General features: G+C 41.6%; 2 protein-coding genes across 8 annotated transcripts in view; both read right to left on the bottom strand.

The window, feature by feature from the left end:
- Positions 1 to 1,111: 1,111 nt before the first annotated feature.
- glg1a (golgi glycoprotein 1a) lies at positions 1,112 to 41,492 on the bottom strand. 3 transcript variants are annotated; one of them, XM_079859007.1, is made up of 28 exons: positions 41,144 to 41,492; positions 31,375 to 31,404; positions 30,867 to 30,953; positions 30,571 to 30,786; positions 28,864 to 29,064; positions 28,707 to 28,778; positions 26,347 to 26,533; positions 25,913 to 26,124; positions 23,034 to 23,155; positions 22,585 to 22,686; positions 21,292 to 21,445; positions 21,158 to 21,202; positions 19,440 to 19,577; positions 17,710 to 17,796; positions 17,515 to 17,577; positions 12,285 to 12,398; positions 12,112 to 12,200; positions 11,863 to 11,980; positions 10,904 to 10,996; positions 10,679 to 10,816; positions 10,079 to 10,202; positions 8,235 to 8,377; positions 7,467 to 7,568; positions 6,725 to 6,832; positions 6,132 to 6,252; positions 5,950 to 6,056; positions 3,886 to 4,049; positions 1,112 to 2,301 (listed from the first exon to the last, which is right to left on the bottom strand). In XM_079859007.1, exons 1-28 carry the CDS (start codon positions 41,450 to 41,452, stop codon positions 2,235 to 2,237), a joined length of 3,513 nt encoding a protein of 1,170 aa, XP_079715133.1. In that variant the 5' UTR covers positions 41,453 to 41,492; the 3' UTR covers positions 1,112 to 2,234. The 3 variants fall into 3 exon arrangements, with proteins under 3 accessions (XP_079715133.1, XP_079715134.1, XP_079715135.1); XM_079859008.1 differs by lacking the exon at positions 21,158 to 21,202; XM_079859009.1 differs by lacking the exons at positions 1,112 to 2,301; positions 21,158 to 21,202 and having other exon boundaries at positions 2,712 to 4,049.
- A 1,272-nt stretch (positions 41,493 to 42,764) lies between these two features.
- Positions 42,765 to 51,928, bottom strand: part of rfwd3 (ring finger and WD repeat domain 3) — a 24,065-nt gene continuing 14,901 nt past the window's right edge. For all 5 annotated transcript variants that reach the window (XM_079859018.1, XM_079859019.1, XM_079859022.1 and 2 more), the window contains 4 exons: positions 51,628 to 51,804; positions 50,490 to 50,704; positions 49,544 to 49,761; positions 42,765 to 43,217 (listed from right to left, as the gene is read on the bottom strand). In XM_079859018.1, the coding sequence (XP_079715144.1) occupies positions 43,074 to 43,217; positions 49,544 to 49,761; positions 50,490 to 50,704; positions 51,628 to 51,804 (754 nt within the window). In that variant the 3' untranslated portion in view covers positions 42,765 to 43,073. The remainder of the gene's footprint in view (positions 43,218 to 49,543; positions 49,762 to 50,489; positions 50,705 to 51,627; positions 51,805 to 51,928) is intronic.

Below are 51,928 nucleotides of genomic sequence, written 5' to 3'. Positions count from 1 at the left end.
GAACCTCATTGGTTCTCGCTGAAGCTCAAACGTGCTGCGTAACACGAGAATGAACCTCATTGGTTCTCGCCAAAGCTCAAACGTGCTGCGTAACACGAGAATGAACCTCATTGGTTCTTCCAGAAGCTCAAACGTTCTGCGTAACACGAGAATTAACCTCATTGGTTCTCGCCAAAGCTCAAACGTTCTGCGTAACACGAGAATGAACCTCATTGGTTCTTCCAGAAGCTCAAACGTTCTGCGTAACACGAGAATGAACCTTATTGGTTCTCGCCAAAGCTCAAACGTGCTGCGTAACACGAGAATGAACCTCATTGGTTCTTGCTGAAGCTCAAACGTGCTGCGTAACATGAGAATGAACCTCATTGGTTCTTGCTTGAAAGCAAACATGCTTTAGCTTCCGTTTACCACAACTGATGTGTGAGTTGATCAATTTTTATGTGAATAAAAGCCTAAACTCAATCTGTTCAGATAAAGCGACCGAGTCGCTTCAGAATATTTGGACTATATCGCTCAATTCATATGGATTCATTTTATGATCCCTTTATTAACTTTTTGAAGCATCAAATTGGTAGTTGCGTAGCTGTCAATGAAGGGACAGAAATCTCTCAGATTTAATTAAAAACATCTTCATATATGTCCCGAAAACAAATGAAAGTAATTTTTCGTTTTTGGGTGAACTAACCCTTTAAACCATTCATTCCTTTTTAATTCAGAAATTGTTCATGACAGAGGTTTTAAAATTGAATAAATTCATAGATCCATAAAAAATGTGGCACATCATTGACTCTTCTAAAGAGAGAACCAGAAACTTTGCAAGAATAAATACAAACAATTCCCTCCACAAATACTCATTTTTATCTCACGACAGAGCAGATGTGGCTCCACTGAAGCAGCAACAGAAAAGTGAAACGTTTGTCGTACAAAGTCTAGGTTCAGAAACTGGTTGAAGGGAATGTCGCACCTCAGTGTCAGGCGGCGTCTCGACACTCCTGACCTTTACTGTGTGAAGAGGAGGAGGATATATAAGACACTCGCACACACCACAAACACGCCAACACCCAAATCCCACTTGTTATTTTCAAGTTTAAACAGGACAAAATACAGCAGATACAAACCATCAGATCAATTTTATTAACAACGGTCCAATTCGACTTGTACAGAACAAAACATGAAAAATGGCAAAAGAAAAGCGCAGTTATTGTGTTATATCTGTATAGTACACGGCTTGATCAGATTCCAGGAGAAATACTTTCATAATAAATTTGTGCACGGAAAAGAAATACAAAAACAGTCCGGCATTTATCATTTGATCATTTCTATGTCATATATCAGCTGGACAGACAAAGCATTGGTTGTGAATGATGGCGGTGAGCAGATGAAATACACTCACACGTTTTCCAGGAATAACTCGTTCAAAAATAATGTAAAAACACGTCAAGAACAAAAAGCTGCACCCAGCGCCGACAGCCATAGACAGAAAACCACCTTATAATTGATACAAACTACTTGCAAACGAATATGAAATTGAGATTGGCTTGGTCAGATACTTTTTAATCATTTTTTTAATCAAAATTAAGGATTTTTTTTTTTATTTAATTTTTTTTAAGTATCTGATCAAGGCGATCAAAATTAAGCTAAATTAGTATTACTATTATTGGTTAAATGCTCAAAAAATGGCTTAGTTTTTTTTAATTTTTTTTTATTTTAGGGTGAAATATGAACCAGACACGCATTTATAAATTAAATATAACCAAAAGTAGCTGTTTATTTCTAATGTCGAGTCCAAACGGACAATGGTTTAAATGAATATGGTACTACTAATACACAGACAGCACAGTTCAAGTAATTTGTATCAATATAAACCAATTAAAAACAGTTTGTTGAAAGAGATGATTTACAGACGGAGGAGATGAAGGACCTTGTTTCCCATGCTGCGAGTGGATAAAACAACAACTGAACTAGTACATGGAAGAATGAAAGCGTACAGGATTTGGCTGAAATCAATTTCCTCATCTTTGCAGGAAACCCGATCACAGTCATGAACTGAAGCAGGAGGATGAAAAGCACGTGAAGCTAAAAAGCCATCGAGCGCGACATCTTTTGATTTAAAGAACTTTGCCAATGTGGATACATTCAATGTATGGCCTGGAAATTATCTTTAAAAACGTCATGCAGAAACATACTAAAGCACAAGCCATTTGATGTGGTTTGAATAAAAGTGGCTATTTTTGTTAGTGAATAAGAATGTATCCTTTCCTGTCCTTGATTTTAGGAGCAACCCATGGCTGAGCAAGTCTTCTGCAAAGAAAAGAAGAAATGCCAAAGTTAAGGCAGAGTTTGCGAGACCCACAATCCTCTAGTAAAAGCACTGAGCTATTTACAGTACGGACAGTACAGCATTATGACATGAGTTCAGATTATTAAAGCACAGCTTGAATGCACAAACACTATAACCAAAGTCCACTTTAATGTCATTTTGTACAAAAGCATACAAATATAACAATAATACAAAAGCCAAATTAATTTAAAAGGCAGAGATGCACAGGGACTGTAGGGGTTACGGCTCTATTGCGGTTTTAATAGTGTGACGTCACTCAAAAGAGTGAAATTTACTGTCAATGGGGAACAAATATGGGGGTTTATGCATTAAAGCCTTCAGTGATTCAGGGAAAAGAGTTTCGAAGCTATGAATCCAGTCAAGTAGCAACTTATTCGACAATAACTGGTGTTTAGTTTCAGTACATGAGAAAAACTCAATAGTTCTTTATGCATCACAAAAGAAACAGAAGAAAAACCAATGGCTGCGAATGATAAAGCTGAAACTGTGGCGATTATGGACGGCACTGAGCTTTCCAAACCACAGAAGAGATGGACCGACTGTCAAGAAAGCTTATTTCAAAAAATTGTACGAAACACAGTGTGTTTAAAACCAACAATTCCCCCCAAACCGGCCTAGACGTGTCTGGAAACCCAATGACATACGAGCAGGGCATCAGAGAATGATCCAAAGATGTGATTGAATGACATCTACAATGTGTGTGAATCGCCAAAACCATCACTTAGATTGACAGAAAACTCTGTTAATGTCAGAATGGCACAGTGGAAACATGAATGGAGTGGCTCGTGCCACAGCCGCCATGATATAAACACAGTCCCGGGTCACCCGTCGCCCTCAGGTTTAACATCTGGATCGTTATCCTCCATGTTCTACATCTCGCGGCTCAGTTTAGACCAGTTCTCTGGTGTGAACACTTCATGACACAGAAACCCTCCCCTCGTGAAAAACCAATGACAGAATAAGCACATATTTATAGACCCAGCTGCAAAGAAAAGACTCAAAAAGAAACAAGAAGCCCATGATAAAACCAAAAAACATCAGTCCCTGTCACACAAACGACACAAGCTCTCTCACGCGGACGGGCAAGAAGGCACAAACACGCATTCATTCGATCGCTCCATCTTTGTCAGTATGCACATCTTCAGTAACTGGCTGTTTCCCAGAGTCCCTGCCGACCGAAGGAAATCAAGAGCGAAACCTCCTGCGCATCCAAAACACCAACAATAAATAAAAAAGTTCAGCTGGAGAGCGAAACCAAGTCTCTGTGACGTTAGTTGATGAAGCCGATGGAGTCGGGCGTCCGGTGGAGGCGCTCGCGGGGTGGACTCGGAGAAGCAGGAGACGACGAGGACAAGCACAGTCAGGGGAAAGAGAGTGTGTGTAGCAATTAAAACTGGGTCCCCATGTGGCCGTCGGTGTAAATGTGCACACACACACACACACACACGCACACAGCACGAGTCTGCCCCCCCCGTCACCCAGTGTCCTCCCCCGGCCCGGGACGGGGACGAGTGTGTGTCTGGGCCATGGGCTGATCCCTCTACCTGTCCTTCAGCTCCTGCGTCACACGCTTGGTGATGCGGCCGCACAGCAGACCCATGAGGAACAGCAGCAACACACACACCGCTAGCATGCTCAGGATGTAGCCCTTAGCTGGAGACGTGAACACCTGACCCGCCAGGTCGGAGAACCCTTCTGCTGGAGCCACCTGTGGAGGACAAGAGGAACAACAGTGTGTGTGTGTGTGGGAGAAACTCCTGCAAGCTACACTCGGGTGCAGAGTGTGTGTGGTGGTGGGGGGTGGGGGGTAGGGGGGGTTCATTTAATGATTCAATGAAAATAACATCGAAACTTTTCTAAAGACCGTCAGTTCCCTTCAAAGATACATTCATATAAAAGCGGGAAAAATGTTTATTCAACGACGTCAAAGCCTTTTGGAAAATCTATTTGTGGAGGGCAGTGTTGATATTGTGAACCAATGTGTGGGAAACTAATATAATTTGACAGCTATCAGTTATAGTTTAACCTCTCCATCTTCACCGTCAGGCTCTGTAACACACACACACACACACACACACATCTGTGTATCACCAGTGAAGAGTGAAAAGACCCTCTCAAACAGTGTCGCGCCGCGTTCCCAACGCTGTTTAAGCGATATACACCGGTATTGCGGTATATTAAAAATTAATATCATCACAAAAATAAACACCGGTATTCGGTATGAACCGGTAAACCGCCCAGCACTTTCTTAAACTACATCTAAACGACCCACAATATATGGCATCTGCTATATTTATGCAGAGTACATTCCTTCAAGAAATTCAAAGAGAGTGAGTGTGTACGCTTCATAAACCGTTCTTCAATGTGACAATGTACGCAATATTTTCAATGTAAATTCAGAATCATTTATGAATGTTTTGTAAATGATTAGTTCATTAACTAACCACTTATAAATGACTTAAAACTGAACATTATTATTATAAAGTGTTACCAAATACACACACAAAAATGGCATATGCAACATTTTTATGTAATATTTAATGTAAAATGCTAATGTGAGCACTATTTACAAGTGACTGACGGAAGGTTTACACACAAATTGAGTCGCATGAGGCTCGTTGTTTGTAAAATTATTCTTGAGTAAATTGTAACACTGGATTGAGTTCAGCAACTTCAAGATTTAAGTAATTTGTTAGTAAAATCTTGCTTGCGTTAATCGTCACATTTGATAGAATGCAACAATTTTTGTAAGATTTGTGCAAACTATTCATACAAACATTCAACTGTCGCATTTACTGAAGATGTTCAGATGTAAATCGCAACTATTGAAAATGTGGACATAAATTTGCATATTGATTTAAATGCAGAAACAAGAGTAAGAATTGCGTATTTGTCCATAAAATCTCTTGAATTGAATGCAAAAATTCATGCAAGATTTTCCAGGTAAATTATGCCTAGGCGCCATTTTCTTTTTTTATTGGGCATAAAATGCTAATAGTGAATGAGCGCGTGTCCTATTCACGAGTGACTGAAATTCACTACAAACCCGAGGTTTACGTGCGTTTGTGAATCTGGAGGAGAGTTTTCAGGAAGCTCCAATTTATAACTGTGCAAATAACTGTACATTTATGGATATTTTATTAATGAAGTTTACCGTTCGTAAGATTATTCTCGAGTAAAATTTTGCATTGGATTCAGTTTCATGTAATTTGTTTGTAAAACCTCGCTTGAGTAATTGTCACACCGCATTGAATGCAACAATTCTCTGACAATTTGAGCTAATTATCCGTATAAACATCTTTACAATCACTTGCATTTATGCACGATTTTTTAAATGTAAATTGCTTGTTAAACCATTCGGACGTAAAAAAAAAATTGTTCTCTTTTTGTATTAAATGCAACAATTTATGCAAGACAGTCGTTCAGAAAATCATTCTGAGGAAACGTTTTGGTAAGAATGGTTATATACAAACCTCATAATTCATGCAAAGCAGCTTTATCATTAATCCACAAACAGCTCTTAGAAGGCAGCACTGATCATATGGAGTAATACTATCCGCTTCTGACGGTCAGGTATCGGTTGTGTGTGTGCTCATGGGATTGCTCACCTTGGCAGCATAACTCCACATGTCGATGCGGTCCTGTAACCTCTTCTTGCACTCGGGCTGGAGTCTCACACGCTTGTCCTGGAGAGCCTCCATCAGACAGGACATCTCTGCACAAACACAGGGCGCAGGGGTTAATATCTGTACGGCTCAATGAGCCTCAAACCCCTCCCAGAATGACTCACGTCGTCCTCTTCCCGGCGGGATCGCAGCGCACTGGTGTTTAATGTCCAGCGCACAGGCTGTGTGGAGAACCGGATCCACAAAGATATCAGCCTTGCTCTCCTTCAGGATGTTCAGTACCTCCTACAGCGTCACACACACACACCGCAACATCTCATTAGGGGCATAAAACACTGGATGTGCATAAACTCTAAAAATGTGCATTAAAACGACGATATGCACATAAACACATTTACCAAATAAACCCCTTGATGTGCAACCCCCCCCCCCCCCCCAAAAAAAACATGACTTTTCCTCAGCAGAGTCTGTGATTGGATAACTGGAGTAACAAGCGGACCAATGGCGTCACAGCATCTCAGATGTTGGTTTGGTGTTTCTGAAACACCGGTGTCAAATTATCTTTGTAAAGAAACCTTATGGCTGAACTGGCTACTCTCTGCTGTCTCAGACGATGACATCACTTCCTGTCGGCCACCGTAACTTCTGCTGGTTGCGATTCACACCCTCACCACTAGATGCCGCTAAAACTGCACCTTTAAATTCGCATCTTCGGACGGAAACATCTAGTAAAGATTCAGAGTCGAAGCAGTCTTGCCTTTTTACAGCCCTCATGGTTGATCTTCAGCAGGTTGTACTTTAAACACTCCTCCACCTGACCCGTCTGCTCCTGCGCCGCCACCTCCTCCGCACAGAGCCGCGGGATCTGCACACACACACACGAGTGATTCAGGAGCAGAACACGTGTGTGTAGGTCAGGTTAAGGCGTGTAAGGTTATGAAGGTGTGTAAGGTGTGTGTGTGTGTGTGTAAGGTCACCTACTCACTGCACTGGAGCTGCAGCTGTGGGGTGTGTGTGTGTGTGTGTGTGTGTGTGTGTGTGTGTGTGTGTGTGTGTGTGTGTGTGTGTGTGTGTGTGTGTGTGTGTGTGTGAGTGTGTGTGTGTGTGTGTGTGTGTAAGGTCACCTCCTCACTGCACTGGAGCAGCAGCTGTGGGTGTCAGGTGTGTGTGTGTGTAAGGTGTGTGTGTTCACCTCTTCACTGCACTGGAGCTACAGCTGTGGGTGTCAGGTGTGTGTGTGTAAGAGGTGTGTGTAAGGTGTGTGTTCACCTCCTCACTGCACTGGAGCTGCAGCTGTGGGGTGTGTGTGTAAGGGGTGTGTGTGTGTAAGGTGTGTGTTCACCTCCTCACTGCACTGGAGCTGCAGCTGTGGGGTGTGTGTGTAAGGTGTGTGTGTAAGGTGTGTGTGTGTAAGGTGTGTGTAAGGTCACCTCCTCACTGCACTGGAGCTGCAGCTGTGTGGGGTGTGTGTAAGGTGTGTGTAAGGTGTGTGTGTTCACCTCCTCACTGCACTGGAGCTGCAGCTGTGGGTCGAGCCTGTAGTCGAGCGCTGACTCCTGCAGAATCACACTGATCTGACCCTCACAGTCCGGAGAGAGACGCTGCACACACACACTCTTATATGAGTCCTGCTCAGTGTTGGGTAAGTTACTCTAAAAAGTACTTCATTACTAGTTACTAATTACCTTGGTCAACAGTGTAATTAGATTACTGTACTAATTACTCTCTCTATAAGTATTTAATTACTAATTACTTTCTAAATCCAATAATCAACCTCAACCTGCTGAATAATACAAGGATAGACATGAAATGTTTTAATTTTCAAATAAATACTATAAAATTGCACTAATTACGCTTAAACTGCCCAAACAATTTAAAGAAGGCTACATAAACACTCTTTAACATCAGACAACACATTTTGATGTTAAACCCACTATTGTTTTATATAGAAGTGTTCTAGTTTACAGTCCAAACTCACGACATTTCATGCGCATTTTACAAGATGGCTAATTCGTAGGAATGCGAGTGAGCTCGCATGATTTAGCCACCGCGTGAAACGCATTCGAACTGCCGTGAGATCGGATTGGTCTATACACAGTGTTTAGCTCAATTACATCAGAAGTAACTGTAGTTCAATTACAGAAAAATTAAGAGTAATCCCTTACTTTAATTTAATTACTTGTCCCTCGAAAAAGTACAGTAACTAATTGCTTAGTGATTAGTTCCAGCAGTCACTGGTCCAGCTGCCGTCACACACACACACACACCTGGTCTGCGTATTTGAGTTTGAGGCAGGAGATGACCTGGCCCTCCAGCTCGTTGTCGTCTTTGGCTTTGTTGAGAATGTTCTGGCAGAACTTGGGGATGTCCGCTTTACAGGCCTTCCTCAGCACCGGGTTCAGGCGGTAGTCTAAACACAAGAGACGGAGTTACACCCAATCAATCAAAACCCACAGCCAATCAGAGCAGCGTGTGGGCGGAGTCTCACGGTGAGTGCACAGCACCAGAGAGTCATCTCGACGCCACTCGCAAGAAAATGGAGAAGTAACTATAATCAAATTCACAGATATTACACCATTTAAACATTATTAAAAACACATAGGCTACTGAGTTACTAAAACAGTCTTTGTCAAAGAATACACTTGTGTGTTCACAGTTTGAACGTTCTTGTTTCCATTTGTTTAATTTCAAGATCTGAGGTGAATTATCCACTGTTGCTTTTACAACCTCAAAGCTGGAGCACTAAATGATATTCAGTCACATTACACACTTTTAACATTAAATAAAGCACATAATTTTTTAGAGCATCAGGCACTTTACACGAATAAAGTAAAACTGCCGTCTCATTACTATTCATACCAATAATGGCACAAATTCAAATTGTGACGCTCCTCAAAGGGGACAATTTCAACCCGTTCTCAAGTATGGTGGAAAAAAGGTACATTAGAGTTTCATCCCATTCACACATGCTACTGTACGGACAATGATCACACAAACATTTCCTTTCTAGAATAAAATCATGGGGAATGTTTATTACTAATGAGAAAACCTTTAGTTGTGACCTTGCCGGCCTCTACTGAGAGAAATCTACAGTCCTGTTACAGGGTTCGTACAGATACTGTAAAGTTACATTTCAGGACTGTAAGGACTGTTCAAGCACTACTTTTTTTGGGTTTTCAAGGACTACAATCAGAGATCGCACTCAAACAATATATTTATTATCTTTCAAATTATAAAAAAAACGTAAAAAGTCAAATTAAAATAAACTAATGAAACAAAAGGGTACAAGTGCAGCAGAAGCAATGACTGGCAACTTTAACCATTGAAAGGACACCTTGACAAAGATATTTCCTCATTCACACTAATTTTCCTCCTATGAATATATGATTGACCTGAAGATGCATCATATACTTGGATATTTATATGGGAAATATGCATCATTTATATTATAAATATGTATAGATATTGGCTACATCTATATCAGACTAGCTGCATTATTCATTTAGAGTGTTGATTATATCTAAAAATAAATAGCAACTAAATTGAATATTTTGGGCTCTGTTGTTAATTTCAACCTTTAAAATCATAATAATGTGTAATTAAGCGCTCCCCATATAGTTTACAGCATTAGCTAAGATAGATTTTATCCTTAAGAAAATTATATTATAATTTATTTATTTAAACACGTACACATGTGTTAAAAAAACTGTTTAATTTAAACACCCCTAGCACACACACACACACATTACTATGGTAAATAATGGAGCAGCCGTCCCTCCAGCACAGCAGGGGGCAGCGTCGCTCCTGAACCCAGGAACAGCTCGCCAGGGTGGACGTGCAGGTCAACAGTAGGTCGTCAGCGTATAGTTATGGTTGCAAACTCTCGCCATCTCCTTACACTTACATTTTGAGTGTTCAAAATCTCTATTGATATCACACATTATTTTGGCCATGATAATGTAGTAAACTCTGCTATCTGCATTAATGAAGCAGGTTCCCTGTTTCACACCTCTTATTTTAAGCGAGTGATTAAAGAAACGCTCTCCATTGTGTGTGTGTGTGTGTGTGTGTGTGTGTGTGTGTGTGTGTGTGTGTGTGTGTGTGTGTGCACCTGTGTTCTGGGTGATCTGTCTCTTCGTGATCATCTGTTTGCATTTAGGGTCCATGGTCTCGCTGTTCTTGTTTTGCTTCAGACACTGTAACATGTTCTTGGCATCAGTCTCGCTGCAGAAACGCTGGAGGACAGAACAGAGCAAAGCCATCGTTCAGTTTGAAGGTCTTATAACAGGGTTTCTGCAGCGTTATTAAAATGAATGACCTGCACAAATAAAATCAATGCTTTATGAGTTGGGTAGAGCAAGATCTACAGTAACATTTAAACCATAAATGACTGTAAATAACACAATTTAAACTTAGTTTCTTTTTTTTTTTTTTTAAATGACACCGAACCTTTAAGCCTTTAAACCATTTAAAATTAAAAGTGACTATAGTTAGATTAATTTATAAAAAAAAAATAAAAAAATAATAATATATCATATCCTAAATGTTTAGATAGTTTGAAAGCGTATTAGGCCATATCACGATTTCTGCTTTTTCTTCATCTCCAAAGGAGCTCTTGAAACGATGAAGACTTGTCTGTATTTTCCTGGCCGTAAATGCGCTAAGTGTGTGTGTGTGATGCTGTGTGATGTTGTGGGATGAGGCTGGTCACCCGGATCATCTGCTTGCAGACCCTCATGAGCTGGAAGTCGAGCTCGGGGTCCATCATCTCGGTCTCCTGCAGTCTGAACACCTTCTGATGGCACTGCTGGGTCAGGTGCTTCTTGTTCTCCTTCAGACACTCGATCACCTGAGCACACACACACACACACACACACAGATGAGTATGCGGTTGCAGGTAAAGTGATGATGATGGATGATGATGATGAAGGTTTACCTGAGCGTTCCCGAACACCACGTTCTGGCAGTGCTGCTTGATGTCCTGACGACAGCTCTCGTACAGATCCGGCTCCAGACGAATGTCCTCCGACTGACACACACACACACACACACACACACACACACACACACACACACACACACACACACACACACACACACACACACATCAGAGCTCTAACCGCGCACTTCAGACCTACACATCATTATATCTGTTCAAATGTGTTTTATAGGGCTGTATGGAATGGTATGTTTTCAATTTTTTTCGTTTACAATTTTTTGGACTCATTTTAATCGTTAAATTAAATTTTAGTAATCAAAAAGCATATCTAATTAAATTCATTCATGAAACTTATACAATTTACCAACAATTTATTAAACGTTTAACAAATTAGGTTTATGGCCCTATGAAATTAATTGTTTTCTTTTTAACAACAAATTCCGTTTTAAGTTTTTTCCAAATTCTATGTTTCTGTTTAAAGTTTTCTGGAGTCCTTTTCATTTCATTTCTATGAAATGTTTTTTTTCCTGTGTTGTGCATTTACATTTTTAATCATGAAATTAAACTTTTTTTGTCAAAGTTTTGCACAACAGAGCTTTACTGTTCAAATGAAAACAGATGAAAAATTGTGATTATTCCTTAAAAAAAAAAGACGTGAGACGTAGCTAAATTCTACTGTACAACAGAAATATAATTCTAGTCGTAATTTCTTCAAGTTAAACCGAACTTTTATTTTGACAGGTTGCCGTGAAGAGCTTTGAGCTTCTGAGTGTTTATGATATATTAATGCTGGTGAAGTGACTCTGGAGAATGTTTTTGTCAAAAAAAAGTAACATTTCTGTGAATTTCCACGTTATACAGTAAATTCTGTTTCTATGACAGGATTCCGCACCGCTGAACTCAACGGCTCTAGTGTGAGGTGTGTGTGAGTGTGAGGTGTGTGTGAGTGCACTGACCATCTCCAGTTCCTCCACGCGCAGCTGCTTTCGGCACTTCATGGAGACGCGCTGCTCTTTGACCTCCTGTAACGTGTCGTTCCTCACGGTGGTACTCAGACAGATCACCACATCCACCCTGAGGACACACACACACCCCATCAGGACCTTCCCATCATGCTTCAGTGTTCACAGTCACCTCTACAAGAGCTTGTGTAGCTCATGTGACCAATATGACAAGCAAACACAACAGTCATGCCATGCGCTCACTTCTTCTTGATGTTGGGACACAGTTTGAGCACGTCCTCCTTGCAGGCCATCTTGAACTTGTAGGAGAAGCGGAAGTCCTTCATCTGGATCTGAGGATGAGGAGGAGAAACGGACGGTTGACAGAACTGTAGTGACAGAAAGAAGAAGAGCGAGTGTGTGATCGGCAGACGCACCAGCTGGAAGTGTGTGACTCCCACGGCACACTTCTCATTCATTTCCTTCTGGTGTTTATTGGCAACGAGACACTCCATCAGGTCCCCGGTGTCGATCTGGTTATCAGCCACGTCCTGCGGGAGACACAGAAGAAGATGATGATGAAGAAGAATCTTCCTCTTTAACAGAGCTGATGCATGGAGGAGATCCAGTCAGAGGATTAAGACAAATTGTATCTCAACAGCAGACAATCATATAATACATGAAGAGTAAAATTAATTCATCCATAATCAGGATTACAAGTTTAATAAAGAAACATTAATGAAGAGTTTTTTTAACTTCTAATATTTCTAAGTAAAATATAATTAACACATTGAGTTTGTTTGAGAGATCTCTCTCTGAAAAGACAGGTTGTGAATGCTCAAGGTCTGAGTCTAGATCAGTGGTTGCATAGAGAAGATTACTTCACATTTTGCGGATGGTAACAATTTTTTTAATAATCCATTTGACATTACTCAAATTTAATGAATTTTTTGTTAATGTATCTTATAAATTGGCTGATAATGTTCCTATTGGTATTGGTGAACCCTTGGATTATATATCAAGGACATTTTCCTATTATCTCTATTTTTAAGTCACCTGAGAAACAGGAAATAAGTGAAATTATTGATGACTTAAAAATATCTTCAGTGGGTCATGATAATATTTCTGTGTTTCTTGTCAAACAGGTGAAATGTTCAATATTGCACCACTTGCCAGAAGATTTAAAAACAGCAAAACATATTCCTCGGTTTAAAGCAGATGATCCACAATGTTTGAACAACTATAGACCTACATCTATTTTGTCATGTTTCTCAAAACTTTTAGAGAGAATTGTATATAAACAGATTATTTTTCATCTAGATTCAAACCTCATTCTTTACGAACATCAGTTTGGTGTCTGTAAAATCCCTCTACTTATGTGTCTTTGCTTCACCAGACTGACAAGGTTACCCTTGCACGTGAAAACCATGAATTTACATGTAGTATTTTTATAGATCTGTCAAAAGCTTTTGCTACAGTTAATCATTTCATTTTATAGGAAAAGCTGTATAAATATGGGTTTGCTGACGATACAACGTTAGTTTTCTCTCATTCAAATTTTAATTTATTGATTAAGAATGTAAATGCTAGTTTAATTGATTATGCTAATTGGTTTAATTTAAATAAATTCTTAAAATATTAATAAATCTTATTTTATTATTTTTAGTGGTAAAAAATGATAACTTAAGAATTTATCAAAAATTACAATTAAGAGTTTGTGTTGATGAGAGGCTGAGTTGGAGGGAACACGCAGACTATGTGAAAATGCATAAATCTACCGGTATAATAAGGAGAGTTAGGCATCTTGTCACTACAGAATGTCTTCTTACTCTTTACTATAGCTTAATTCATCCATATCTCTCATATTGCAATATTGTTTGGGCAAGCACTTTTCCTACTACTATAAAAATTTTTTAAAAACTCCTTCAGAAACGTTTTGTTTGGATTGAACCCGATCAAATGCATCATCTGTGCCTTTCAGAAACTTCAAGTTCTTACTATTTATGATATCAATATTTCTCAAATATGTATTTTTATATATAAGATATATTCAAGTGACGGTAACATTCCAGAGCAGTTTAAGATGCATTTTAGAGTAAATTCACAGGTTCACCGTCACTCGTCAATACACAGATTTTCATCTTCCAAAGTTTCTCACTTGTAGAGGTCAATACTCAAGATTTATGGGTATTAAATTATGGAATGGTTTATCGCATCTAGCAAGAAAATGTTCATGTCTAATATATTATAAAAGATGTATAAAGTAGGGCTGCACGATTAACCTTTATCGCATCGATATTGAGGTTTTAACTCCCGCAATAACCTAACCTCAGGAGTCTGAGGTTTTTTTCCCCGCCTCTGACATTTGAGTGACAAACCTATTAGCCAATCAAAATGGTTGAATCTTGCGTTCCTGGCTTGCTGGCCAATTAGAAATGGCAATGGAAACAACAAGGTTGTATGCAGTGCACCGGCTTTCTGTCAGCAGCAAAGCAGCTAAGGGGCTGTTTACACCTGGCCACTTCATGCGTTTTCTCAGATGGGATAGCTATCCGATCGTGAAAAGACCAGGTGTAAATTAGGGCTGGGTATTGGCAAGGGCCTCACGATACGATACATATCACGATACATGGGTCACGATACGATATATCACGATACGATACAATACAATACATATTGCGATATATTGCAATTATTTTTTTTTTTAAATCAAAAATGTAATAAAAAAGAAAGAAATAGAGCTGAATATACAACTTTTTATGTACCACCTGGGGTATTCTGGTATGTGTATCACATTATATTGATAACTCAGCAGACAAAAACTTAAATTCCAATTTATTCGCAAAGGTATTTGCATTGTGTCGAGTGTGTCTGCGTGCGCGAGCGACAGTGCGCGAGAGACGGAGTGTGTCTGCGCACGAGAGAGACCGAGTGTGCCCCAGCATTATTGGTACATAACATTATATACTATAAGAGGCATGGAAGTTCGATTAATGGACAGCAATAATCAGTACTACAAACGTCTTGTTTTGAACTATTGTTTATAATAATTTAATTGTTGTTTTTATTTATATTGTTGTCCATTAATCGAACGTCCATGCCTCTTATATAATATTTATATATTATTATTACATACATTCAATCTTATTTAATCCTCCATATGGAAGTTTATGTGCTCGAATTATTTATATTATTAAACAATAGTTCAAAACAAGACGTTTGCACTGATTATTGTTGTCCATTAATCGAACTTCCATGCCTCTTATATAGTAATTATATTACTATGTATGTACCAGTCCAATACTAATCGCTCGGACTCGGTTTCTCTCGCGCGCAGACACACTCGGTTTCTCTCGCGCGCGGATACACTCGGTCTCTCTCGCGCGCGGATACACTCGGTCTCTCTCGAGCTCTGTTGCTCGCTCGCGCAGTTCGCTTCGCTTTTGTCCAGTCCGGCGCCTCATACAACTGGACAGTTGAGTGACAGTTGACAACTGTCGTGAGTCAGCGACAACTACAGCAGCGGCGGAGGAGGTCGTTTGACGCACACAGAGGGATTTGATGAATTTTATTTATTTTTTTAAATATCGATACTAGAGGTTGAAATATCGATACACTATCGTGAAAAAAAATATCGCGATAGTTAGCTGTATCGATATTTTTGCACAGCCCTAGTGTAAATGCCCTCCGAAACGCATTCGAGACGGATTTGAATCCGATCGCTCAAACCACTTCAGGAGGAGGTCTGGGCCGCATTCCAGACGAAACTGGACAAGTGTAAATGCATCTGGTTGTTGAAACCACATATGTAAATTGTACTCCTCCCAAAAATGCTCAAATATAAACGTGTGAGAGCGTGTTATAGGCTATATCCGCCTATATGTAATGTAATAGCCAGATATGACGACGCTACTGGAACATGCGCGTCACCGCAGATGAGAAGCTGAGCATCTATTCATTAAGCCAACGTGCAAACTATCGCAAATCAAAGTGAAACTAAGTCGCAGACGCTTAACACACAATCAACATCATTAAAAGTAGAGAAATGAAATGATCTTGCCAGGGCTGTTGCCGCTCTCTCTTATTGCGGTCTTTGATTTAGAAATTTTTAGCTGATGATCAATAAAATGCAGCTCATATCTGTTGCTTTCGTGACGGGCACTCCATTAAATCTGCATATAGCGCGGGAATTGAAGATCGGATTTAAATCCGTTTCGCAAAAACACATTTATGTGACCAGGTGTAAATGGAATCGTTTTGACAAATCAGATAGCTATCCGATCTGAGAAAACGCATTAAGTGGCCAGGTGTAAACAGGCTCTTAACACACAACGTGTCGTGTACCTCGAATTGTGCCAATAGAAAAAGCTTGTAACTGCGCAGAAATGGCCGAAGGCACTTCTTCGGTGACGGGAGAGGAAGCGGGGGAACACTTGTGGTTAACAAGAAGGGTGGTACTTCAGCTGTTTGGACTTATTTTGGATTCGCGAAGAACGACGTGGAGCAAAAGAGTGCTAAATGTAAAATATGTCGACGTGCCGTGGCCAGATCCAGAGGAAACACTACCAATCTATTCTTTGGTATTTAGGTTCAGGTATTTAATAATCACGAAGCATCAAACAATCTCATTACCTCAATCACTATGTATGTAGTTTATTTAACCCTCTGTGTCGTAAAAGTAACATATTTTATTCATAATTTTAGGTTTTATGCACTTAAAAGTATCGAACGCAAAAATCGAAAATCGCACCGCAATCGCAATATTTGTCAGAAAAACCACAATTAGGTTTTTTCTCAAAATCGTGCAGCCCTAGTATAAAGGATAATTTCATTGTTGCTTTGTAATTGTGTCTTATATATTTTCCATTGTTGTTATGCATTTATGAGTCCTACAGGGTTTATTTTTGGTATGTATATTTTGGGGTCAGGGTTTGATATATGTTATAATTCATTTGATTCAGTCATATACATTTATAAATTTGTTATTATTGTTTAGCTCACTTTAATTTTAAAGTTTCTTTTTTTCCTTGTTGTTTAAGGGGAGGCTTTAAATAAGCCCTTCTGGGTTTTCTGCCTCTCCCTGCACAGTATTTGCATTGCATTTTCTTGCTCTTATTGTATATATTTAACATTTGTGCAAATAAAATTAAACTAAACAAACTAAAGTAAAACTAAAGTCTAAGGATACAGATATTAATCTCGCTATTATACAGTTGCTTATCAGATCTGATCTAAATTCCTCTCTTCATAGTGTATCGCATAGAAGCAGACACACAAGACACACACATATTTTTCATGTTTTCACGCTCTGAGGTGTTAGCCTCAAGATGTTCAGTTAAGATTAGTTTACCACTGTATTCTGAGACATCAGAAACTTACAGACTTTTGCCCTCATCTAAACAGCAAGTACAAAAGTTTACCCATAAGTCAATCAGCGACATTAGAGGCATTACGATCAATAAAAGTATTAAACATACATTTCGAATGATAATAATGGTAAACATTAACATTATAGTAATGAGAAACATCAACATAATAATGATTTCTTAAAATATGATTGCATTTGGTTAAATGATATTTAAGATCTAACTGATTAAATGATAAAACATAAGCATGAAATATATCTTTTTTCTTCCCCTGATTGATCAGTATTGCTCTGAGACTCACGTGACAGTAGGACTGGATCACGGGCTCACAGGCTCGGATCAACAACGCCTCGATCTGAATGTCCTGGAAAAGCAGACGCACAGAAATCAGTCCAGACCCACGTCTCGCTCGCAACACTATATAGATTTATATATACATATACTGATATATTTTAGATATTTCAGAACTAAACATCACAAAAGCATCTTTTAGTACCTCGGACTCCAGTTCTGTGAGGTTTCCCACCACTTCCCTGCATTCAGGGATCAGATCCTCTAAATGATCCTGCAAGCACTCCAATTCCTGAGACACACACACACACACACACCAACATTGAGTACGGTTCATGTCTGTGAATTTAACATTCAAACCGTTTCCAGAGATGGCAACATCAGCGAATAAAGAACATGAGCTGGTGTCCCATGAGCATTACACTGAGTAAATCACTCGCACGTGACCAGATTCCACAAGAGCCGACTAAAAATGTCTTTAACTCAATTACTGTTGACTAGTCATGCAATTTACTAGCCATTGGCTAATTAGAGGCAAAACATAAGTTCAGCACAGATATAAGTTAAACATTCCAGCGCAAGATGACGTGAAAGATAACTCGTGCGCGCTGTGTGAGAAGCTGTGTGTGCAACTGCACATCAGACACACACTGGATTGAGCTCTTTCATGTCTTCTTGCGCTTGGACAATTTCATTCAAAATATCCGTCTTGGCGAGTATCCTAGTAAACATAGTTAGTTATGTGTTAACTGAACACAAATATTGGAGAACTGAAACGCACGTACAGTATTCGTGTGCTGAATCAGTGCATTCGCTCTTAAAGTGACAGCAACACTCCTGCAGTGTCTGTGTGTTTAGTGTTGATCAAACTCACTGCTCTTGACTGAGTAACTTCTGTAACTTTCATAAACATTGATCTATATTTAATTTATACAGTGAGGACTACGCAGTGCTATTTTACATGTTATATGATCAATTAATTTTCATGTTCATTAAGTCCTGACTGTATTGTGTGAGAACTTAAAGGAACACACCGACTTTTTTTTTACTTATTCACCGTATCCCCCAGAGTTAGATAGTCCATACACACATACCCTTCTCATCTCCGTGCGTGCTGTAACTCTGTCTGACGTACACCCACCGCTAGCCTAGCTTAGCACAAAGACTGGAGGTAAACAGCTCCAGCTAGCATACTGCTCCCAATAAGTGACAAAATAACGCCAACATTTCCCTATTTCCACTCCGCCCATTGCTACTTCTGTGAGTGATTTACTCCCAACTCTGAGGAAGTCTCTGCTCCTCACCACGGGCTTCTCAGGCGCTGCGAGCAAATCACTCCGCAGAAGTAGCAGTGCTTCGCCTTCTGAGAATATAGTTCCCAGTGTGTATACGGTTAGAAGATGGCTGTGTCTCATGTGACCTTGTTATTTGTACACGCTGTGACTATACAAATCACAACATGTGAATAGGAAAATGTTGGCGTTATTTTGTCACTTTGGGAGCAGAATGCTAGCTGGAGCTGTTTACCTCCAGTCTTTGTGCTAAGCTAGGCTAGCGGTGGGTGCGTCAGGCAGAGTTACGGCACACACGGAGATGAGAAGGGTGTGTGTGGACTAACTCTGGGGGATAGGGTGAATAAGCTAAAGTCCCAAAAAGTCGGCGTGTTCCTTTAATGTAAGGTAGATGTTCAGCCTTGTTACTTGCGACCCTGTTACCCACCCTGCTGTAGTGTAATTTATAAAGTTAGAAGTGTATTTAGATGTTTACAGCTAGCACATGCATTTTGACACGTCCTAAGTTTTAGCAACGGCTGCAAAAACTGCAAACCTCATAAAATGAGCAGAAAAACAAAAACCACTGAGCATTTTTAAGAAAACGTTGTATGTGAAAGTGAGTTGCAGAGTGAACTGAGTGCAGTGATGATGCGTGTTTAACCTGTCCAGCTTCAGTCTTCTCACTGCACCACTTCCCCAGGTCCGTCATACAGCGATGCTGAAGATCCGGGTCCAGCTTCACATCCAGAGCCCGCTGGTGCAGGATCCTCTGAACCTCAGTCTTACAGTCCCGGGACAACTGCAGACCGACTGAAGCGTTAGCACACGCTCACACACACACATACACACACACACACACACACACACACACACACACACGATCCTCTGAACCTCAGTCTTACAGTCCCGGGACAACTGCAGACCGACTGAAGCGTTAGCACACGCTCACACACACACACACACACACACACGCTGGTGCAGGATCCTCTGAACCTCAGTCTTACAGTCCCGGGACAACTGCAGATCGACTGAAGCGTTAGCACACGCTCACACACACACACACACACACACACACACACACACACACACACACACACACACACACACACACACGCTGGTGCAGGATCCTCTGAACCTCAGTCTTACAGTCCCGGGACAACTGCAGATCGACTGAAGCGTTAGCACACGCTCACACACACACACACACACACACACACACACACACACACACACACACACACACACACACACACACACACACGCTGGTGCAGGATCCTCTGAACCTCAGTCTTACAGTCCCGGGACAACTGCAGATCGACTGAAGCGTTAGCACACGCTCACACACACACACACACACACACACACACACACACACACACACACACACGATCCTCTGAACCTCAGTCTTACAGTCCCGGGACAACTGCAGACCGACTGAAGCGTTAGCACACGCTCACACACACACACACACACACACACACACACACACACACACACACACACACACACAGGATCCTCTGAACCTCAGTCTTACAGTCCCGGGACAACTGCAGATCGACTGAAGCGTTAGGACACGCTCTCTCACACACACACACACACACACACACACACGAACCTCTGAACCTCAGTCTTACAGTCCCGGGACAACTGCAGATCGACTGAAGCGTTAACACACGCTCTCTCTCACACACACACACACAAAGCTAACAAACACGCCCACAACCCTTCAATCACAGCAATCTGTGTGTGTGTGACACGTTACCATGGAAATCATTTAATCACAATGTCTGTTTGTAGATTAGTCTGTAAGAAATCTCCCAAGTCCCTCATCATTGCAGTGAGTTTCCTGTCAATCACTACCAATCATTAAAGCCCACAGCATCATTAAAGTGATTTCAGTGTCGGTAAAGGAAGACTTTGATTTGTCCCTGATAGTTTTGCTGAAAGCGTGTGTGTAGCTTAAGCAGGTTTACTCTCAGAGTGAATGAACATCGCCAGGCCTGGCAGGAACATGACTCGGTCATGTCACAACTAAATATATAGAGATTTTATATTTTCTGCACAGAGACATTATTTTTGTATTTTTATATTAAAATCAGATTAAATGAAAGGCAATACAAATAAGCATGAAGTATAAACATACACAAACATACATATACACATCATGCTTATTTGTATTGCCTTTCATAACGCTAATGAGAATCAAGGGAGGGTGCTTCATTTACATGAAAATAATGCATCAGTGCATAAAATGGTACAAAAACAGGCTAAACTGTGTAAATGCTAAATTTATAAATGTTTTGGCTGTGAAATGCAACCTAGACATGTTCTTGACAGGGTTGTGAGATTCAGCTCCTTAAAGAAATCAGATATACTTACATCCAAACTCACTTCCGAACTGACTTCAGAAGTGTCTGATGAAGCCTACGGTTACATTGAGGATGAGCTATTGCTGAAGGTTCTCAGTGTGCTATAGACTGATGATGCAGTGTGAGTGTGTGTGTTGCTCGTACCCGTCGCCCCTGCATCTCGGTGCGGTACGCGTGCCGGTACAGACAGGAGAAGATGGCTCCGGGAGGCATGAACTCACTCGTCTCGTTCCAGCCGTGAGTGTGACAGATGCGGGCCGCGTCGTTCTGACACTTCTTGTACAGGATGGGGTCCAGTCTGTAAACAACACGTGTTCAGTTATATGACAGATATATCAACAAGTCCTCTCAAAAGGAACAAATCTCATGTTTTTGACAATGTTCTGACATAAAATTAACCTTCATTCAGACCTTCTCGACAAACTAAAGCAATACCAAACAAAATACCAAAAGAAAAAAGACAAACCAAAACCTTCTCAAAACAAACCATAATAAAAAAAACAATAAAAACAAAAACACAACTGAGCTGCACGATTCTGGATAAATTGAGAATCGCAATTTTTGTTTAAAATAGAGATCACGGTTCTGAATAGATCAGACATGGGGGCAAAATAACGTCATTTACTAGAGGTTCTGACAAAACTGTTAATTGACGCAGTCTATTTTTTAAAAAGTTTTAATAAAATGTATTTTAAAAATGATTTGTGAATGATTCAATGACTTGCTCATCAAGACTTCACTTCTTTCATTACTAGATGAATGAATTAATAATTCAATGACAAACACATTGTTTAACAGTCTGGTGTCTCCACCTACTGGTGTAACGATGTCATTGATACAATATTAATTTAAAGTGTCAAGTTTCTTTCTAAAGGTGATTTACTTTCGATCGCTACTGTAATCATCAGTGTTTATATCCGAACTGTAAACTTTTATACCAGTACTTCTGTATTTCTGTCTTACAATAATTCAGATGTTCAATGATCCTGTGATGTTGAAAAGACTGAAGCTGTTTCATGATAATGTCTCTCTCTGGATCAGAACACAGATCTGAATGCTCACGGTGATCAGATGCATCAGGTTTAATAGACAGAAGAATCACTGTCATTTAGGAATAAGATCACCATCATCAGCTCTACTTACTGGCATTATCAATTATTGCCAGCGTAATATTTAGCCGTTTCTCCAATTTGTGCTCAATCGTGTAACCACATGATTCTCTCATTACAAACAAGTAACATTCCTTAAAACTGTGGCACACAGAAAGTAACATTACTCAATTCTTCCTGAAGCATGATGAAAAACACAAATAAGGAAGTACTTGAAGTGTATGTGAAAGAAAAATTAAGTTTTGGTCACTGGATTTTGTTTAATTAAAATTGTGGAATTTAGTAAAAAAAAAAAAAAAAAACGACACTTTTCAGTTTTGCGACTCACTTCCAGTCTCTGGAGATGAAGTACTGCAGCTCCAACAGTCTGTGTTCACAGTCTTCAACCATCTTATCAGTGTAGAGATGCTCCATCAGACAGGACAGGATCCTACACACACACACAGTCTTGACAAAATACCTCTGTTCAGGCTGGACTACACACTTCACCTTTAATGTTTCTATTTCTGCACACTTAAATATGAACAAACACACAGAAACAAGGTTGATACTGGAACATACTGGAAAGTTTATGGTAAAACTGGTTGGCTCAGATTTAAAACGATGAGCTCTTCAGTGCCTGAGGCAACAGAACAGCCCTTGTTACAGAAACACAAATATGCCAAACGTCCCTAATATATTAATAAAAGCACTCATTTGGTCCATTTATTGTTCCGTAAAGGATGAGTTTGTGACTCGCTTGACCTCGGATGAGCTTGTCATCTCAAACACACTCACATGGGGTCTCCGTTTCGGATGTGTTTGCAGGCGGTCTGGATGACGGACTCGCAGGCCTCGTTCAGAGCCCGATCGATGCGGTAGTCGGCCCCGGGGTCCGTTTCCTGAATCAGCGTCTGGAGCTGAGGGACACACACAGTTACGAGAGTCATTCATCAGCCGCTGCATTATTCAACATGAATCAATCTCTCACGACTTTACTCATGATTTAAATGAATTCAGCCTGGGTTCATTCATCAGGAACTACTGAAACACAGTAAACGCACACAATTATCTTCAGGTTTTCCACTCTATACCCACCCTAGGGGTGGTTAATCTGTCTGATTTCCCGATTCGATTCGATTACGATTATTGAAGTCCCGATTCGATTAAAGTCGATTTTCGATTATTAACGATTCTCGATTAGCGATTATTGATTTTACATTTCACAACAGTAAACGAAAATACACTACAAAGTGATTGCAGTATTAAAAAAAGTCAGCTGCTGAATTACTTAACTCTTTTATTGAGTAACAACAACTCAAAGCACTTTCTGTGTCGTGTAGTTATAACTTCAGAATTATTTGTATGTAGCTTATGTTCTGTAGAACACAGAAATTAATACATCACATTGTGTTGTGACTCATCAAGTTGAACTAAACAATAACAAATAAATGAAAGGCTTATTTCCTTTAGGAAGTAGATCAGAACCAACATACTGTAGAAATTGGACAATTTTCTTCTAGAAAGACAAGGTGTTCAGGTGGAGGAAGACTGCAGGTTGCAGTCGAAACATGTCAAGGTAAAGAAAAAGGTTTTTCTCCACCTGAACACCTTGTCTTTCTAGAAGAGAATTGTCCAATTTAATCATTAAGAAGACAAAATGAACATTTTTGAACAACTTACTGTAGCTTCAATTAGTAACCTACAAAGCCACTCTTATACACAACTAAATAATAAAGAGTTATGACTTGAAATGTTTGCTGTATACTACAATCAAAAACAGCTTATACAAAAAAAGTGAATGAACATCTGCAGAGAGCACAGTCAAAATGTAACTTTTTGTGACTGAAATTGCACATATTGCAGTATAACGTACGTATAACAGATCGGTTTACACAGTGTACTGATGTGAAAACTAAACAATACAGAAAGCAGCTCTCATACAAAAATACTAAATAGGTAACAATGAAATTGCCAATTTTACATACGTTAGCTTTTAACGAAGAAGGTGCCGTTCGAATTTGGCGCTCAGCCATCATGAGACTGTTATGTGCGCGACTGTTATGTGCATGCCACAGACTGTCCGCGCACTGCACGTCCGCTTATAGTTCCGCCTTTGCGTTCCGTCAATATTACGTTATTAGAAAAAAATATATATATATTTTTTTAGAAAATCGATTTTTTGACATTTGTGAATCGATTCAGAATCGTCCACGTCCGCATCGCGATGCATCGAAGAATCGTTTTTTTCCCCCACCCCTATACCCACCCCTGTACCCACCCCTATACCCACCCCTGTACCCACCCCTGTACCCACCCCTGTACCCACCCCTATCTCCATCCCTATACCCACCCCCATCTCCATCCCTATACCCACCCCCATCTCCATCCCTATCTCCATCCCTATACCCACCCCTATCTCCATCCCTATACCCACCCCCATCTCCATCCCTATACCCACCCCCATCTCCATCCCTATACCCACCCCCATCTCCATCCCTATACCCACCCCCATCTCCATCCCTATACCCACCCCCATCTCCATCCCTATACCCACCCCCATCTCCATCCCTATACCCACCCCCATCTCCATCCCTATACCCACCCCCATCTCCATCCCTATACCCACCCCCATCTCCATCCCTATACCCACCCCCATCTCCATCCCTATACCCACCCCCATCTCCATCCCTATACCCACCCCCATCTCCATCCCTATACCCACCCCCATCTCCATCCCTATACCCACCCCCATCTCCATCCCTATACCCACCCCCATCTCCATCCCTATACCCACCCCCATCTCCATCCCTATACCCACCCCCATCTCCATCCCTATACCCACCCCCATCTCCATCCCTATACCCATCCCCATCTCCATCCCTATACCCACCCCATCTCCATCCCTATACCCACCCCCATCTCCATCCCTATACCCACCCCCATCTCCATCCCTATACCCACCCCCATCTCCATCCCTATACCCACCCCCATCTCCATCCCTATACCCACCCCCATCTCCATCCCTATACCCACCCCCATCTCCATCCCTATACCCACCCCCATCTCCATCCCTATACCCACCCCCATCTCCATCCCTATACCCACCCCCATCTCCATCCCTATACCCACCCCCATCTCCATCCCTATACCCACCCCCATCTCCATCCCTATACCCACCCCTATCTCCATCCCTATACCCACCCCTATCTCCATCCCTATACCCACCCCTATATCCACCCATCCATCTCTACATTCACCCATCCGTCTCTACATTCACCCATCTATCTCTACATTCACCCATCTATCCCTACATTCACCCATCTATCCCTACATTCACCCATCTATCCCTATATTCACCCAGGCTTCCATCCTGCGACTAAATGGTGGCATTTTGCGAGCTTTTTTCCTGCCGGTGTGACAATTTAGTTAGAAGTGCCCAACTGATAAGAGGTGCATTTCTGTTGAATATGAGACATGTCAAACGACAAACAAAAGTGAAACGAAACCGTGCTTCTGGTTTGAGCTGTGCTGTGGACTGTAATTATCCTGAAAATGGGTTAATATCAGGCATTAACTGGCCTGCATGACATATCGGCCTGTCGCTAATACTGAATGTTCAATATCTCGACCAGACAAACAAGCGCGCAGGAGTATGAAAGAGCACTGAAACTCACAGCTTTCTGGCAGTGTCCTTCGAGGATGCCCTTGTCCCGGGACACCCTCATGAGGCAGTGCAGGGTTCGGCCCTTGTGGTGCAGGCCGGAGCAGTGTGTGTCGATCTCCCCTCGGCAGTGCAGCACGATCTCAGGACTGAGCGAGAAATCCTCCATCAGCATCCGCCTGTAGTCCAGCATCTCCCCCTGACACTCGCCACTCACGGTCTGACCTGAGACCGAGAGAGAGAGACACTGAATCACAGACGGGCAGATACAGAGAAAGAGACAGCTGTAGGGGGCAGTGTGTGTGTGTGTGTGTGTGTGTGTGTGTGTGTGTGTGTGTGTGTGTGTGTGTGTGTGTGTGTGTGTGTGTGTGTGTGTGTGTGTGTGTGTGTGTGTGTGTGTGTGTGTGTGTGTGTGTGTGTGAGTGAGAGAGAGAGAGAGAGACTCACCGCGGTGCACGGCCGCCTCCAGGCACAGGAGCAGGTACGAGAGCTTGGCTTCGCGCGCTCGAGGCATCGCTGTGTCCATGTTGCAGCGGTATTTGCGCAGGTCCGGTTTACAGGCTTTAGCCAGTGAGTAGCTGACCTTGTAGTCCTGAGCGATCAGCTTCTGGCGAGTGGACAGAGCGTCCTTGCACTGCGCGGGACACAGATACACATCAGCAGAAGAACTTACTGGGAAAAGCTTTTCATTTCAACTGCTATATTGAAATAAAATAAACGTTAAAGGCACAGCAAATAAGTCTCACCACTAGAGGGCGCTTATTCAAAACTATAACACAGACGTAGCTTGATGACGGAGCGTGGAATCATGGGAGTTGAGATAACGAATAACTGTGGTCCATCACATGTGCAAAACAAACAACTGTGGTTTGCTAGACGCTACCACAGATCGTCATCAAACATTGTTGGAAACATTTGGGATAATGCAAGCACACAAGTCAACAAAATATACAACATTGTTCTACTGGTTTTTGGATAGTTTAAAGCAAATCTTACATATTGTACCTTTAACTTAAAAAAAAAAATTTCAATAATTTCTCATTTTAATTTAACTTGAAAAATAAAAACCTTTTTAAAAAAAACTATTAAAATAACAACAAAATTACTTACACTAACCAAGATGAAAATAAACATCTTGTGAACTAATATATATGTATGTATTAAAATATTAAGGTGCAATATCATCTTCTACTTGGCGTGTCAAGCAGATAATTAATGCTTCTGGATTAACAATTTTATTGTACATGATGTATTAATCAATATTACTTTTCTTTTTTTTTAATATCACGGTTATCGTCAATGCCGGTTTACTGCAACAGCCCTAATAACTAGCGATTTTAATATTTTAAGACTGAATGTCTGAGTTGGTGTTATTTCAGTATTATATACTATTGTAGAATCTATTAATTTATTATTAATTTATTTATGATTTAACACCATATCAGCAGCAATGGCTATATTCATGGCAATCAACAGTATTTCAATTTAATATGTGTCAGAAATTCTCAAATTATTCCAGGAGAAATTCTTTAAAAATGTCAATTTATATATTTTCTGAATAAAAACGTTGTCTAATATCATTTTAAAATATAATTTTTTTCTATTAAAATGTGTTTTACACTCATGAAATTCTTACACAAAATCACAAACCGGCTTCTCTTCCCCTTTTAAATAAATAGGAGTGTCCGATTCGGCATCTCGTATAAACAACCTGGTCATGTCCATTTTCAAAATAATAATGAACTCCTTGCTTTAGTACTGGAATCACCTCACATAATGTTATTCTCGCATTCGTTCCATTCGCCATTTATTGTAAATGTACAGATTTAACATGGGTATATTACTGTCAGACGCTGGTGAAGGAATCCACTGCTGCTTCAGTGTACATGTAATGAGTGATTATAATCAAGGTATTAATCAATATCTTTCCTTCTAAATATCACATGAGTTGAACGACTTCTCTAAGCTTGTGAGATTGTACTTTGTTTTATAAGTTCCCAGTGTGATCACTGAAATGTTCTCCTCATGTATTCTCTAATGTCTGTATTTGATATGAATGCAGTAACAGTGCTTGACCATTTAGCCCAGCTTCCAGAAATGAAATATGGAAAGATGTTTTGTTTGAGAAAGGTCTTCAACATGTGTCAATACACACATCTGTTTTTTTAGGGTACTCTGACAACTATGGTCACAGGGGTCATTGAAGTCTATAGTTTAAGGGACCATCTCTTTGTTGAAGCCTTACTTTCCAGTTAGACTAAAGTGTAGCTCTCCTTGAGAGAAAGAACGCATTATCTTGATGTTTTGAGACGAGACTCCTGTTTATAGTTAGAGTCTGGCCAAATCCAACCTTGGAAAAGCTGTGTGTGTGTGTGTGTGTGTGTGTGTGTGTGTGTGTGTGTGTGTGTGTGTGTGTGTGTGTGTGTGTGTGTGTGTGTGTGTGTGTTGTGATCTTTGTAACTGTAAGCGGGACGGCCTACGAACTCCTGTGTGAGTCTTGAAGCTGAACTTCTGCTGATGAAACTGCAAACTATCTTCAGTAAGACTTTTCTTCAATGTATTATAATTCTGACTCTGGGGCTTCTTTCAAACATCTGGTCTGTGGGTCTGTTACTGGTATTTTACATGCTGTCATTTCCAAATGAAGTGCCTCCTTTGCTGCTTTATCTGCTTGTTCGTTAATAGAATTGTTAATTTTGGTCTTTAACACAGTTGAGGGTAAACTACTAAATCTTTTCGTAAAAGGTGTTTGTAAAGGAGGAAGAGGAAGACGAGTCTCAACTGGTAAAGGGATAAAGCAAACGTACCTTGTCTGACATGCTCTCCTCATACTTGTGGTTGAACAGACACTTGTAGACCTTTCCTTCTCCGGCTGGAGTCTAGAAGGAAGGAGCACAGCATTAGCATTAGCGTTAGCGTTAGCATTAGCACGCAGAAGCGCTGGCGTGTGGGGTCGCGGCTCACGTGTTCGCAGAAGCGCTCGCGGTCCTCGCGGCAGGAGAAGTACAGGTGCCGGTCCAGGTGGAAGTCGTCGGACGAGAGCTCGGCCACGCGCATGATGGACTTCTTGCACTCGTCTCTGATGGAGTAAGTGCCCTGCTCCTCGACCTCGCTCACCAGACCCTTCTCCAGACACGAGATCACCTCTCCCTGAGAGTGCAGGTCCTGCGGGACGAGACAGGAGATGAGGAGCTAGAGGAGCGCAGGGTTCCCAGCAGCTGATTCAACATTATCACATCAAGATCACGCCGAGAGTCATTTAACTCACGTCACTCCAAACCCGTAAGAGTCACCTAAACATAACATTGCTCTAGTGGTTTTTGGATAGTTTAAAGCAAAAGTATCTTTGCTTATCTTTGAAACACACACTTTAAAGCACAAAAACAAACCTTGTTGGCAGAGATGCACCGATATGATAATTTTGGCGATACCGATAACTCTTTATATTTGAAAGCCGATAACCGATATATCGGCTGGAAAATTTAAATCCAAATCTCATTTTTGAGAGCCTGATTACAAAAACAAAAGTCTCACCATTAAAATCCATGTCCCAAACACACAATTATAATGTTCTCGTTATAATTTTATGCAGCAGATATTACAGACTTGCGCTGCACATGTTGCACTGTACCGTATCTTCCTTTTTATAACCATCTCAGCTGAAGGAAATAATACATTATTTATCATCTTTAATATATCGGCCAGATTCTCTTTTCGGGCTGATAACGAAAGATGAACATATATCGGCTGATACCGATATGGTGGCCGATATATCATGCAATCCTTCTTATTGGTTGTCACGCATCAAGCAAGAACGTTTAAGTTTGCATTTACATGTGAATATGAATATATTTGTGTTTATATGCGAATAAAAGCCTCAAGTAAATCTATTCATCATATAAAGCAATTGTGTCTTCAGAAAACTTAAATCTCTCGACTCATACAGATTATTTTTATGACGTCTTTATCAACTGGAGGGACAGAAATCTCTCCGTTTCATTAAAAATATCTCCAGTGTGTTTCGAAAATGAACGAAACGTCTTATTGGTTTGGGAAGAAAAAGTTGTGTAAATTAAAACTAAATGAGCTGGTCAAATGAGACAAATAACCAGTGACTGACCACTGAACCAAACTGCTGGATACTGGTAAACCGATACTCGTCACATTATGACTGATAACCAATAAATTACTGATTTTCACATTTTAAAAACTACAACCCATCGTTTAAAAAGCTACAAGAGAATTTAGGCATCACAACTTTATCATGGACCGTATGACATTTTGAGATTCACTATTTAACAGTGTAATTAAATATATTAAACTGTGAGTGTTAATCCTTGCAAAGGCATCATGTCTAATTAATTTAATTAAACTTGCTGACTAAAATAAAATAAATAAAACCTACATTTTTCTGCTGTTCATTTTTTATGAAACATTTTCAAAAGCAAGATCAAAGAACAGTTGTAAATCTAAATTGTAAAAATATAAATAAAATAATGTTTGCGATCTTACAGCAAGTGTTTGTTCAATTCTGTATTTGACACTAATGTTACAAAAACTGGCAGAGATACTAAAAATATCAAACAGGAAATAGTGGCTTTAAAAAAAAAGTGAGACATCCTTCCTGTTAAAAGGTTCAGGCCCAGTTACCCAGAGTGCAGTGCGCTTTACCTTCTCCCCCGTGGTGACGCTCCCACAGTGCAGCTTGTTGATGTCCTCTCTGCACTTGTCCATGAAGCCGCAGATCAGCCGGAAGTCGCTGAACACTATACTGGTCATCTTGGTGATGTACTGGTTACACTGGTACTCGGAGATGTTGGTGCGGTGGTCCACTAAACACGACACCAGGTAACCCTTCCCACGCTCCTCAGCGGCACACTCCTTAATCTGGGGGAGAGGGGGGGGGGGGTTAAGAAGGGTTTATTGTGGAACGGTTCGTGCAGAAGTGTGTGTGCGCGATCACTCACCCCACTGATGGTGGTCTTGCACACCTCGACGGCCACAGACTCGAACTTCGGGTCGGTCGTCAGGTTCAGCTTGTAGTTCCACAGCAGCTGAAGAAACACGAGCGGTTACTCACTACACACACCACTGGAGGACCTTTACCCTCAGCAAGAACTGCACTGAAGGTGTGAGGATCATTGTTATTTAACACTGATAATATAAATAAAAGTAATACAAGGAATATTTACAATAGTATACAATAGTAAAGTCATTAGGCAAAAAAACAACTTGAAAATTAAAGATTTAATACTGTGGAAGAAAGACGTATAGCAGTTCTGTTTAAACTAAACACAAAAAGCAAACCAAAAAACAACTTAAATCAAACCAAACAAAAAGTGAACCAAACACCCAAAATTAAACCAAATAAATGCATGTCTATGGTTGAGCGTGTGTTAAACTCCAGCTCGTGTGGTTGGTTAACTTTAACCTCAGCATGCCGGAAGAACAGCAGAAGTGTGTGTGAAGACTTACATGATTGCAGTCTGAGGCGATCTCTGTGTCCTGAGGAGAGATGGAGAACAGAGGAGATTACACACACACACACACACACAACAGTAATGTGCAGAACTACACGATTTCAGATCAACAAGCCCTGAGTAATGAATCTGCTTTCTGGATCACCTGACCTCGACTCTTTAGGGCCTTTAAACGTGTTTCTTGCGTTCACAAACAGGTCGAAGGAGCTCAGCTATATAACCGGACGCAGCGTCTCGAAGTGTGTTTTTAAACAGCTTTTAGTGTGACAAACACTTGCAGATCATTCAAAGCACCTGCGCTTCAATAAAGTAACTACTAAGCTAACTAAGCTAAGCTAAAGCTACACTTAAAAATATCAAACAACAGCTGTTGGACGACTATTCTAATGTTACGGCCCATCCTAAGGACAGTAGTGCCTGTGTGTGTGCGTTGACTAAGGCTTTAGGAGTGAGTGTGTGTGTGTGTATGTGTGTGTGTTTGTGTGTGCGTTGACTAAGGCTTTGGGAGTGAGTGTGTGTGTGTCTTTGTGTGTGTATGTGTGTGTGTTTGTGTGTGTGTTGACTTTAAGGCTTTGAGAGTATGTGTGTGTGTGTGTTGACTTTAAGGCTTTAGGAGTATGTGTGTGTGTTTGTGTGTGCTCGTGTTGACTTTAAGGCTTTGGGAGTGTGTGTGTGACCCTGGGGAGAGGAGAGGTGTGTGTATTAAGAGTAGATGCAAACACAGATCTGGCCTCGCTCTTCCTGGTGCGCATCCGGTGTGGACTTGGCATATTAACATGTAGAGCACATAAACACTGCCTTTATCTGACACAAGTTAAATATTAGATAACAAACATCTATTATAACAGCGTAATCACATGTTAGGCTCTTTAGATCTGGAAGATTACACAATGTGGTGAAATAAAATCAACATGTCTCCATAACTACATGTCAGAAACACAAGTACTAATTAAACTTATTAGTCTTAACTCCACACTGCAACCGGTGGACGTACATAAGGCCGTATAGTGGCTCTATTTCACTCAAATGTCTGAGTAAATACTGTGAGTCTCAATAAACAAAAGCACACTGTTAAAGACCAACATACCAACACATGACCAGCAAACACTGGCTATTTCAATCTCAAATAAACAAACAGCTTTTATGTGTGTCTCATTCACTTTATGATGCCATTCACAGATGAACCAAGAGGTTCAGCTTTACAGCAACGCTTGGCATGAACAAGAACAGTATTTCACAACACGACAGCTGATGGAGCGTTAACTTTGACTAATGTGTGAGGGATTAAGATGACACTGCAAAATGCTGAAGGAAAAGAGGAACCCGAGAGAACAGCAAGTTCAAAGGGAAAGTTCATCATCTGTATAAAGCGAGGGGGTAAACTGTGTCATCAGCGGCAGCTTCAAGGCATTTTAATCACATTTTATTCCTCTGCTAATAAAACCGTCTCTTTGTGATGTAAAAACGTCAGCATAACAGTGAAGTCTGCCGAACCATGAGGACGTGATCCTGAACAGCGGAGAACAAGCCCAGGCAGAGACGGACATCAGGCTTTAACTCTTCAGTCTCACGCGTGAAGGCCGTGATCAGGGCCAATGTCTTTAAAGGGATGGGTCGGAGTAAAATCAACCTAGGGTCCTTTGCACCATGACCTCGAGCCAAACACCCCCCAGAAGCCTTTTTTTCCCTTGGTCGAACATTATTAAAGTTAGAGCTTATTTAGAGACATCAGCCGATGGTTTAGTGCAGGCGCTAATGGATCCAATTATGTATCTGGTAAATTACCCCACTAATAATACCCAGAATGGACCAAACTTCTACAGTAGTGCAAATAGGTTCTGGACTCATAAAACGAGGCATTGGAAAGTTTGTAAGTACATCAGGAGTTTATTTAAATAAAACTACCCTGATGGCTAATGCTACCGCTAACCCGGACGTCGAGGCCACTTCCGTGATTTGGGAAAAGCCTGTAAAGTCCTGCAGAAAGCGATGCATAAGGATGTAGTGTAACGACGCCCAGTTCCAGGAATGCACTGATATTAGCATAACGTTTTCACCATCTACGATATTTTTCGATAAGTAACTTCAATAACAAATATGATACAAGCATAATTCTAAGAATTAATTATGACATGCTTGTAATTAAAACAAATTATATTGTGCCAATAACAATTAACAATGTTGCAAAACATACATAAACATGTTATTTCTTTCACTTTAACTATATAGATAATCAGGATAAAAATAAAAGTTTATAACATGAATTAAAGTTGGATTGATTACACTAAGAATAGAGAACAGCTTTAGATCAGGCATATTACTGGGGTCCTAAGCTGGGACTCCTCACTTCACCACACCGCCCGTGTGAACCAAAGCCAGGACCAATGCTGTCGTAGCCATAACTTGACACACAGCGTAATGACGGCTTATCGAATTAACACGCTGAAAAGAAGTCATAATCGAAAAAAAGTTGTGATTTGACCACAAAACACCCACATAAACAACAAAGTTTGAACATCAACATCTAGTGCCGGATCAGCCGCCATGTTGTTCACAGCAATGCAAACACTCCCGCTGTTGCACCACATGTTTTCCACACGTCCGTCACACGTCTTTACGGGATGTGTGTGATTCCGGAAAATCACTGGCAGTGTGAATGAACCAAAATCAAATGATCTCGGGACACATTATCCGTGTGTTTTCCAGAATCTGTGTGAAAGAGATCTTAACTCTTCATCCTCACGGGTGAAGGCCTTGATCAGGGTCAATGCTACTAAAAACAGCTTCCAAATCCAAACACAGAGAAACCGGTTTGACCCCGAGAGCGTCGTCTTTCAGACTTTCAGCTTCTCAGTGCAATTCTGCTGCAGCTGTAATATCTAATATTAAAAAGAACAAAATGATTACGTTTATAACCCTGTGTTCACAACGAAAAAAAAAGGGGGAAAAAAAGTCAACTGTTCACAGGCCAGAAAATCACTGTTTGAGTTGGAGAACACTCACTGACCGACGTCCCTCATCATCAGACGAGATCTCTCTCCAGCTGTGTCAGGCTTAGGGCTGGGCGATATATCGCATGACATTGTTAGGCGCATCTCGTCAGTAAAGCCGGTTCCTTGGTTAGTAGTAAATCGCCATCACCTGCTTTCAGATGGAGCGGCATTCACTACAAAGAGCCGTAGTTCACTGACAAGCTGAGCCATATCGCATTAATTATCTCAGGCGATACGTCCGCAATATTTAATGCGATATGGCTCAGCTTGTCAGTGAACTACGGCTCTTTGTAGTAAATGCCGCTCCATCTGAAAGCAGGTGATGGCGATTCACTACTAATCAAGGAACCGGCTTTACTGACGAGATGCGCCTAACACTGATTACGTTTACAAGCTGTCAATATCCGGGTTATGGTCGGGTTAAGGTCACTATTTGGGTTTCTGAAACATTCGGAATAACCCGTTTACATGCGTGAGCAGAGAGAGTTACTCCTGTATACATGGAATTTGTAATCAATTGGCAATATCCCGATGTAAACGACGACGCACAGTTAGCGTCTGGACCATAGACTGTAAAAAAATAGGTCTGGACGTATGGACAACCTTAAGACGCCATACGTGTCATTTCCGATTCTTCTTCCTGTATCCAAAGACAACAGCAGCAACACGCGGATAATGAATAGTTCGGGGCAGATAGCGATCGCCTTTGTTGGCGCTTTCCTCCTCGCTCCACAAGTGTGGTGCTGTGCTGCGTCTCGCCATGTTTACCTCTACTTGTTTACTTCCGGTTTACTGCACACGGGTTTCTGTGTGCGCCGTCTCTCCTCAAAAGACCAAGATTCCTTGCGAATAGAGCATGCGCAGAACACAAATCAATGTTCCTTTTGATGGGGATATGCCGATACGCGTTTACATGACCAAATATTCGGGTTAGAAAAGGGGGACCCCAGGGATAATATCCGGGTTTTTAAAAACCGGGATATGAGCATATTCAGGTTTTTGCCGGTGTTTACATGGCTGTGCGCGACCGGGTTATTGCTAATATCCCGGTTTTGAACGGGTTATTGGCTGCATGTAAACGTAGTCAATGTCATGCCATATATCGCCCAGCCCTAGTCAGGCTCTTACAGTAGAGAACAGGATTGGTTAATAAGCTACCAGGGCCTTTTGCCTCCGCCAGATTATAAATAATGGAAGTAAACAAAGTGGCTCCATTCAGGCTTTATTTTATTTATAAGAAACAATGAGGAACACTGTCCGGCTGAACGACTGGCCTTACAGTAAGAGCTCACACTGACTGTGTGTTTCTACGAGAAGAGAAAGACTAGAGATTCAGTTATGGAGAATACACTGTAAACTTCCTGATATCTTTATGACATTGCCATGACATTTATGACAATTCAGCAATAAAACGCTACAAAGAAAAAACATGAACTAGATCAAGCGGTCCTTTAAAGGGGTCATATAAATGGTACATGCCCTTTTACAAGTTGCTTGTACTGAAATGTGTGTTGGCAGTGCCTGTACACAACCATCATATAGACCTCATGCGCCAGAGAAACGAGGGCGCCGCCATCTTTAGAATATCGTCTTTGAACTTCCATTTTGCAGTCGCTCTGTATATATATCTCTATGGCATTGCTGTCCAGGAGTAATTAGCTTTTGAAGTGGATTTACTTAATGTAAAGTTAACGAAAGTTACCATGAGGACTGTAATGTTTAAAGCAGATGACTAGACATTTACATTTATTCATTTAGCATACGCTTTTATCCAAAGCGACTTACAAATGAGAACAATAGAAGCAGTTAAACTAACAGTAGGACAACAAAATGCAAGTGCTATGACCCTTCTCAGTTTAATCTAACGCAGAACTTTTTTTTTTTTTTTATAGTTATAGAACAGAATAGAATAGAGTAGTAGAGAAAGTGTTAGTATTACTGGATCAAGTGCTGTCGAAAAAGAAGCGTCATCAGCCGTTTCTTAAAGTGGCTATGGACTCAGCAGCTCTGGTTGAGTTAGATCATTCCTCCAGCAGGAACAGTCATGGTAAAGGTCCGAGAAAGAGATTTTGTGCCTCTTTGAGATGGCACCACAAGACGCCGTTCACTTGCAGAGCGCAAGTTCCTGGATGGCACATAAGTCTGAAGTAAAGAGTTAAAGTAAAAGGAAGCAGAACCAGTAGATGTTCTGTAGGCAAACGTCAGTGACTTGAATTTGATGCGAGCGGCAACTGGCAGTAGACGAGTAAACGAGTAGACAAATGTCAGTCGACCGGGAAGATTTTAAAATGAGCCGTTCATTAATAAACACGCAAAATCGCTGTGAAAATACAGACCGGAAGTCAAAAGACAACGAGCGCAGCGCTGGAAAGGGCCGGGGCTACATAAGGTCTATAATGATAAAAATCCATCCAGTGTAGGCATGTCACGCTACCAAAATTCCAGCAGTCGGTACCGATACCATTAAAATGTTACGGTTCTCGGTACCACAGCAAAATCTGTTGGAACTATTTTTCTATTTTATTTAACTATTTGAAAAACATATTAAATTCAATTAAATGACTTAGCCTACTATTTATGACGGTAATCATAAGTAAATTATACATAAGCACTGAAGGCTACATGCTGTTTAAACGTAAATATTACTTATAAAAAAATCAAGTGAAACATAAGCAACCTTCAAATGCACACATTATTATTATTAGTAGTAGTATTTTTAATACATGGAGACATAGCTAAATCTACTGTACAGAAGCATATATAATTGTTTCTGTCAATTTCTTCAAGTTAAACCGAACTTTTATTTTGACGGGTTGCCGTGAAGACCTTTGAGTTTCTGTGTGTGTGTGTATGATATGACGATAGTTTTTCTCAAATGAAACGGTAAAATGCTCATGAAGTGACTCTCAGAGCGGCTCTGGAGATGAAGTTCATCATATCGTGAGGCAGCAGAGACTGAAAACAGTGCGAGCGTCACTCGTGCGTCTGTGTGTGCGTGTGTGTGTGTGAGGTAAACAAAAACCGCGCATCTGCGCCATTCATTCACACAGAGACAAGCAGAACATGCAGGGTTAATATTTAAATAGTCTTTTTGCGGTTTAATATTCAGACACTATATATATTGTGGTATATATCGGCTACAGTGCTCCTAGTAAGAAAGTTACTCTGGAGCCCCGCGGAGCGACTGAGAGCAGCTGCCAGTATTACTGGGTGCCGAATAGACCCGGTACTCGGTACTACAGAAATGCTGGTATCGTCACATTTTAAAAATTTCAGTACCGACTTGGTACCGAAGTACCGGTACTTTTGACAACACTAATCCAGTGGTCTTTTTTTAATCTCCTTATATGCTTTCCCCCCCCCCCCCATCTCAAATCGAGCCGTCTGACCATGTGACGTCACACGGTCGGATGCCCCTCCCACAATTGTTAATTGACAGCAGCGTTTCAACACAGACCCGCCCTGAGCGAGCTGTCATCATAGTCCGCACGGACATTGTTGATCCGCTGGGGCAGAATGGCGTCTAAGTGATTGTGGTGTTCTTGGGTGTAATAACGAACACAGCATCATGCTGATGTTCCTAAATCCAAACCGCTGAAGACGCAGAGGCTGAGTTTGTTTTCGAAGGGAATATTCTCCACGATCAACGTCAATGCTTTCATGTTTGCAAGAATCATTTCTCACCAGACTGCTCTACAAACGAGGGTCAGTATAGACCCCTTTTCAGCTGGTAAACATGGTGACGTTTTCTTGTGGGCGGAGCTTCGGTGGAGGCAGAACGATCCCTCTGGCCGCTTCACTAACGCTAGTGTGCAAGTTTTGTTAGCTTGTTTTTTAACAATGACTGGAGAAAATCCGATTTTATCTTAATGTGCAAGGTCACTCACTGTCCAGGACCACGATTGTTATTTGCAAAAGTTCATTTTAACGGACATCCCAGATTGGCTGACCCGGCATACGCTCATTCAGTGGGTGGACGATCTGACAGGATTAACGTTAACGCTACCTCCGGTTGAGCGGCCTGACTTCTACACCGACCCGATAGAGAAACCGAGGGTAAATACATATTTAGATGCCTATAACTGTACTAAATGACCACAAGACTTGTGTGGTAGCCTACGATCCGCAGTTCTGCCTCGCCAGCGCCACGGCCAGACAGAAGACGACAATGTAAAGAGTGACATTACGGTGCAATTTTAATGATGCGAATATTTTCTAGAAATAAAAATCCCAGATACAGCATTTTTAACTATGTATTTGATTACACTTTCTTACCAGGTTCTTCAAAAAGTCTAGTCACAATCAATCAAAACAATGCAGTGTTTCCCCTAACATTATATAAGGGGGGCGGCGCCTCCCCCTCCCCCTTTTGACCAGGTAAAATGAGTGTTTTCTTACAATACTAATGAGAATTTTTAATTAAAGTGTATTACAAACTTTTCATTTAGACCCTAAAGAATCATAATAACTTGTACAAAAATGGCATTATATGACCCCTTTAAGAGCAGAGAAATAACCTGACGTTGAACATCCATAGGGCTGCACGACACTGAAGAAAACGCGATTTGCGATAACTCAATACGATATTCGATATGCGATAATGCTTAAAGTGTGTAAAATAAACAAAATATCTTTAAAATACATTTAAAATTATATAACCTACATTCTTTTTGTGACGAGAAAACCTCCCTCCAGCTTCTGACAGTGAACATCAGTGTTTTACTGTCGCGTAACATCAGTGCAAACCACAGGGTTCAGGTTATCCTACATCAGGGTTATTAAACAACACAAACTGAATTATCAAATGTAAAAATAAACACTGCTTAGTTTTCACTGTATGAATTAAATATAAATAGTTAAATACCGATTCTTAATAAAGCTATAAAAGTTATTCAGCCGAGAGCAGAGAGTGATCTTCTCTTAGTCTTTAGTTCATGACCAGTTATTGCAAGCCGTTGCGATATGCATATCGAGACACATTTGCATTCATTTGCATTACATACACATGTGACATTTCGATATCACAATTGAATATATTGTGCAGCCCAACTTTGAATCGTCCTGTAATGTGATTAACAGTCATAGGTCTGTACAACACAACACGAGTACGAGGAACCCCAGCTCTGCCAGTAAGAGCTGATCAACACATGTTCTTATGAGTGGAAGTGTTGTGTGTGTGTGTGTGTGTAATCAGGAACTAAGAACTAACGACCCGACTCACATTACACACACACACACAGATCTGACCAAACACTGCTAGCGAACAGAAGCATTGTTATATTATACGACGATCTTAATGCTCTCGTGTGTGTGATCATGCAACGATTCAAAGTCAGTGCTGCTCCAGCGATGTCTAATATTTGACAAACAATTAGCAGTGTTCACTTCTATACTTGGTGAGAGGACTCTCTACAAATGAAGTCCCTAAAACAGGTCAGTCCAGTCTAACAACTAAAGCCGGGTCTCTGCAGCAGAAAGAGAAGAGTGTGTGCATGATGCAACATATGAGGCTCAAATATAGATCAGTAAAATATTGGGAAATTATTGGCCAAACGCCAGTCATTTAGAGATTGTCTGTGGTAACAGTGGCCATCGCCGCACTGAGACGGATGTTGTGACGGATTCTCCTGCTGTATTGTGACTGTACACACGTGTGTGTGTGTGTGTGTGTGTGTGTGTGTGACAGATTATCCCAACAGAGATAACAGGGTCGGAGTGAGGGGGAATATTACTCAACTTCAGCACATCTATCAGCTAAATATTCATTCAGTGTTCCCCATTAATGACCCTGTGTGCCACGGTTTCATAATGAAGAGAAAATGTAAATCTTATAGCCTAACACAGTCTCTGACGTTGTATTTGCCACTAAAACTGAAACTGTGATGTGGGTTGGTGATGATATGGTGTAAGTTTTCTCCAAAATAAAAGCTCAAGGGGTTATCTCCTGCAAGTGAACACATTAGAAAAGTATTAATTTCCTTATACTGTAAAAGTAAAATATACTTTTTTATTTTACAATTATATTACTCTCACTGAGACTCTATATGAAGTTAAAGGTGTTTGAGCCCTCTTTAATGTCCAAGTACAAGTTAATGCATTTTCTTTGTTCAATCAGCACACTGGAAATGTGTTAAAACTCTTAATTGTGAGCTCTCAACGTGCACCATTTTGCAGTCATTTGTTAATTATGCGTATATATGGATCAAACGTTCAAAATACATTGATTATTAAATAGATTATTTAATGCCAGCTTTAACAGAAGTCCTTCCACTCGTATAATCTGCTAACATTAGATATTTGTCCACCCTGTTAGATATCGGTTTATTCGTCATAACAAACATCTGAGAGCGCGCGTGACGTCACCGCTGACGTCACGCCGCATATTTTGGCGAATGTGAGTTGCAAGTTCCAGCTTTCTGCGGGTTAAAGCACAGCCATACACAGAAAACACATTTCCCAGCTATATTAATCACGATAACCAGATATTAAAACCTTGAACACCCCCAAAACCTGCACGTATGTGACATTCAGAGGCCTTTTCTTGCCGAAAGAAACGTCTGGTTACTAAATATATGCCTGTATCTGCTCACGCCAGCCCTGCTTCCGTCGATATCTATATTCTCTGTGTGATCTATAACTTGTGAGTGTCGCAGGGACGCAGGGAGACGCTGCAGGTCCAGATGTGTGTTGTTGTAACGCACTATTAGACTGATGATGAGGCGTTATGTGCGGCTTAAGTCGCAGACGCTGCGTATAGAAACACGGTCTTACGTCTTTGCGGTCCTGCAGGCACTCGAGCACGGCCAGGTTGTTGTTCCAGGAGTGTTTGGGGCAGATCCTGCTCACGTCCTCCCGACAGGCCTCCTCCTCCGCGAGCCTCCAGCCTGAGCCTCCGCTCCTGCGGCCCGCCGGCGGCCCGTCCGCGGCCTTCGCCTCGCCCGCGGGGTTCCGGGCTCTCTCGCTGTTATCTGCCGCATTGTCGCCGTCTACGGCCACTGGTTTGACTTCCCGAGCAGAGCAAATCGAGCCGGAGATGAAGAGCACCAGCAGGAGCCGCAGAACACGTCCACACGCCGCCATCTTCCTCAGCCGAGTTACCAATCCTACTACGCCGAAGAGCGCGCTCATGAATATTAATCAGCACGCGCTGACGTCGCGTCGTCAGCTTGTTAATATTCATGAGCTAAATCCGACGCTGTAGTGTGATTCGTCAGTTCTCCGTGGAAGCACTGAATTACGGTACATGATTTCAAGCTTTATTGTTCTGTTCTGTGTAATTGCACTTTTTTTTCTTGTCCTCTGGCACTGTTTTTATTTAATTTTACTTTTATATATATAATTTTATTTTTTACTTGATTTTTTCTACTTGATTATGTCTCATTGTATTGTTCTAGTTCATGGCATTAATAATAATAATAAAATACGGTATTCGAACGGAACACCGATCGAGTCAAACACTGGACACGTAGATTAAATAAATACACTTGAATCATTAGATAAAAGGAAGATAATGGAGGGAATTAGCATGAAACAGGAGTTCAGAAAGTGGGCGGGGCTTAGATGCCCGGACTTGTCAGGTACAATGAGTCTAAGTATTTTAATAATTTAACTTTATACCGTGCAATGTATTCTCAATCAAACAACTATACGTTTGTTGTCGGCATTATTCAAGTGTAAACTATGATCCTGAACGCTGTTGCTGTAATTGATAATATGCTCAGCTGGCACGTGTTGTTTTTCTCAGCGGTGTTTAGGATGAGCCAATCACAAGCGTTTATGGTTCCTGAGAAAGGTTTATTTTAAATAAATGTATCGTGATTCTTTTGTGTTCGATTTCCATTTTATGTCAGACAATATTTCTGGAAACAACATTGAAATTAATATTTTATAGAGCAAATGTATCTTCTAATAAAACATAATTAAACCGAATAGGGTTGAAGGGAGAATGCGCCCCCTGGAGGAGGACACGTTTATTTCTACAGGAAACTTTAGTTTTATTCACATCTATATTCTGAAGGTTTGTTCATGCATCATTCGCCTGGTTTATAGAGGACATTTTATTCCTAAAAACACGGTGAAAATGTTTTTTTTTTTTTTTTTTTTTTGGTTCTTTTCTTCTGTTGACTCTTCTGATTTATGAACATAAAAAGAAGTCCAGAGGCCCCTTTGTAAAAATCTTCAACTCTAATAAGTTAATAAAATTAGAATTTTTAACCTGGCTTTATCCAATGTTCATTTCTATTCTGAAATGTATGCAAATTAGTGCATATTTAATTAAATAACACATCATTTGCATTTAACATAACATTTCAGAAAACGTGTAATAAAAACACTTGTCTTAATGTACGGTGATGAATAAACTGGTGACAGAATGGTGATGCGTACACGGTCAGCCTGTTCCCTGTGGGGTCACGCCTTTATTTCCGTAACTCTAAACTCAATTTTAATGGGCAAAAGGTTAACACCACTGGAAATGCACTTTGTGAGGTATTGTAATGTTCGCCTGAGGTGTTTTAAGTTCTCACAAACTGTCCAAGCACGTATGCATTTATTATTTTAATAAAGAAATACAAAAACACTTACATATATACAATGTAAATAGTGAGCAGTGATGAACTGAACTGAAACACAGAGAGAGCACTGATTTGAACAGGAGACGTGATGAAGCGCACGGGTCGGTCTGGGTCTCGGGTCTCGGGTCTCACTCCCACCTGTAGACCTTGAGCATCTTCTCGGTGAGCGAGGCCAGGAAGCTGCCCTGGTTGTGCTGGAACGGGCAGATGTCGAGCACTGGGAGATCAGCGGGCATCTTCTGCAGCAGCGCTCCGGAGCCGGCGTCCCACACCTGACACACACACACACATTTAGTGCTGTCAGACGGCTCACTCACTCACTCACACACACATTTAGTGCTGTCAGATGGCTCACACACACACACACACTCACACTCACACTCACACTCACACATTTAGTGCTGTCAGATGGCTCACACACACACACACACACACACTTACTCACTCACACACACATTTAGTGCTGTCAGACTGCTCACTCACTCACTCACACACACATTTAGTGCTGTCAGATGGCTCACACACACACACACTCACACTCACACTCACACTCACACATTTAGTGCTGTCAGATGGCTCACACACACACACACACACACACTTACTCACTCACACACACATTTAGTGCTGTCAGATGGCTCACACACACACACTTACTCACTCACTCACTCATGTAGTGCTGTCAGACGGCTCACTCTCTCACTCCTGACACACATACACACATTTAGTGCTGTCAGATGGCTCACACACACACACTTACTTACACACTCATGTAGTGCTGTCAGACGGCTCACTCACTCACTCTCTCCTGACACACACACACACACATTTAGTGCTGTCAGATCGATCACTCACTCACTCACTCACTCACTCACTCACTCACTCACTCACTCACTCACTCACTCACTCACTCACTCACTCACTCACTCACTCACTCACTCACTCACTCACTCACTCACTCACTCACTTAGTGCTGTCAGACGACTCACTCACTCACTCTCTCCTGACACACACACATTTAGTGCTGTCAGATGGCTCACACACACACACACACTCACTCACTCATGTAGTGCTGTCAGACGGCTCACTCACTCTCTCCTGACACACACACTCACTCATGTAGTGCTGTCAGATGACTCACTCACTCACTCACTCACTCACTCACTCACTCACTCACTCACTCACACATACTCACTCATGTAGTGCTGTCAGACGACTCACTCACTCACTCTCTCCTGACACACACACATTTAGTGCTGTCAGATGGCTCACACACACACACACACACTCACTCACTCATGTAGTGCTGTCAGACGGCTCACTCACTCTCTCCTGACACACACACTCACTCACTCATGTAGTGCTGTCAGATGACTCACTCACTCACTCACTCACTCACTCACTCACTCACTCACTCACTCACTCACTCACTCACTCACTCACTCACTCACTCACTCACTCACTCACTCACTCACTCACTCACTCACTCACTCACTCACGGCTGTTTCCAACACAGAATACAGGAGGTAACCGCCAGTTTGAACTTTTTTCTCACAATTAGGAGTTTTTATCTCACAATTCTGACATTTTGCTCATAATTACGAGTTTATGTTTCTACAATTCTGACTTTTTTTCTTGCAATTGCGAATAAAGTCTGAACTGCAAGATAATAAACGTGCAATTCTGAGGGGAAAAAAGCAAACATTAGATATGAACCCTTAGCATAATTTAATGTGAATATTATTCGCATAAAAAAAATAAAATAAAAAGAAACTGTGGATGAAATGCCAAAATGTCCATAAATTAAAAAAACATGCATAAAAAAACGCATGTTCTCAATCGAGTCAGATAAACTTTTTCTCCATTAAGAAAACATCCGCATAAAACTATGACAAACACATTTACTGAATAAATTCCACCATGCGCATCAAAAAAGTCATGTGACTCATGTGACCAGCGGACCGATCTCGGTGCACCGCCTCTGAAATGCCGTTTGTCGCTCTGAAACGACTGAGCAAAGTCTGTCGTCAGAGTGGGTCGGTGTAATAATCTCCCAGCACTGACTCACACCACGCGTCTGCCTCTGAAAGCAGGAGAAGTGTGTGTGTGCGCTCTGAGACGCAAGTCATTAATTATATACAGAATGATTATATACAGTGGCTTCTCCTGCAGCAACTGTGATATCTAGCGCCAGTTTATCAGGAAGTGACGAGTTAGGGCTAGGGTTTGTTCTCTTCGGCTCACTGGATGGAAACGCTGCTTTATTCGCAAATATTTTGTGATATTCCCATTTTGCGCACAAGTTAAATTTGCAACTTTGCATGGAAACAGCTATTGTGAGATAAAAAGGTGGCACTTCCCTTTTATTTATGTATTCCGTGGTGGAAAGAAGCTTCCATACATGCAGTGTGTGACGCGTCACCAAGGAAACACTGAACGAGAGGAAAGGCTGTTCACACCAAGGACGATAACTATAAAGATAACGATAAAGATCTATAAATCGCTCACGACACAACTATAATGATATGAGGAACAATATCGTTGGGATCACTTTCAGAACGATTTTTTCCAGCTGTCGAACGATAAAACACAGACAGCCAATCAGAATCCGCTCTAATTTAAAGGAGTCGCGCATTTAAAATGCAGACGACACCGTGGAGAAGTTAATCGCCAAGGTCCAGAAAAATCCAGCACTGTTTGACAAGACAAACCCCTCAAGGACAAGTTAAAGGGTAACTAAACCCTAAAACAACTTTTTTTAGTTAATGATCTGTAAGACTGGGGCTTTATTAATGCTGGTCATTGATTCAAGTAATTTTTTTGACATTTGGGTATAAAGTGTCACGGTTAGATTAGATGGATTACAGTAGACTAGCGAGACTCACGGTTAGATTAGATGGATTACAGTAAACTAGCGAGACTCACGGTTAGATCAGATGGATTACAGTAGACTAGCGAGACTCACGGTTAGATTAGATGGATTACAGTAGACTAGCGAGACTCACGGTTAGATTAGATGGATTACAGTAGACTAGCGAGACTCACGGCTAGATTAGATGGATTACACTAGACTAGCGAGACTCACGGCTAGATTAGATGGATTACAGTAGACTAGCGAGACTCACGGTTAGATTAGATGGATTACACTAGACTAGCGAGACTCACGGTTAGATTAGATGGATTACAGTAGACTAGCGAGACTCACGGTTAGATTAGATGGATTACAGTAGACTAGCGAGACTCACGGTTAGATCAGATGGATTACAGTAGACTAGCGAGACTCACGGTTAGATCAGATGGATTACAGTAGACTAGCGAGACTCACGGTTAGATTAGATGGATTACACTAGACTAGCGAGACTCACGGCTAGATTAGATGGATTACACTAGACTAGCGAGACTCACGGTTAGATTAGATGGATTACACTAGACTAGCGAGACTCACGGTTAGATTAGATGGATTACAGTAGACTAGCGAGACTCACGGCTAGATTAGATGGATTACAGTAGACTAGCGAGACTCACGGCTAGATTAGATGGATTACAGTAGACTAGCGAGACTCACGGTTAGATCAGATGGATTACAGTAGACTAGCGAGACTCACGGTTAGATTAGATGGATTACACTAGACTAGCGAGACTCACGGCTAGATTAGATGGATTACAGTAGACTAGCGAGACTCACGGTTAGATCAGATGGATTACACTAGACTAGCGAGACTCACGGTTAGATTAGATGGATTACAGTAGACTAGCGAGACTCACGGTTAGATTAGATGGATTACAGTAGACTAGCGAGACTCACGGTTAGATTAGATGGATTACAGTAGACTAGCGAGACTCACGGTTAGATTAGATGGATTACAGTAGACTAGCGAGACTCACGGTTAGATTAGATGGATTACAGTAGACTAGCGAGACTCACGGCTAGATTAGATGGATTACACTAGACTAGCGAGACTCACGGCTAGATTAGATGGATTACAGTAGACTAGCGAGACTCACGGTTAGATTAGATGGATTACAGTAGACTAGCGAGACTCACGGTTAGATTAGATGGATTACACTAGACTAGCGAGACTCACGGTTAGATTAGATGGATTACAGTAGACTAGCGAGACTCACGGTTAGATCAGATGGATTACAGTAGACTAGCGAGACTCACGGTTAGATCAGATGGATTACACTAGACTAGCGAGACTCACGGTTAGATTAGATGGATTACAGTAGACTAGCGAGACTCACGGTTAGATTAGATGGATTACACTAGACTAGCGAGACTCACGGTTAGATTAGATGGATTACAGTAGACTAGCGAGACTCACGGTTAGATTAGATGGATTACAGTAGACTAGCGAGACTCACGGTTAGATTAGATGGATTACACTAGACTAGCGAGACTCACGGTTAGATTAGATGGATTACAGTAGACTAGCGAGACTCACGGCTAGATTAGATGGATTACACTAGACTAGCGAGACTCACGGCTAGATCAGATGGATTACAGTAGACTAGCGAGACTCACGGCTAGATTAGATGGATTACAGTAGACTAGCGAGACTCACGGTTAGATTAGATGGATTACAGTAGACTAGCGAGACTCACGGTTAGATCAGATGGATTACACTAGACTAGCGAGACTCACGGTTAGATTAGATGGATTACAGTAGACTAGCGAGACTCACGGTTAGATTAGATGGATTACACTAGACTAGCGAGACTCACGGTTAGATTAGATGGATTACAGTAGACTAGCGAGACTCACGGTTAGATCAGATGGATTACACTAGACTAGCGAGACTCACGGTGAGATTAGATGGATTACAGTAGACTAGCGAGACTCACGGTTAGATTAGATGGATTACAGTAGACTAGCGAGACTCACGGTTAGATCAGATGGATTACACTAGACTAGCGAGACTCACGGTGAGATTAGATGGATTACAGTAGACTAGAGAGACTCACGGTTAGATCAGATGGATTACACTAGACTAGCGAGACTCACGGTTAGATTAGATGGATTACAGTAGACTAGCGAGACTCACGGTTAGATTAGATGGATTACAGTAGACTAGCGAGACTCACGGTTAGATTAGATGGATTACACTAGACTAGCGAGACTCACGGTTAGATTAGATGGATTACACTAGACTAGCGAGACTCACAGTGAGATTAGATGGATTACAGTAGACTAGCGAGACTCACGGTTAGATTAGATGGATTACAGTAGACTAGCGAGACTCACGGTTAGATTAGATGGATTACACTAGACTAGCGAGACTCACGGTTAGATTAGATGGATTACACCAGACTAGCGAGACTCACGGTTAGATCAGATGGATTACACTAGACTAGCGAGACTCACGGTGAGATTAGATGGATTACACTAGACTAGCGAGACTCACGGTTAGATTAGATGGATTACACTAGACTAGCGAGACTCACGGTTAGATCAGATGGATTACAGTAGACTAGCGAGACTCACGGCTAGATTAGATGGATTACACTAGACTAGCGAGACTCACGGCTAGATTAGATGGATTACAGTAGACTAGCGAGACTCACGGTTAGATTAGATGGATTACACTAGACTAGCGAGACTCACGGCTAGATTAGATGGATTACACTAGACTAGCGAGACTCACGGTTAGATCAGATGGATTACACTAGACTAGCGAGACTCACGGTTAGATTAGATGGATTACACTAGACTAGCGAGACTCACGGTTAGATCAGATGGATTACAGTAGACTAGCGAGACTCACGGTTAGATTAGATGGATTACACTAGACTAGCGAGACTCACGGTTAGATTAGATGGATTACAGTAGACTAGCGAGACTCACGGTTAGATTAGATGGATTACAGTAGACTAGCGAGACTCACGGTTAGATTAGATGGATTACAGTAGACTAGCGAGACTCACGGTTAGATCAGATGGATTACACTAGACTAGCGAGACTCACGGTTAGATCAGATGGATTACACTAGACTAGCGAGACTCACGGTTAGATTAGATGGATTACACTAGACTAGCGAGACTCACGGTTAGATTAGATGGATTACAGTAGACTAGCGAGACTCACGGTTAGATTAGATGGATTACAGTAGACTAGCGAGACTCACGGTTAGATTAGATGGATTACAGTAGACTAGCGAGACTCACGGCTAGATTAGATGGATTACAGTAGACTAGCGAGACTCACGGTGTAGATGCGCTGGAAGCGGAGCACGCTGAGGACCTCTGCTGGTAGAAGACGAGTAAATGCAACAAACTGATACTAATTCATTCGAAAATATGAATAACGTTTGTCTTTAAAAGACGACAACTCTGTAATCAGAGTGACGGATTCTCCCGACTCCTCTCGTGTTTTAAGGATATCGTGTTTTAAGGATATGGTGTTTGATGTTTGTGTGTAACGTAAAGGAGCAGCAGGACATCCATGTTTGCTACTGTGAAACCGCAGGGCAGACGCGCGCGTGCTCAGAATAAAAAGGCCGTTATCATTCGCCGGTGTAGACGTGAATCTAGTTATGGTTATAGTTCTGGTTGCTGGTGTGAACGGGCGTAAGGACGGTGCTGAAGAGCGGGTCCTCACCATGGTGGAGTTGCTAGCCTCGTCTCCGGCGCACACTAGCGTGGCGCCCTGTCCCGCCGGGCTCCGGAACACACGGTTCTTGGTGAGCAGTTTGCAGGAGGAGCCGGCGCTGAAGGTCTGCACGGGCGAGCAGGAGCACACGGGTGTGTGAGCGCTGTCGGTCTGAGGCGTGCGGCTCAGCTCCATCAGGACACAGCGCAGAGACGGGTGTGTACGACCTGCACGACACAACACACACACTCTAGAGGTACAACCAATCACAGGATCACGCAGATAATCAGGGCTTATTTTTAAAGTCCCGCTGTGGTGAAAATCCAGCGTTTAATGTTGTTTATGTGTCCATGTGGAGTTATTAATATGCTTTAAGACAAGCCATGTGTGCATTCATAAGTCGACACCATTGCTGAGTGTTTTCTCCTGAAAGTCTCTGTTGATGATGATTCAGTTGTTTGATAATCAGGATTTGTTGATCACCAAAATGACATATTTAAGCATTTTTTCCTTGAAAAAAATTCTTCATGCCGTAAAATATCTTGAATGTAACTTGACACCCTTGCCTCATTTAGTATGCGCGGTTCTATGAATATGCAAATGAGCCCCGCCTCCACTCACTCCCTCAGCTCAGAGATCCACTGGTTGACGATCACACGTTGATCTGATTGGTTACAAGGTAGTTTGTGACGTCAGAAACACCAGCGATTTCAAAGCGTGTTTTTGAGACTGTCTTTGGTTCACTGAAGTTTTAAGGAGGAAATACTCAGCAATGCTGTCGACTTATGAATTTACACATGGTTTGTCTTAAGTGAAGTGAATTTTCAAGGGAAAAAAAAACATTTAAATGTGTCATTTTGGTGATGAAAGATTAGTTTTAACATCTATTTGAGCAGCCATGTCTTTCCTCCTCCGCCCTGGTGCAGAAGTGTGTGTTGCTGGAGGCGTTCAGTACCTGGCCTGTACGTGACGAGGCAGTGTCGGCTCTCCGGCTCCACCTGGATGTCGGTGCAGTTCCCGGACTCCAGAGGCAGGATGTGAGGTGTGTATGAGGTTCCCTCCGCGTGCTCCCAGAAGCAGCCGCCCTCAAGCGAGCCGGCGATCAGCCCTCCGCAGGGGAACGAGCTCGAGGCGGAGCGGGGGATGTACGACAGGGACACCACCGGACAACTGCACACACACACACACACACCAGATCAACACAGGGACACCACCGGACAACTGCACACACACACACAGCCAGATCAACACAGGGACACCACCGGACGACTGCACACACACACACACACACACACCAGATCAACACAGGGACACCACCGGACAACTGCACACACACACACACCAGATCAACACAGGGACACCACCGGACAACTGCACACACACACACCAGATCAACACAGGGACACCACCGGACAACTGCACACACACACACACACACACACACACACACACACACAACCAGATCAACACAGAGACACCACCGGACAACTGCGCACACACACACACACACACACGTCCTCCACTGTCTGTACGGGACACGTCTAGGGTTGGGTCTCGTTTGAATTTTTCCGACTTCAATTCTGCTTATCGATTCCGATTCTTTTCGATTCCTAATTTCTAATAACAAGCTAGATAAAATACCATAGTAAAACTAGCCTAACTAATATAAATTTCAAGCATTATTAAAAGGCAAGTAAACACTAAAAAATAGCCATCGCAAAACTGACCAAATATATGACTGAAATAAACAGTGTTTTAAGATTTTCAGCTACAGAAACTGTAATCAAATGTAAAATAACACTGCAAATATAGTTGCAAAAGTTATTTAGTGAAGAACGAGTGTGTTATTAGTGTTATTATAGAGACGACGCAGGATTATTAGGCTGCTGTCACTTTAAGAGCCGGCCGATACAGTTACACACGCCTGAGGCGCTGAACACAGAGTCGTCTCGCGCTCGCATGGTTTAAACTCATATCGAAAAGCTCACAAAGGAAATCTTTATTTTATAACAAGTATTCGATTCCAGAATTGGAACGGATTTCGGATTCCCAGCCCTGGACCGGTACCGCCACAGTTCCCCAGACGGGCTGACCTGGAGCGCAGCGGCGCCAGCTCCTGCACGTGCGTGCTCGTGTCCCTCGTGTCGTACACCAGCACAGAGCCGTTGCTCAGGCCGGCGTAGATGTAGTTGTTGTTGTCCTGGCACCAGCAGCAGCTCCACACAGGTCTGCCCGTGTTGTAGGCCTGGACCACGGTGTTCGTCAGCAAGCTGTGGGGAAACATCTGCGTTACCTTCACTGAGGAGAGCGGCAGAAACATGTACTGGAACACTGGCAAAAATAATACAGATGCAAACCACAAATAACAGGGCAAATACAGTATAAGATACAGCT

This window comes from Squalius cephalus (assembly GCF_949319135.1).
Source record: "Squalius cephalus genome assembly, chromosome: 23".
In the NCBI taxonomy this organism is placed as follows: domain Eukaryota; kingdom Metazoa; phylum Chordata; class Actinopteri; order Cypriniformes; family Leuciscidae; genus Squalius; species Squalius cephalus.
The sequence above is the reverse complement of the archived record's forward strand: the minus strand, read 5'-3'. Positions and strand labels throughout refer to the sequence as shown.

What these genes read in the sequence shown, in the direction of transcription:
- glg1a (XM_079859007.1), bottom strand. Translation starts at nt 41,452, where the DNA reads ATGGCGGCGTGTGGACGTGTTCTGCGGCTCCTGCTGGTGCTCTTCATC. An exon ending in TGGTGTTCGGGAACGCTCAG is followed by an intron (nt 10,817 to 10,903) that starts GTAAACCTTCAT and finishes GTGTGTGCTCAG; the next exon opens with GTGATCGAGTGTCTGAAGGA. An exon ending in TGTGGAGTTATGCTGCCAAG is followed by an intron (nt 4,050 to 5,949) that starts GTGAGCAATCCC and finishes TGTCCTCCACAG; the next exon opens with GTGGCTCCAGCAGAAGGGTT.